Source organism: Muntiacus reevesi, chromosome 2 (genome assembly GCF_963930625.1).
Source record: "Muntiacus reevesi chromosome 2, mMunRee1.1, whole genome shotgun sequence".
Lineage (NCBI taxonomy): Eukaryota > Metazoa > Chordata > Mammalia > Artiodactyla > Cervidae > Muntiacus > Muntiacus reevesi.
In genome coordinates, this window is record NC_089250.1 from 177156913 (window position 1) to 177217860 (window position 60948).

A 60948-nucleotide genomic window follows, 5' to 3' on the forward strand; every position below is an offset into this window, starting at 1 on the left:
CTGCAGGAAAAAAACTTCATTTGTTCCATGATCTGATCCCTACGCCCACCCCCACCCCCACCTACACCCTTTATACACACACCTCTACACTATCATTCCCAATTTATTCCTACTTCCTACCAAATTTCCCCATGACTCCTTGGGCTGTGCTTCTTGATAGGAATATCCTTCCAACATCAGAGCACGCTTTATTTTTCATGATTCTGCTCACCTACAAACTCCGATGAAGCTTAACATCAGGATGTTGAATCTGGCTGCTTGTCCTCGTGTCCTTCCATCATAGCCTTCAGTGTCTCGTTACCATTCAGCAGTCTCTTACATTCATCTCATGCCACCAGGCAACAAGCACCCTTGAACAGGAACACTGTGGCATTCAGCTTTCAACCCCAAGCATCATGCAGAACACCAGTAACATACCTGGTCCCCCACTGATGCTTGCTCTCTACATGGAAGGATGGATGGATGGATGGATGAATAGAGATCCAGAAGGCAGACACTTTCTAATGATTTTTTTTCTCTCCCTGTACAAAATGCAGTACAAAGTGAGGGGCATGCTAAGCTTCTTATGTAACTTAACGTGGGGAAACCTGCCCCCCGAAGGTGGTGAGATCTGTCTCCTCTATGCCTCTGCCGTGATACCCTGTGCCGAGCACTCCAGATTAATCAGGACTGTGCTGTTCCAGGGGTCCTTGTCATTCAGAGACGTGGCTGTGGGCTTCACCCGTAAGGAGTGGCAGCAGCTGGACCCTACGCAGAGGACCCTGTACCGGGATGTGATGCTGGAGAACTACAATCACCTGGTCTCCGTGGGTGAGAAAGGTTGCCAGTCCCCCCACCCCTGCTTATGTCTGAGCTTCTTCCTCTCCAGTTACACAAGACCCCTTAAGTACTCAAAATGTTTATCCTGGAGTTCAGTCATCAACACGTCCTGCTCTAACCTCACCTGGATTATTGTTGAATTTTCCTCCCAAGTCAAACAGCTATTCTTTGGCTGAGAGGTAAACATTCATTGTGCGGCCTGAGCCTTCTGCTTCCTTGGGTGTCCCAGAAACCTCAGCATAAAACCTGTTTCTTAAAATAATCTTTTGGCCATGCCACAAGGCATGCAGGATCTTGGTTCCATAACCAGGGATCGAACCCATCTCCCTGCACTGGCAGCATGGAGTCTTGACCACGGGACTGCTAGGGAAGTCCCTCAGATAAATCTTGTAACCGTTTCTTGTCAACAGGGTGTCAAGTCACCAAACCAGCTGTCATCTCCAGGTTGGAGCAGGGGCAAGAGCCATGGATGGAGGAGGAAGAGATCCTGACATGGAGCTTTCCGGGTGAGAGAACCAGTGTGCAGGGGGACAGAAGACATGGGGTCCCAGAAGGTCACAAAACAGAACCTCTATTTCTTTTTTTAATTTCAGGCAACTGTGTTAAAAGCCTTGAATCTTTGCAAGCAACTGTGGACAGTTGACCAAAGACCTTGAGATGCCCAAATGATTTCTACTACCTGCACCCATCACGTCACTGCATGATCACTTGCCCTCTCCCATGGATTTTAGAGAGACATTCTTTTAAAATTTATCCTTTTATTTCTACTCTGCTGCCCTCTTCTAACACCTTGCCTTCTCAGTCTTTCTCTAGACTCTTTAGGCTTACACTTGTCCCCTGGTTATGACACAGGCTTTCTCAAGCTCTCAGATATGTGTAGATTTGCCCTATTTGAATATAACTTATTTTGTGCCACTCATTTTTTGGAGGGGGGGCATGATGTGTGGCATGCAGGATCTTAGTCCCCAGATCAGGGATCAAACCCACGCCCGCGGCAGTGGCAGCAGTCTTCACCACTGGACCGCTAGGATCCCTGTACCACTCATTTTTATTTTAGTTTTCTAAAATAGTTTCCTCTGCTTCACTGTGAAATGCCTCAAAAAATGTATCTGTTATCTTTTATATGACTTTTTTCTTTTTTTTTTAACCTTTTTTTCATTTATTAGTTGGAGGCTAATTACAATATGGTAGTGGTTTTTGCCATACATTGACATGAATCAGCCATGGACTTACATGTATTCCCCATCCCGATCCCCCCTCCCACCTCCCTCTCTACCCGATCCCTCTGGGTCTTCCCAGTGCACCAGCCCCGAGCACTTGTCTCATGCATCCAACCTGGGCTGGTGATCTGTTTCACCCTAGATAATATACATGTTTCGATGCTGTTCTCTCAGATCATCCCACCCTCGCCTTCTCCCACAGAGTCCAAAAGTCTGTTCTGTACATCTGTGTCTCTTTTTCTGTTTTGCATATAGGGTTATCATTACCATCTTTCTAAATTCCATGTATATGTGTTAGTATACTGTAACGGTCTTTATCTTTCTGGCTTACTTCACTCTGTATAATGGGCTCCAGTTTCATCCATCTCATTAGAACTGATTCAAATGTATTCTTTTTAATGGCTGAGTAATATTCCATGGTGTATATGTACCACAGCTTCCTTATCCGTTCGTCTGCTGATGGGCATCTAGGTTGCTTCCATGTCCTGGCTATTATAAATAGTGCTGCGATGAACATTGGGGTGCACGTGTCTCTTTCAGATCTGGTTTCCTTGGTGGGTATGTCCAGGAGTGGGATTGCTGGGTCATATGGTAGTTCTATTTCCAGTTTTTTAAGAGATCTCCACACTGTTCTCCATAGCGGCTGTACTAGTTTGCATTCCCACCAACAGTGTAAGAGGGTTCCCTTTTCTCCACACCCTCTCCAGAATTTATTGCTTATAGACTTTTGGATGGCAATAATCCTGACTGGCGTGTCATGGTACCTCATTGTGGTTTTGATTTGCATTTCGCTGATAATGAGTGATGTTGAGCATCTTTTCATGTGTTTGTTAGCCATGTGTATGTCTTCTTTGGAGAAATGTCTGTTTAGTTCTTTGGCCCATTTTTTGATTGGGTCACTTATTTTTCTGGAATTGAGCTCCAGGAGTTGCTTGTATATTTTTGAGATTAATCCTTTGTCTGTTGCTTCGTTTGCTATTATTATCTCCCAATCTGAGGGCTGTCTTTTCACCTTGCTTATAGTTTCCTTTGTTGTGCAAAAGCTTTTAAGTTTCATTAGGTCCCATTTGTTTATTTTTGCTTTTATTTCCAATATTCTGGAAGGTGGGTCATAGAGGATCCTGCTGTGATTTATGTCAGAGAGTGTTTTGCCTATGTTCTCCTCTAGGAGTTTTATAGTCTCTGGTCTTACGTTTAGATCTTTTTTTATATGACTTTAAATTCTTCTTTCAAGACCATGCATGTATTGATAACATGTCCCCATTTTGTCTGATAGGTTGTAACTAAAGCTTTTCTGCCATCTCAGTGTATTCCCATGGGAAGGAGAGCCTTTGTTTTATTCACCCTTGTTTCTGCAGGATACATATAATGTATATCAACTAACCCCTTCTCCCTTCTAGGACAAGGATCCTTTATCAAGCACCCATTCAGGGTGGTTGTTTTTAATCAGATGTGTGCACCAGAATCACTGGGGAAGCTTTAAAAATGCCCCTGGCTGGTCCCAACCCAGAAAATTCTGCTGGGAAAGATCAGCCAAGGGAATAGGAAGTGTGTGTAGTAGGAATAAGATTATCATAATTTAATCTGGGCACTCAGGTTTGAAACCACAAAGTTAACCCTCCTTCCAAACACTACTTTTTTTTTTAATTTTACTTTTAATTTTTTCCCAAACATTTCTGAAATAGTTCAGTCCTACCATGTGCTCCTGAAGGCTCAGTTGGTAAAGAGACCGGTTGCAATGCAAGAGACCCAGGTTCGATCCCTGGGTTGGGAAGATCCCTTGGAGAAGGGAATGGCAACCCACTCCAGTATTCTTGCCTGGAAAATCCCTTGGACAGAGGAATCGGGTGAACTACGGTAGTCCATGGGGTGGCAGAGTCGGACACGACTGAGTGACTAACACTTTCATGGTGCTCTTGGAAAGATTAACACGTCTGAGTCCTTACTTTTTTTTTTTTCCTAGAAGTTTCCCAAGTTGATAGGCAACGGGAACACCGAGAGGAACCTCTGAAGCAAGTTGCAGCCCCAGACAAGAAACAACTGACCCCAGAAGAGCAACACGCACGTAACACAGTTGGAAAAAACACCTCTCAGGACACAGTCGTCGTCCCTTCAGAACAACAGGCCCCTCAGTGCGAGTCATGCGGCGTCGCATTGCCGGGTAAGGCGGACGTCACTGTCACTCCCAGCGCGTACCTTGCGAGGAGAAGGTTTGAATACGATGCACAGGGCAACCTGTTTCTCTACTCGAAGCTGGACGCTCCGCCTGCCGGGGCGCGCCCACGCCAATGTAACCGGTGCCGAGAAGCTGTAAGCCGTGCCCAAGCCCTTAATGCCGACCAAGCAACCCACAGGAACAAGAAACCCCGCAAACGCACCGCAGGCGGGAAGGGCCTCTCCCGCAAGTCAAAGCTCAATACCCATCAGAGAGTCCACAGGGCGGAGCCACCCTCAGGGCGGAACTACTAGCGGGGAGGTGGCCCGCCCAGGCAAACATCCGGGAAATCAGGCGGACCGGAAACGCCGCCGAAACAGGAAATCCTGTAGAAAGCTCTTGAGGGAGACGAGCCTGTGCCACCCCCCAGGCCGTCCTGACTGGAGAGACGCCTTAGAAGTGTTCCGGCTGTGAGGAAATCTCCCACAAATCAAGTCTCATCGAATACTACAGGTGCCACACGGGAGAGAAGCCCGACCGTTGCCCATTGTGTGGGAAGTATTTCTCCCAGAAGACCTGCCTGATCATCCATCAGAGAGCGCACACCGGGGAGAAGCCCTCGGGGTGCGTTCGGTGCTGCAAGGCCTTCTCGCAGAACTCTTGCCTCCTCATCCACGTGAGGACCCACATGGGCAGCAGGCCCTACGAGTGCTCCGCCTGCGGGAAGACCTTCACCCAGGAGGCGAACCTCCTCCGACACCACAGGATTCACACCCAGGAGGAGCTGTACGGACAGGGTGAGACAAGGCTTTCATCACGAATTCCCAGCACGCCGAGGAGTGTTAAAACCCTATGGACTTTTTGAACATGGAAAACCCCTTCCCCGAGAAGTCCAGGGCCAACTGTGGGCAGAGCGTCACACCAAAGTGAAACCCTAGCAATTTAGAGTCAGGAAAAGATTATTCTTTTTTAAATTTTTTAATCTTTTTGCCACACCCCTACGGCATGTAGGATCTTAGTTGCCTGGCCAGGGATCAAACTTGTGTGCCCTGCATTGTAAGTACAGAATCTTAACCAGTGGACCCATCAGGGAAGTCCCGAAAAACTTGTTCTCTTCAAACTAAGAAGGGTAATGACGCTCTAGAGGGATTTATTTTTATAGGATAAACTTAATTATGAAGTGTATCTGTGTCTTATAGTAACTGTGGCTGTTGAGCTCTGATGTCAATGAATAATTTAAACTGTTAAGACAGCATATTGAATAAGGCTGAATAAGGCACAGAACAATCCCAGGGGTATACAGGGGCTATGTTCCTGGAGATGCTCCATAAAAATAGTTTTATTTTACTTAGTTTTGAATTGCATTTATATTTGAACCCAATTGTGAACTTGTAGATACCATAATATGGAGGATGACATCTATCAAGAGTTTCCATACTAATTACACCCTTTTGTCTTTAATATATGTTATAACTGGAACATTCCAAATTTACTACTCAACCAGAAGTCCATACACAGTATCACATACCGTTTGGTTTTTTGTTTGCTGGCAGATATTACAGAGCACCCCTTGGATCAGGAAGCCAACAACTTCATGAGGTACCCTCATCTGTGTCATCTAGTTCATAAGTCATGTTAAATGTGCAAGGTTGGGGCTCCCTTTTCTGGCAGTATAGTGAACCATCTAAAGTGAAAAACGTTCCACTAAAAGAAAAGTGAGACTTCAAAGATGTGTTGGCTCAGATTTAACAAAAGATATGCATTAGCATGCATATATGCATGCAGTATATATGTGTAAATATGCATATGTATATACATGCAATATATGCTTAGCTGAGTAATTAGAAATATTCACATCTAGATGTACTTGATGTATATCTGTCAAGAGTTTAGCTACATTGCTCTCTGGTGTTGCTGCCTTGTTATCCGTCATATTTGGTCAAGAGGCTGCAGGGACCTTAAGCTGATAATAATAGCCCCTCGAACAAGGACAAGGACTTGCTCGATGGCAGTGATTGGCCACAAGCAGATATAAGTCCCTGGTGTGACTTCCTCCCAGCCCTTATGATCAGCAGCCTGCCTCCCAGTGTCTGTGTGCCTTACGCCCCTTAGCCAGGACTCTGTGAGCTCGTTAGAACCCTGCTCTGTGGGTTTGAATTGACTGCTCTGGTCCTAACCCAGCGACCCCAGAGCATGCCTTCTGTGGACCCTAATAAAGGCATGTGTGCCAAGTCCAGTCTGTCTGCACTCTATCTTGACCTCCCCTCCTGCTGTGGACTCAGTCCAGGCCTTGTGAGTGTTAAGCGCCAGTCCAAGCCTTGTGAGTGTTAAATGCGTCTATTTCAATTTCTGTGTGGTCTGTTGTTCAGCCCACTCATCGTCCTACATCTTGTGCTCCGCTTAGTGAAGTCTCTTAGTTGTGTCCGACTCTTTGTGACCCCATGGACTGTAACCTATCAGGCTACTCTGACCATGGAATTTTCCAGGCAAGAATGCTGGATTGGGTTGCCATTTCCTTCTCCAGGGGATCTTCCTGACCCAGGGATCGAACCCGGGTCTCCTGCATTGCAGGGAGACGCTTTACCATCTAAGCCACCAGGGAAGGCCCTTAACAAGTGTTAACAGTCTTGACACCTGGGAACAGGATGGTAAAAGTCGACAATTGGGACAGTCTTGCGATTGGGCACTGGAGAAATGCCTTTCAGCTGTGAGAGCTCCAGGGCTCCCCCAGGTGGGATGTTCCATCTGGGGGGCCCCCTGTGCTGCCATCCCCCGACCCCCAAGTGCAGGCGCCCCAGAATTCCCCTGGAACACTGCTCTTGGGGGCTGGTTTGAGGGGCTGTGGGTGTGTCTCCTGCCTGTTACCGCCTCACAGAGGGTGAACTCCCCCAGCGAGTGTTAGACTTGGGGTGTGTTTCCCCACTTCAGGCGCAGACCCAACTGTCGACTGATAGCAGAGCTGGCCTGGAGTGGGTTGCCATGCCCTCCTCCAGGGGATCTTCCCAGGGATCGAACCCAAGTCTCTTGTGTCTCCTGCATTGGCAGGTGGATTCTTGACCACTAGTGCCACCTGGGAAGCCCTCTGGTAACACCTCTAAGACCAAATCACAGGTGGGGGGTGGGGGTGGCAGGTAACAGAATTAGAAGCCAAAATCAAACTGGATTGCATCTTTGAAAGCTGCTAAGAGAGTAAACCTTGAACATTCTCATTACTAGAAAATAAAATTTGGCAGCTACATGAAGTGATGTTAACTAGAGCTATTGTGGTGATACTGTCTCAATGTATATAAATTTCGAATCATTGTGTGCCTGAAACCAATGTGACGTTATGTGTCAGTTATCTCTCAATAAATAAATAAACTGAAAATTGAAACCTGATATGTCTCAAGATTCAAAATATTCTGAAAGACTTTGTACAGCAGGAGGGAAAGAAGAGGTGCTGCTACTCCACACCATGGAATTCAGCCAAAGACCCACAATGCATAAGCTTCTTAAAGAAATTGGGGGACCTCCTGGTGGTCCAGTGGCTAAGACTCCGAGCTCCCAATGCAGGGGGCCTGGGTTCAATCCCTGGTCAGGGAACTAAATCCCATATGCTGCAACTAAGACCTGGTGAAGTCAAAGAAATAGATATTATTAACAACAACAACAACAACAATAAAAAAGAACCCAGGGATGCAGGACCACCATTAGCAAACGCAGGCTGGGTCCCCACATGGACTGATCCTGGCTCCAAAGCAACTGCAACCAACCATGCTCGGCATCTAGACAGCCCCAAGGCCCTTGCCGGCCGGTCAAGGACCAAGGCTTCCTCGGCGGTAGCCAACACTCTCATCTCGTGCAGCCTGGATAACAGGGCCACTGGTGGCCCTCGGGACTAACCCGGTCCCAGGAGATACACTGAAGCCAATCAGCTGCAGACACCCGGCTGTTAGAATGGCCATCCCTCAGCATCTCTGGAGTGAGGACTTCCTCACAACTGTAGGATTTGGGGAAGAATTGTGGGAGGGGGCTTCCTGTGTGCCTCGGGTTCCTGAGCACTGACCTCAGAGAAGCAGTAGGTAAGAATGGAGCTGGCACAGACAGATGGCCGGGGACCCCCTTCCATAAGATCGCTTTTCTTTCTTTTATAGTCTCTTCCTCCTGTCCTCTCGTTAAAATTGAAGTAAAGTTGGTTTACAATGTTGTGTTTCAGGTGTATAGCAATGTGATTCAGTTATAGGTCTATTTTTCAGATTCCTTTCCCTTATAGGTCATTGCAGAATATTGCATTGAGGTCCCCTGCTATACAGTAGGTCTTTGTTGGTTATCTTGTGTGTAGTAGGTGTGTATCTGTTAATCCCAAACTCCTAATTTATCCCCCCTGCCCCCGCTTTTCCCTTTGGTAACATTAAGTTTGTTTTCATTGCAGCATGTGGGATCTAGTTCCCTGATCAGGGATCAAACCTGGGCTCCCTGTATGGGAAGTGTGGATCCTTAGCCACTGGACCACCAGGGAAGTCCCTTTCATAAGGGTCTCTTTCATAAGGGCACTAATCTGATTCGTGAAGTCTCTGCCCTCACGACCTCATCAACTCTAGAGACCCCCCCACCTCCTAATCACAGACTAATAATGGGGAGCAGTTTTCAACATGTGAATTGCGGGGTAAGGGAGACACATTCAGTCTACAGCAGGTATGGTGATGGGACTTATTGCTGAATTATACGAGGGATTTTCATAGATGGAAAAAAGCAGCACAAAGCAGCATGAGTACAAGTGTGATAATTTGAAGCTTATCTTTGTGAATGGCTTGAACCAGTCACAGTTCATCTCACATAAAACAAACTCCACAAATCTTAAGGATGCATCTTGATGAAGTTTTGCACATACATATACCCATGGAATCACCACCCAAGTTGACATATAGAATGTTGCCAGCATCCAGGCAATCTCCCTGTGCCCTCAGCCAACCCAAACCCCTCCCCCAGTTAACCACCATGACAACATTAAAAGCCACACATGAGTTTGTCATTGGCCTTTACTTAAATGGGAGCATCCAGTATGTGTTCTTTGCATCTTGCTCCTTACACTATTATATCTGTGTTGTTCTCATTTTTTGCCAATAGCAGTACTTCATTCTTTTTTGTTGTTCGTAGTATTCCATTGCATGAACATGCCACAAGTTGGGTTTTTTTTTAAACATTTTTTTGATGTAGACCATTGTTTAAATTCCTTATTCTTTTATGATATTGCTTCAGTTTAATGTTTTGGTTTTTTGGCTGCAAGGCACGTGGGATCATAGCTCCCCAACCAGGGATCAAACCTGCACCCCCTGCATTGGAAGGCAAAGTCTTAACCACTGAACTGCCAGGGTAGTCCTGCCACAAGCTGACTGTATTCATTCTGTGTTCGTAAACATCTGGATCATTTCGTTTTTGTCTATTATAAGCAGTGCTGCCATAAACCTCTCCTACCTGAATACTCACTCCTTTTCAAAAGATGCTGTGTGGCTACGACTCAGAGCAGGAGTTCTCAACCAGGGGTGGCTTTGTCCCCAAGGCATGTTTGCCAATGTGTGAGGACATTTTTGACCATCACAACTTGGGTAGGGGAGTGCTGTGTGCCACGTGGGTAGAGACAAAGGATGCCGTTGAGGGCCCTACAGTGCACAGGTCAGTACCCCCCTCCGAGAGATCTATCCACTCAAAATGTCCATAGAAGCAGAACTAGGCTGGAGCCCGATTTTGGGGTCCTTGTCTGCTGCCTCCAGGTTGTGTCCAGTAGGCCTTGGGGGATCATAGATGGCTCTGGAATGTGAGGTTTCCGCCCAGGAGAGGAGCCTTCAGAACAGACCCCACCTGGCGTCAGCATTAGGTGACATCAGCTTGGTGGGTGGCACCTGGCGTCCTGGGGCCCACGGCCCGCCACAGCGCGCCCTGCACGTCGCGGTACGGCAGCGTGTAGATGGCCGGGTAGAGCAGCGGGGTGAGGTTGATGTAGACGAGCGAGACTAGCTTGTCCTCCTCCAGGGAGCGGCTGCGCAGCGGCCGGGCGTACATGGCCGTGGCGCAGCCGTAGTGCAGCACGGCCACCGTCAGGTGGGACGCCACGGTGCTGAAGGCCTTGCGGCGGCCCGAGGCCCTGCCCACGCCGAGGATGACCGCCAGCACCCGGGTGTAGGAGAGCAGGATGAGGGCCAGCGGCAGCACCAGCAGCAGCAGGCAGGCCGCCAGCAGGCCGCGCTCCTGAAGGTCCCGGTCGCCGCAGGCCAGCACCAAGACCGCCGGGAGGTCACAGAAGACGTGGTTGACCAGGCCCCCGTGGCAGAAGGGCAGCTGGAAGATGGCCGTGGTGAGGCCCAAGGCCAGGAGAGAGCCCCCCAGGCTGCAGCAGGCCAGGAGGCACCAGCAGAGCCCCGCGGTCATGAGCTGGGGGTAGTAGAGGGGGTGGCAGATGGCCAGGTAGCGGTCCAGGGCCATGGCCGCCAGCAGCAGGCACTCGGAGCCTCCCAGAGCCACAAAGAGGCCCATCTGGGCGGCGCAGGTGGAGGGGCCCACCGCCTGGCCCCCGGGCGGCAGGAGGAAGCCGGCCAGCATGGGCGGGGTCAGCACCAGTGTATAGGCCACCTCCACGGCAGACAGGGCCCCCAGGAAGAAGTACATGGGGGTGTGCAGGGCGGCGTCCACCACGGCCAGGCCCACGATCAGCAGATTCCCCGTCAGCGTGGCCAGATAGAGCGGCAGGAGGAGGGCAAAGAGCAGCGCTCGGAGCTCTGGGGACCACTCTGAGAAGCCCAGGATCACGAACTCCCATGGGACGCTCCCGTTGGACGCTGGCCAGTGACTCATCATTGGGACCTGGGCAAGGAGCAGCGGGGCCTTCTCTTCTCCTTGACTCGTCCTACGCCTGCCTTCCCTGGCCCAGGCATTGCTTCCCTTCCTGCACTCACCCTAGGGATGCAGCACTTTCTCCCCAACCCAGTGTTTTCCACCTCGTTTCCAGCAGCTTCAACATCCTCCAGAAATTCAAGACTTTTGGAGCCATGGTCCACCCTCCCTTCTGGCCTCCTGTACCTCATTGCATTTCCAGGCATCCAAGGGTCTTCTTCATACCTGCCCACTGCCCTTTGGTTCTATCCTGCCTTCTAAACCCCACACCACCTGTACCCTGGGGCCAGCCTCCCAGGTTCCAGCCTATGGTGATGACAACCCATATGGTGGGGCTGAACCCCGGACCGGAAGACTGAATGGGCCCCCGTTTCCACCAGCTGACCCTGAGCAGCATTAGTGTCTCCGGTTTGCAGAGGCCCAACCTTCCTCCCTTACACGAGGTCACAGCTCCTAGATCCCTGTTGGTAAGACTCATGTGTTCCTCTCTGACCTGCTGCAGCCTCTGTGTTCTGTTGTATTTATTTTCCATTCCTTTCTCTTGACAGGACTTGGTACAAACCCCTGGCAGTCCCGGGCCTGTTTCCCTCTGACGCAGTTACAGGGAAAAAACCGGGCCGGGAAGATGGCCCGCCCCCTATGTGCTGTGATGAGCCTTCCTGAGCGACAGCATCCTGTTCTCTGACTTAAGTGAGCCCCGGATCTCTTTCACGACCCACTCCCGTCTCTTAGCGGCAGGCCGTAGGCATTCCACCAGCACTGCCAACCCAACCAGTCCTGAACTCACTGCATTGCTTCAGACCCAAACTTCCCCCTCCTTCTGTGGTTGGAGCTGGTCCAGCACTGAAATTGGAAGCCAGGAAAGCATGGCCAGTGAATTCCCTCTCCTGATCCTCCAAGTACAACAGGGCATTGCGCCCCGCTGGGCACTGCTGACAGCCTCCAGAGGCTCTTTTCTCCCCGGATTCCTGTTTTCTTTTCCCTGAATGATCCCAGTGGATCCTGCCTGGCCCTCCTGCTCCTGGCTGCATCCTTCTAACCACTTTTTTGTACCACCAATGGGAACGACCCTTCAAAAGCATGGATACCAACTCTCCCTTCTTACCTTCAGGTTTAAGTCTGCAAAGTCCTCAGCACAGCGTGCCATCCAGCTTCACGTCTTGCTCATTCAGGATGCCCTGGAGCCCCAGCATCATCTTCCTAAAAAAGATGGGAGATTCCATTCTTCCTTCAAGGAGGAACTTACAAGTCACGTCCCACATGGGTGAAGACTCCTGGCCCCCAGGCAGGCTTGGTGGCATCCTCTCATTCCATGGTTGTTATGGCAACACCACTCAATTCAGCCTCCTGGAACCAAAGATTCGAGTTGTGCTTGTTGCTGGGCCGAATGATTGTAAGTGAAGGAGTTAGTTACTCAGGCCTCATTTCTCCCACAGGTATGCCTCCGTGTCCCTATCACATCCCTAACCTGGGTTTCTGGCCCTGGAACCAAAGAGAGAGTCAGAGGCTCCACCCTTTTTCACAATAGCCACTTGCCCCAACTTCTGTGGGCTCCTCTCCCCAAATGCCCCTGGCCATTTGAAATCCACATTGCGGTTAACCTCAGGTGGGGTCCATGCAGTCAATCGTCTTCAAGGTCAATGCTGTTTACAGTTGCTCAGTTGCTAAGTTGTGTCTGACTCTTTGTGACCCTGTGGACTGCAGCACGCCAGGATTCCCTGGCCTACACTGTCTCCTGGAGTTTGTTCAGTTTCAGATCCATTGATGAGTTTGGTCCACTGATGAGTTGGTGATGCTATCTGACCATCTTATCCTCTGCCACCCTCTTCTCCTTTTGCCTTCAATCTTTCCCAGCATCAGGGTCTTTCCCAATGAGTTGTCTCTTCATCAGAGCAATGCCCCCCTCCAAAAAAAAAATCCTACTAGAATCATTGTTCATCTCCCCACCCCGGTACCAAAGGTCAAGTCAGAAAAACAAACATTAACGCATAAAACAAACAAAAATGCATATGTGTGGGATCTAGAAAAATGGTACAGATGAACCTGTTTACAAGAAATAGAGACACAGATGTAGAGAACACATGTATGACTGCTAAGAGGGAAAGGGAGGTGGGATGACTTGAGAGATTGGGATTGACATATATACACTAATATGTACAAAACAAAAGACTAATGAGAACCTCCTCTATAGCACAGGGAATTCTTCTCAGTGCTCTGTGGTGACCTAAATGGGAAGGAAATCCAGAAAAGTATGGATATATGTATAACTGATTTATTTCTCTGTACAGCAGAAACTAACACAACATGTTAAAGCAACCATAACCCAATCTTTTTTTTTTTAAAGGGTCAGTTGTTCTGCCATCTGCAATAGCTCAGCTGGAATTCCATCACCTCCACTAGCTTTGTTCGTAGTGATGCTTCCTAAGGCCCACTTGACTTCACATTCCAGGATGTCTGGCTCTAGGTGAGTGATCACACCATTGTGGTTATCTGGGTCATGAAGATCTTTTTTTGTATAATTCTTCTGTGTATTCTTGCCACCTCTTCTTATATCTTCTGCTTCTGTTAGGTCCATACCATTTCTGTCCTTTATTGTGCCCATCTTTGCATGAAATGTTCCCTTGGTATCTCTAATTCTCTTGAAGAGATCTTTAGTCTTCCCACTCTTATCTTCCTCTATTTCTTTGCACTGATCACTGAGAAAGGCTTTCTTATCTCTCTTTGCTATTCTTTGGAACTCTGCATTCAAATGGGCATATCTTTCCTTTTCTCCTTTGCCTTTCGCTTCTCTTCTTTTCTCAGCTATTTGTAAGGCCTCCTCATTTTGCCTTTTTAGCATTTCTTTTTCTTGGGGATGGTCTTGATCCCTGCCTCCTGTATAATGTGATGAATCTCCGTCCATAGTTCTTCAGGCACTCTATCAGATCTAATCCCTTGAATGTATTTGTCACTTTCACTGTATAATCATAAGGGATTTGATTTAGGTCATACCTGAATGGTCTAGTGGTTTTCCTTACTTTCTTCAATTTAAGTCTGAATTTGGCAAGAAGGAGTTCATGATCTGAGCCACAGTCAGCTCCTGGTCTTGTTTTTGCTGACTTTATAGAGTCTCTCCATCTTTGGCTGTGAAGAATATAATCAATCTGATTTAGGTACTGACCATCTGGTGATGTCCATGTGTAGAGTCTTCTCTTGTGCTGTTGAAAGAGGGTGTTTGCTATGACCAGTGCGTCCTCTTTGCAAAACTCTCAGGAAAACAATGAAAATGTTGAGACACTTTATTTTTGGGGGCTCCAAAATCACTGCAGATGGTGACTGTGGCTATGAAATTAGAAGACGTTTGCTCCTTGGAAGAAAAGCTATGACCAATCTAGACAGCATATTGAAAAGCAAAGGTCCATCTAGTCAAAGCTATGGTTTTTCCAGTAGTCACGTGTGGATATGAGAGTTGGACTATAAAGAAAGCTGAGCACCAAAGAATTGATGTTTTTGAACTGTGGTGTTGGAGAAAACTCTTGAGAATCCCTTGGACTGCAAGGAGATCCAACCAGTCAACCCTAAAAGAAATCAGTCCTGAATTTTCATTGGAAGGACTGATGCTGAAGCTGAAACCCAATACTTTGGCCACCTGATGCAAAGAACTGACTCATTTGAAAAGACCTTGATGCTTGGAAAGATTGAAAGCAGGAGGAGAAGTGGACGACAGAGGATGAGATGGTTGGATGGCATCACCGACTTGATGGACATGAGTTTGAGTAAGCTCTGGGAGTTGGTTATGGACAGGGAAGCCTGGTATGCTGCAATCCATGGGGTTGCAAAGAGTCGGACACGACTGAGTGACTGAATTGAACTCAACTGTCCTGCCATCTCAACAAGAGACACATTCTTCCTTCTCTCTTCTCTCTCCATACACTCTCAATTCTTAAAATGTCACCCCTTTGAAAGCTGCTTCAAGCTCACCTTTCCTAAGGAGCCCTTCCTGGCTGGGTCCAATCACTGCTCCAAGGCAATTACATACGTTAATAGCACAACAGACATCCGTTGACACATATCAAACCACCTGGTCAGGCTGATCCTGATGTGGACACTCCAGCATCCCTGAGCTGTCTCTTCATATCTAACCACTGTTTCCTCTCCTCCTGCCTGAGGTCACTTTATAGAATCCAGACCAACAGCCAGCACACTGTGAGCCATGAAATCCATGACCATCCACTAAGCTGGTCACGGCGCATCCCTGTCTGTTTCCTCTCCCCTAACGTAACAGAGTTGGACCAGATGGTCTTGAAAGTTCCTTCCTGTTCTGCTAATATATGGTTCTATCAAAAGATGAGTTTGTGCTTATGCTTTTACTCCCAAGCGAAGCCATTTTTTGAAAGATATTTTGATGTTTTCGGAATCCATAAAGAAGTTATAAGAGGTCAGTCTAATTTAGAATCAGTAAAGGAAATATAGTAGATGTCCATTTATGGATCTTAGAGGGGCTTTAGGCCAGTATACTTATCAATTTAGCTTTATCTAGCTACACCCGTGTGTTTGTGTGTCCATTTGCACACCTGTGTGCCATGCATTTTTGGACATGTTCTGCCTCATCATTCAATTTTGGGGGGCAGTGCTCAGATAACAGGGATATGGGGGGTGAGGATGGAGGTCTGCTTTCTAGTCATCTCTGTGATGCTGCCCAAGTCACGTCTTTTCTCTGTGGCTCGAGAGTACCCCTAGGTATCAGGGTCTAGTTCCTTTGTCCTCTTGAAGCCAGGATGGTGTGAGGACACACACTGGGCTTCTTGTCTCACCGGTGGAGAGAGCCCGGAGAGAGTTTTGAAACTTTGGGAGCACCAGCAGCCTTCCCCAACCCCAGAGAATGGTTTTCATGATGGACAGAAAGTGTCTGGCACAGCAGTCCCTGCTATAGGAGGTGGCATTGGAAAAAATACCAGAATATCAAGACATGCTTCATCCTGTCATTTGCTTCCTGCTGCCTGCCTATCTGGCACACATCAAGCACTCTGGACGGGGAGTTACCTGGAGAGGTGGAGAGAGGAGAGGCTGCATGTGGACCAGGGCGGCAGCGCATGCCGTGGGTCGGTCAGCATTGCCTCTGCCATCTGCTCTGATTCTGATTCCAAGACAGGAAATGCCGGCAAGCTGGGGCCTGGGCCTCTCTTCCCCACCCCCTGGCCCCAGCTCTTCCTCCACCGTCTCCTGGGAAGTTGTCCAGAGACCCTGACCCTGCCTGGCTCTTCATTGGCATTGCTCCCTCCCCCCACACCATTCCCTGTAAACACGGATGGGCCTGAGGGACGGCATCGAAGTCACCACCGTGGAGGCACTGTTACTGCTATTTGTTGAGTCCTCATGGGGGGCAGGCTGTGTCCTCAGTGCTCAGCGTGCACCCTGTTAATATTCATGAGACCACCATGGAGCCATAATCATCATTACTGCTTGTTTACAGGGGAGGAAGCTTAGACTCAGAGACAGGGAGCTGCTGAAGGGGTCACACAGCGTCCTCTGGAATCAGGATCTGTCCCCGGGGCTGGCTGGTTGCAGTCTGTGCTCTTAAGTGGGGGGTGCCCACTCTTCTCTGGGGCTCTCACCTGTCCCCCATCCCCTTCAACAAGGGGAAATAGAAAGGCACGGAAGGAGGGAGAAAACAGGAGAGGCTAAGAGGCTAAGAGGCAGCCGCAGAGTGAGACGCAAGACCAGAAACGGGCAGGGCTGCACCTGCCGAGGGTCGCAGACGGGTGAGCGGTGACGACGTGTCGCTCGGCCGTGTCCCCAGCTCAGGGGGTTCACCAGCCTCTGGACTTACGACAGAGAGATGGAGCAGAGAGAAAGAGAGGGAGAGATGGAGAAACAGAGACAGAGAGAGGAAAAAGTGGGAAGTGACTGAGACAGGGAGAGGAAGAGAGATGCAGAGACAGACAGAGAGCCAGGGCCAGACTGAGAGGAGAAGAGGGAGGCGGAGAATACGACCGGGCCAGGGCCAGGGAGACAGAGGAGCTCCTGCCTCCCCAGCCTTCTGGGCCCCGGACTCAGCCCCTCGCCACCGCCATCGGGGCTTCCTCTCCCCTGCAAACCTGGATTTCAGGTGCTGAATTCTAGCAGAGCTCAGGACTCAGTCCCCGCCACCTGCACCCACGAGGTGCCCTCTTCCCTGGCATCCCAGGAGCAGAGAGACCAGAATGTGGAGACTGATTTAGAGGAGATGCCCAGACCCAAAATTCCAGCTGCATTCAATCCTCAGCTCCTCGGTTGGCTGGGTGTATGGCCCACCCTCTGATCCTCAGCCATGATCTTAGGCATGACTCCTGACAGAGGGAGTGATCTAGTTGGGGTTGTGTAGAAAGTGGCTCAAATTCTGGCTGGAAGAAACACAAGTTCACACCATCACAACATGGACCCAGAACGCCTTTCTGGCCTCCTCTCCACCATCCTCTGTCCCACCCCTTATTCACAACACCCCCCCCCCCCCATCTCCCGCCCCGCCAGCCACCTGCACGTGCCCCGGCCGCTCTGACCTCCCTGACCTCACGCATCCTTCTCCCTGTCAGAATATCCTTTCCCCACCTGGAAGTCTACTCATTCAAGGCCAGGATCAAACAGCAGCTCCTCTGTGAATAAACATGATGGGGTAGCAGCGGAGATTGTAGAGGGGTTTTGTAGAAAGTGAGGCGCCTACAGCCTCCACCTCCTTATCTTCCCTCTTTGCCCATCATCTTTCAACTTCTGTTCCCAGGGACTCCCAACAAGAAAAGGGACGCTTAATAGGTTTCCCAGGGCCCACTTAAGGGTCTGGCTGGATCCAAAGCCCCAGGGCCTCATTAGTGATCTTCTCCTCCCATTGGGGCACCTAAGGAGCTTGATGGTCTCAGAAGGCTGGAGAGGGAATTGGGACCTGGAACTGGGGTAGTCCTGAGAGAGGCTGAAACTTCTGGGCCAAGGGAACAGGAAGCCACCGTCCTGATGCGATCAAGAGACTGTCTGCTGCAAGAGCTGGGGGTAAACTTGAACCTGGGGGGATGAACAGCCCGAAGCAGGTTGGCAGACAGCTCCCTGGAGAGAAGAGAGGGAGGTTCCTGCTCACTCCATGTTTCCCCAAAGTTTGAACCAAGGGGTGGCCAGGAGACTGAAGATCTCAAGATGGGCTGACTGGTGTAACTGGGGGGACAGGGTAGACATTTTCATCCTTATCTGCATCCTCAGCATCACCACCACCATCCCATGTTCAGCATCAGAAGCTCTGGACAGCAAAATCCAGCAACACAGATTTCTTGTGTTCTTCTGGCCACTTTCACAGAAAATCATAGCATTGCAGGATACATGGTCTTCTATTCTGTTCCCAATTAACATTGAGTTACATACATTTCCCAAGTTGCTACCCATTTTTGTAACTAAGGGTTAATTTTACTTCTTTTTAAAAACACAAAATACCTGGCTCAAATTTCAAAGGGTATACAAGAAGTCTGCCCCCTGCAAGAACCGTGACTCCAAACTCACCCAATGACAATGGATTTTTATCCGATTCCTATTTCTCCTCACAGAGATCTACATACATACACATATGTGTGTGTTATTTGCTCTTTAAGATTTTTCTGACCATTTTAAAAGTCTTTATTGAATTTGTTACATTACTGCTTCTGTTTTATGTTTTGGTTTTTGGCCATGAGGCATGGGGGAATCTTAGCTCCCAGATCAGGGATTGAACCTGCACCCCCTGCATTGGAAGGCAAAATCTTTAACCACTGGACCACTAGGGAAGTCCCTGATTTACTCTTTTTAATTGACAAAACATGAGCGCTGTCCCCAAACTATTATGTATATGTCTTCTTTCATTTAGCAATATATCTTGGAAATCATCCTGTATTGGTAAAATTTCAGTTTATTGAATAAACACTTATATTGCTACTGCACAGCAACAAAGACCAAGAACAGCCAAAAATAAATAAATAAAATTTAAAAAAATTTCTTGCCTATATTTTCTTATTAAACGTTAATGGTTTGGTTTAAAAGAAACAGCTAAATGATTAATCCATATGCAATTTATTCTTAAATTCAGAACTATAAATACAACTTTATTTTCACCAGATGCTGGCCATCATTTAAAATATACATTATAACTGATACATAACAGACCTACAGAAACGTGCACAAAATAATGGTAGAATTGAATAAATGCTCACAAAGTGATAAAATAGAATATAGCCAGAATTCCAGAAATCCTTCTTACCCCCTTTCTACTGTTACCCTCCCTCTTCCCTGAAGGAAAACAGTATTCCAGTTTTTAGCACCTTATATTAGTTTTGCTTGTCTCTGAACTCAACAGTACATATTCTTTTGTGTCTGACATTAAAGAAAAAAAGACACATGGTTAGTTATCAGCTTGCTGCTTACTCATATACAACAGAGATCACAACCACGGGTCGACTTCTAAGCAACTAAAAACAAAACCCACCAAGATTTAAATTAAAGAAAGAGAGAAAGGAAAGAATAAATGCTGCAGACAGTCTTGGAATGGTGAATCTTGTTTGCACTTTTTTTCCCCCAGATACACCAATTTGCTGTAATCTAGCAAGGAGGTCAGAAAAAGCTGTCATTCATCATGTGGATTAATGAGTGGTATCAGAGAAAACAATTTCAGTGGTTTGTGGATTCACCAGAAAAGTTTGAGAGTTTAGCTATGGAAAATAAGTATAAGCTATCTTTCTGTAATGCCTTATCTCCAATAAAAAATTACCCAGCATGCAAAGAAACAGGAAAATACGATCCATAATGAGGTGAAAAATTAGTCAGAACCAGTCCAGAAATAACACAGATGATAGACTTTAGCAGACAAGGACATTACAAGTTATAATAACTATATTCTATATATTCATGAGTTAGAGGAAAAACTGGACATATTTAGGAGAAACATGGCATATATTAAAAAGGTGAGAAAAGAAACTTCTAGAGGAGAAAATAACCATGTCCTAATGAAAAAATACACCAGATGAAATTAACAGCAGATTAGACAATGCAGAAGAGATTAGTGAACTTGACGATATTGAGATAGAAAAACTATCCAAAATGAAAAGAAGAGAAAACAAGGGCTAAATAAATTTACAAATGTAAAGAAAGAAACAACTAAGTTCACAGATCCAAGAAATTTAAAAAATCCCAAGCACAAGAAATATGAAGAAAACAATGAAATAGCTTTAAATCAGTGACAAAATGGGACTTCCCTGAAGGTGCAGTGGTTAAGACTCCGAGCTTCCAATGCAGAGGGCACAGGCTTAATCCTTGCTCAGGGAACTAAGATCCCACATGTCACACAGTGCAGTCTAAACACCCATCAATCAGTGACAAGAAGACAATGTAAGAATATCTATAGTGAAGTTGCTCAGTTGTGTCTGATTCTTTGTAACCCCATGGACTGTAACCCACCAGGCTCCTCCGTCCATGAGATTTTCCAGGCAAGAGTACTGGAGTGGGTTGCCATTTCCTTCTCCAGGGGATCTTCCCAACCCAGTGATTGAACCCTGGTCTCCCGCATTGTAGGTAGACGCTTTACCATCTGAGCCACCAGGGAAGTAAATATCTATAAAGATACATTATATACAAAGTAATAAACACAAGAGTTATGGCCAACTATTTGTCACAAACAATGCAAGGCTGAAGATAGTGGAACAACATCTTTATTTTTTTTATTTTTATTTTTTACCATTTTAACAATCTTTTTTTTTTAATTTTTTTTTTTAATTTTTCAGTGGTTTTTGTCATACATTGATAAGAATCAGCCATAGAGTTACACGTATTCCCCATCCTGGTCCCCCATCCCACCTCCCTCTCTACCCGATTCCTCTGGGCCTTCCCAGTGCACCAGCCCCCAGCACTTGACTCATGCCTCCCACCTGGGCTGGTGGTCTGTTTCACCACAGGTAATATACATGCTGTTCTTTCGAAACATCCCACCCTCACCTTCTCCCACAGAGTTCAAAAGTCTGTTCTGTACTTCTGCGTCTCTTCTTCTGCCCTGCATATAGGGCCATCGTTACCATCTTTCTAGATTCCGTATATATGTGTTAGTATACTGTAATGTTCTTTATCTTTCTGGCTTACTTCACTCTGTACAATGGGCTCCAGTTTCATCCATCTCATTAGAACTGATTCAAATGAATTCTTTTTAACGGCTGAGTAATATTCCATGGTGTATATGTACCACAGCTTCCTTATCCATTCATCTGCTGATGGCCATCTAGGTTGCTTCCATGTCCTGGCTATTATAAACAGTGCTGCGATGAACACTGGGGTGCACGTGTCTCTTTCAGATCTGGATTCCTCAGTGAGTATGCCCAGAAGTGGTATTGCTGGGTCATATGGTAGTTCTATTTCCAGTTTTTTAAGAAATCTCCACACTGTTTTCCATAGTGGCTGTACTAATTTGCATTCCCACCAACAGTGTAAGAGGGTTCCCTTTTCTCCACACCCTCTCCAGTATTTATTGCTTGTAGACTTTTGGATAACAGCCATCCTGACTGGCGTGTAATGGTACCTCATTGTGGTTTTGATTTGCATTTCTCTGATAATGAGTGGTGTTGAGCATCTTTTCATGTGTTTGTTAGCCATCTGAATGTCTTCTTTGGAGAAATGTCTGTTTAGTTCTTTGGCCCATTTTTTGATTGGGTCATTTATTTTTCTGGACTTGAGCTTCAGGAGTTGCTTGTATATTTTTGAGATTAATCCTTTGTCTGTTTCCTCATTTGCTATTATTTTCTCCCAATCTGAGGGCTGTCTTTTCACCTTACTTATAGTTTCCTTTGTTGTGCAAAAGCTTTTAATTTTCATTAGGTCCCATTTGTTTATTTTTGCTTTTATTTCCAATATTCTGGGTGGTGGGTCATAGAAGATCTTGCTGTGATTTATGTCGGAGAGTGTTTTGCCTATGTTCTCCTCTAGGAGTTTTATAGTTTCTGGTCTTACATTTAGATCTTTAATCCATTTTGAGTTTATTTTTGTGTATGGTGTTAGAAAGTGTTCTAGTTTCATTCTTTTATAAGTGGTTGACCAGTTTTCCCAGCACCACTTGTTAAAGAGATTGTCTTTTTTCCATTGTATATCCTTGCCTCCTGTGTCAAAGATAAGGTGTCCATAGGTTCGTGGATTTATCTCTGGGCTTTCTATTTTGTTCCATTGATCTATATTTCTGTCTTTGTGCCAGTACCATACTGTCTTGATGACTGTGGCTTTGTAGTAGAGTTTGAAGTCAGGCAGGTTGATTCCTCCAGTTTCATTCTTCTTTCTCAAGATTACTTTGGCTATTAGAGGTTTTTTGTATTTCCATACAAATTGTGAAATTATTTGTTCTAGTTCTGTGAAAAATACCGTTGGTAGCTTAATAGGGATTGCATTGAATCTATCGATTGCTTTGGGTAGAATAGCCATTTTGACAATATTGATTCTTCCAATCCATGAACACGGTATGTTTCTCTATCTGTTTGTGTCCTCTTTGATTTCTTTCATCAATGTTTTATAGTTTTCTGTGTATAGGTCTTTTGTTTCTTTAGGTAGATATACTCCTAAGTATTTTATTCTTTTTGTTGCAATGGAGAATGGTATTGTCTCCTTAATTTCTCTGTTTTTTCATTGTTAGTATATAGGAATGTAAGGGATTTCTGTGTGTTAATTTTATATCCTGCAACTTTACTATATTCATTGATTAGCTCTAGTAATTTTCTGAAAGAGTCTTTAGGGTCTTCTATGTAGAGGATCATGTCATCTGCAAACAGCGAGAGTTTCATTTCTTCTTTTCCTATCTGGATTCCTTTTATGTCTTTTTCTGCTCTGATTGCTGTGACCAAAACTTCCAACACTATGTTGAATAGTAGTGGTGAGAGTGGGCATCCTTGTCTTGTTCCTGATTTCAGAGGAAATGCTTTCAATTTTTCACCATTGAGGGTGATGCTTGCTGTGGGTTTATCATATATAGCTTTTATTATGTTGAGGTATGTTCCTTCTATTCCTGCTTTCTGGAGAGTTTTAATCATAAATGAGTGTTGAATTTTGTCAAAGGCTTTCTCTGCATCTATTGAGATAATCATATGGTTTTTATCTTCCAATTTGTTAATGTGGTGTATTACGTTGATTGATTTGCGGATATTAAAGAATCCTTGCATTCCTGGGATAAAGCCCACTTGGTCATGGTGTATGATTTTTTTAATATGTTGTTGGATTCTGTTTGCTAGAATTTTGGAACAACATCTTTAAAGTCCAAAAATATCCATACACAGTGAAAATATCTTTCAAAAAAGATGACAAAAATTTCAAGTTTTCTGGATGTTAAAAAAAAGCAGAAAGAATTCATTACCTGCAGTAAATCTTTTAAGATGTGTTGTAATTGATGTTGGCAAAAGTATCTGTAGAGAAGAAACAGGCTCAGCTTGACAAATATACAAAGTGTGTGAAAATATAAATCATTTAAAGTGTATGGTCATCCTGCAGCTCAATTCCAGAAAAATAAATGACCCAATCAAAAAATGGGCCAAAGAACTAAACAGACATTTCTCCAAAGAAGACATACAGATGGCTAACAAACACATGAAAAGGTGCTCAACATCACTAATTACCAGAGAAATGCAAATCAAAACCACAATGAGGTACCGTTACATGCCAGTCAGGATGGCTGCTATCCAAAAGTCTACAAGCAATAAATACTGGAGAGGGTGTGGAGAAAAGGGAACCCTCTTACACTGTTGGTGGAATGCAAACTAGTACAACCGCTATGGAGGACAGTGTGGAGATTTCTTAAAAACTGGAAATAGAACTGCCATATGACCCAGCAATCCCACTCCTGGACATACCCACCAAGGAAACCAGATCTGAAAGAGACACGTGTACCCCAATGTTCATCGCAGCACTGTTTATAATAGCCAGGACATGGAAGCAACCTAGATGCCCATCAGCAGATGAATGGATAAGAAAGCTATGGTACATATACACAATGGATTTTACTCAGCCATTAAAAAGAATACATTTGAATCAGTTCTAATGAGATGGATGAAACTGGAGCCCATTATACAGAGTGAAGTAAGCCAGAAAGATAAACACCAATACAGTATACTAACACATATATATGGAATTTAGAAAGATGGTAACAATAACCCTATCTTCAAGACAGAAAAAGAGACACAGATGTATAGAACAGACTTTTGAACTCTATGGGAGAAGGCCAGGGTGGAATGTTCTGAGAGAACTGAAACATGTATATTATCAAGTGTGAAACAGATCACCAGTCCAGGTTGGATGCATGAGACAAGTGCTCAGGGCTGGTGCACTGAGATGACCCAGAGGGATGGGATGGGGAGGGAGGCGGGAGGGGGGATCAGGATGGGGAACACATGTAAATCCATGGCTGATTCATGTCAATGTATGGCAAAAACCACTACAATATTGTAAAGTAACTAGCCTCCAACTAATAAAAATAAATGAGAAAAAAAAAGAAAGTCTATGGTCAAACCCAAAGCCAACATAATACTCAACAGTAAAAAGCTGAAAGCCTTCCTGCTAAATTTTGGAACAAAACAAGGATAATTTCTCCTTCAACACAATACTGGAAGTCCCAGGCATAGCAATCATTTAAGAAATAAAAGGTATTAAAAAAAAAGGGTAGAGGTAAAATTGTCATATCCAGGTGAGATGACACTCTATGCAGAAAACCCTAAAGACTCCACACGAAAACTAATACAGCTAAGAAATTAATTCAGCAAGTTAGTAGGATACAAGACTGATATATAGAAATCTGTTGCATTTCTTTACACCAGCAATGAAATATCAGAAACAGAAAGTAAAAAAAAACACAAACACCCATTTAAAATACCCAGGAATAAACCTAACCAAAGGGAAAGATCTACATCCTGAAAACTATAAAACATTGATAAAGAAAACTGAAGATGATTCAAAGAAATAAAAAGATAAACCATGCTCTTGGATTGGAAGAATTAATATTGCTAAAATGGCCATACTACCCAAAGCAATCTACAGATTTAATGCATCTCCTATCAAAATAACCCATGAAACTTTCCAGAGAGGTAGAACAAATAATCTTAAAATGTATATGGGACCACAAAAGATCCAGAATTGCCAAAGCATTCCTGAGGAGAAAGAACAAAGCTGAAGGCATAACCCACCAAGCTTTCAGACAATACTACAAAGCTACAGTAATCGATTTAATTTATATTTAATACCTAACCTACCGAACCTCACAGCTTAGTCTAGCCTCCCTTAACATGCTCAGAACACTCATATTAGCCCACAGTTGGGTGAAATCATCTAACACAAAGCTTATTTTATAATAAAGTGCTGAATATCTCATGTAATTGATTGAATGCTACACTGAAAGTGAAAAACAGAATGGTGTCTGTGTCCAGAATGGTTGTAAGTGTATTGGTCATTTACCATCATAATTGTGAATGCGTGGCTGACTGGGAGCTGTGGCTCACTGCCACTGCCAGCATTATGAAAGAGTATCACACTGCATATTGCTAGCTTGGGAAGAGATCAAAATTCTGCAGACCGTCTATTGCTTTCACACCATGGTAGAGTCAGAAAATGGTAAACCAAACCATGATATGTCAGGGACCATCTGTAAACCTACAATTAACATCTTAATTTAAGACAATCTAGCTCGGATTACTACCAACCTAATTTGGTAGGATACAAAAACACTCCGACAATATACCTGCCTCCTCTATCACATCCTTTGTGCTATTTTTTTGCCAAACAAATTACATCTGGAAGGAAATCTATCCCTACAAATTACCGTCTCAAGTTCCATGTTCGCCTGGTGGATCCCGTTGGGTCAGAGACTTTCTCAGATCAGTGAGGGAGCATAGTCCTCCCAGTCCCCAGGACCAACAGGGCGCTTTTGCCCAATGGGTCAAGGTGCAGAGATGCTGGGAAAACACAACTCCACACTTTGACACCAGGGGGCGGAGCTCTGCGCTGTTCCAGACGTGGAAATCAGAGACCTGGAAGGATCCCATTGCTTTAAAACGTACCTGGAGGACTTTCCTGGTGGTCCAGTGGCTAAGACTCCACGATCCCAATGCAGGGGGACCAGGTTCCATCCCTGATCAGGGAACTAGATCCCACATGCCGGCACTAAGAACCTGCATTCCCCAACTCTCACGCCACAACTAAAGATCCTGCAGGCTGCAAGGGAGATCGAAGATTCCACGTGCTGCAACTAAGACCCAGAGCAATCAAAATAAATATTTTTTAAAATCTTGTAACAAATTGTATCTGGGATTAAACTGATAGGATGACTGAGCGATAAGATGAAGTCAATGGCATCAACGGAGTTCATTACTCGAAGTTCCCCGCTAAACCAGAGGGACATCGTGCCCTCCCGGGACAAACCCAGGAACACCTTTGGCGCGCAGTTTAGCCCTACAATCAGCAGAGGCCAAATCATCTATGATAACACCTACAAAAGCTGATTAGCACACCCCTTCTTCACACGCTCAGACTTCACATTCCCATCAGACACAGCAGCCCAAGACAACGGAGATCTGCCTCTTGTGGGAAGAGCCACTCCTGTTCCCATTTTGCAGATGGGGAAATGGAGGCCCAAAATTTGACCAGGAAGCACTTACATCTCAGCAGAGACCATCCGGGGCAGGATGGGAGCCGAGTGTCTGCCTGAACTCTCACCTTCTGCTTTACCCCTGAACTGTGCATTCTCCAGCTGGCGCGGCTTCCTCCGGCTCCCAAGTCTTCCCCACGCTTCTCAGGGGCATACCGCCACTCCCCTCACCGCCCCCACCAACCCAGCCCCTCCTTTCCAGGGGCTCTGGAATTCTCTCCAGGGCGGATTGACCTGGGGTTGACATAGGGGTCTCCCGGGCACAGGTCTTGAGGCTGGAACTCTCACCTCCATCTCGGTCTTGGGGCGGGTCTATGGCATCAGGGAGAAGAGGGTTCAGTCCTTTTGAAACGGAGGGCAGTCTTCAGATCCATTAAACTGTAACTTGCTTAATAAATAATCAACTGTACCCTGACTTCAGCATCCAGTTGGCTTTAACTATCGGTACAAAAGACGTGAACATCCTCCAAGCGGCCTAAACAATAAGATGTTTGCCCAAGTTATTTCTCAGGGAACTTCAAGCCACTGGTTAAGACTGGTTGATCCCGCGGACCCTCCACGTGGGCACGTGGAAACGTGCCTTCTGACGTCAGAGAGCCACGAGCTCCACCTGCAGAACGTGCTGGAGCCGCCCTTCGGCTTCCAGGAAGAAGCCGGAAGCTCAGCCGCGCCTGCGCAGTGCTAGGATGGCCGCACCTTAACCTTCTCTCCAATCACCTTCCCCCACGTGCCACCCCACGCCGCAGCTTTATCCCACAAATATCCCAAGCCCCTCCCCTTCATGCAGGTGCGTCGAGATTTGTTCTCTTCTTTCCCGGAGGCCTCGTGAATAATAACTCTTTTCTTTGCTGTGCGGCTCGCACGTCGCTGTTTGGCTTGTTGTGCATCTGGAAAATGAAGAACTTCCCCCAAGACCTTTTGCTATCCAAACCCTGATAACTTTCTTGGGATAGAGGAGCCCAGGCCTCGGGCAGGGGCTGCCCAAAGGCCCCAGCACCAGGGGGCCCACAGCCCAGCACTCAGAGCCTGGGAGGAGGAAGAGGAGGAAGAGACCAGCATGTTGAACCCAGCGAGAATCCCTGCTCTCCAGCCCAGAGTAGCCCCGGAGGCAAAGGTTCCAGCCCCTGGAACCCAGAGGCCAGCTTGCAAACCTCATTAACGTCCCTGGTCTTCAATGGCCCCTCCCTTATCACCTCCTTCGGACCCTTGCTTCATTCACAGCAGTAATTGTTTTAATCAAAGTGTTGTCTATCTCCTTATTATATTGTCAGCCCACAGGACGCTCAAGACTGGGGTGTCCCCAGGTCCCCAACACGGAGGGGGCCCACCTGGAGAGGGGGAACAATTCCGTAAAGAATGAACGCGAGGTGGCGGTGCAGTTCCGAGTTCTGCCGCCAGAGGGCAGGGCTGCCCGCAGGTCCGAGACCGCGGTGGTTTCCGCCCCAGGAAGCCCGGCTTCCCTCGTGGGCTCATTTCTCCACTGAGAATCCTACACACTCCTGCCCAGGGTGGTCGGCGAGCCGCTCGGGAGCCTAGGCGTGCCAGTCACAGGTGACATCGTGATAGATGTCTCCTGTGAGGGGAAGAAGGACCCGAGAAGAGGGGGCCACGGAGAGACCGGGTCAGGTCAACTCTGCACTCATTGCTTCATCAAACTCACACATACTATGAGTCTAGCTGTGTGTGTCTGTGTGTGCTCAGTCGTGTCCGACTCTGCAACCCCATGGTCTCTAGCCTGCCAGGCTCCTCTGTCCATGGGATTCGACGGGCAAGAATACTGGAGTGGGTTGCCATGCCCTCCTCCAGGGAATCTTCCCGACCCAGGGACTGAACCCAAATCTCTTGTATTGGCAGGCGGGTTCTTTACCAGTCCAGGTGAGCAGAGGGCAAAGGAGGTGGAAAAACATCCTGTGTTTCCTGAGAGGTCTTTCTGGAAATGAGGAGTCCTGTCCACAGCATAAGATTTTTTCAGATCTCAATTTATATCCCATGATGGTGAAACCCACTTTTGGAAATAAAATACTAACATCCTTGGCCTGTCTTCCTCAGATAACTGGGTATCATGCATCCCAAGTATGGTCAATGGAAGTGATGGGTAGCATAAAGTACTGCTCTAGTGAAAAAAGCAGAGAGAGATCACTGAAGCCCCAACTGCATTGAAGAGCTGCTGGCCAGGGACCTAAAAATCATTGATTGTGTGCACCAGCAGGCTCAAGGGAAAGACAGAGTTAGTTGTCTTTTCTGAGAAGCAGAATGTACAGGTCATATTGGTACGTTTAGATCGGCCAGAGTAGGATTATTTACACTGTAAAGATTGACAGGACTTCCCTGGTGGTCCAGTGGTTAAGACTCCATGCTACTGCTACAGGGGACACAGGTTTGATCCCTGGTCAGGGAAGATCCTGCATGCCGCCCAGCCCAGCCAAGAAAGAAAAGAAAATTGGCACGCGTTACCAGTCAGGCTTTGGTTTATTCAGAGAGTCAGTTGTTGACACTCAGCATCACACCACGGCCACAGTGCAGGCAGGGCAACCATCACACCTCCTGGAGGCTTCCCTGCTCCTCCTGGGACCCATTTCCTGCTGCCCGAGATCTCCATCAGGCATGGTCACTCCAGGCCCCTGGCGCAACCCCACCTGTGCCAGCTACACCCCTATCCTTGCTGGGCCAGTTTATATTCACCCATCTTGCCTTCTTCTGCCAGCCCCACGCTTTCTGCCCTTTCTGGCCTCCATCTCCACCCCTGGCTCTTTTCCTGATGCCCAGGCTTTCCCCCTCCCCCCACCTGAAGGCAGATGTCACTATGGGCCAGCGCCTCCGGCTTGGATGGAGTAGGGGTCTCTCCAGACAATAGTTGGGATCCCCAGAGCTGGAGTTACGACTTCTGCTGCCCACAGGGCCCAGACAGCCCTGTGGCCTGTGCCCCCAACACTAGACCCCAGAACACAGAACAAAGGTGTCAATGAACATGTCATCGCTTTAACCTCATAACAATTTTAATAATCCAAAAAGAAGCAAGAGAGGGGACATGTCTGTCCCCTGCCAGTGCTCTGATGCCCACACCCAGCCCCTGATGCTGAGCCTGGGGAAGGGGGCCTCAGAAGTGGATCTTGGGGGGTGTTCACTGAGGTGGGGGAAGCCCCATCTCCCCCCCATAACCCTGGATGCTTCTCACAGAGCCACAGTCCTGCCTCCTGGGCTTCAGGGCTGCACCGCGGTGGCAGCCACCTCATGCCACAGGAGGACAGCCAAAGTGAGGGAGGTGGTTTGCGACTGCCCGCTGGTCTCTGTTTTCTCCAGCTTGGGGACCTGAGGAAGAACAACCCGGCTCCAGGTGTGGCTGGAAGGGTGCCCTCCCCAGCCAGCGCCTTGGTTCTCTGTGCAGGGCAGTTCCTGGAGAGAAGCCACGGGCAGATCCCCGGGCTTGGAGCAGGTGTGGGGGGTGGATCTCGGATGCCCCTCCAGGCCTGTTCCCATCTCCCTCGCACCCCATATCTCTCCATCCTCTTGACTCTCAGGGCCGGACCAGTCCACCTTCATCCTGTCCCCTGTTCTCACCCGTCTCTGCCCCCGCCCCACCTCCCTCTGTCCCATCATCTCTTTATTCCTGCCCCTCATTTGTCCTGCCCAATCGCCTCTGTCCCTCAGGCCCCCTCCCTGTATGTCTGTCTATGTCTCTCCCTTCTTGGTGTCCCTCTGGCTCCCGCCCTTGCCGTCCGCCTCCGCCCCTCTTCGCTGTCCTCCTCTCCCCTACCCCCAGTGAGAGGCTGTTGTGACCTTGGAGGAGGCTCTGCTGCAGGCTCTCCTGGGCTTTGGTTTCCGGGATGGGAGCGGCAGTGGCTGCGGGGCCGGGGGCGGCCGGGAGGAGCAGCAGCAGCAGCAGCAGGATCAGTGGGCGCCACATGGCTGGGCAGGCGGGGCGGCTGGGAGGGGGCGAGGGGTGGGTGGTCAGAGGCCCCCCCTTTGTCTCCCCGCTTCCACGGGCCTGGCGCCTCACTCGCAGGTCTGTCACCCTTCTCTGGACCGCAGGCCTGAGCGGTTCTCGCCTGGGGAGCCGACGCGCCTCTCTGCCCAGGCCGAACTCCACTGCTGACCACGCCCCCGCCTGGCCCCGCCCCCTCAACTGTTACGCCCACCCCAACTTGTTATGAATGCCACGCCCCCAGGGAAAAGCCACGCCCCAACTCCGGAAGCCCTGGTTTCGTCTATAGGGTCCAAATTTTTCGTTGTTTAGCAGGAGATTAAATCTGTTTCCTGTTACTCCATCGGGCACAGCTGTACTGTCTCTGTTCCCACTCCACACCCTTTGCTCACAAGTCAGCGATTCAAGGGCCGTTCACCAGTCTGGAAGGAACTATAATGTAAGGGTTTTGAGTTCTTCAATATGAACTGGAATTTATTTTTTGTCGTGATTACCTGTGGTGACCGAGGAGTCACCTTTTTCCCTTATGGCCCTCATATAACTTGGGAAACCTGTGACATTATCATCACCACATATCATATGTGTCCCCTCTAAAGGGCTCAGGTGGTTGGACAACAAACCTGGACATAACTTGGGAGGGAATAAGGATCCTTTGGTGAATTTTTGCCCTCAGGTGTAAGTGGTCTTGCATTAAGGTCTTTTGACCTATTTAAGAGAATTTAGAGATAAAACCTGGAGCTAACAGGCTCTAAGTTGAACATGGGTAAATATATTAAGTGGGCTTATGATGCAAGTGGTGGGCGTGACCTGGCTTGACCACATACCTAGTGCGTGAGCCCAGGAGACAGAGGGAACCGTGAGCCAATGTGACGGTTGGCTTGGTCACACCTAACTCCTTGGTCACGCCTCCACCAGCAAGCAAGGCACTAATAATACACAGCCCACTCCATCCTGCAATGCGGAAGACCCGGGTTTGATCCCTGGGTGGGGAAGATCCCCTGGAGAAGGAAATGAGGAAATGGCAACCCACTCCAGTACTCTTGCCTGGAAAATCCCATGGATGGAGGAGCCTGGTAGGCTAGTCTATGGGGTCGCTATGAGTTGGACACGCTGAGCGACTTCTCTCTCACTCCAACTAATGTCCTAATTCTTCATTGCTGTGCCATACTCCAAGCCAAGCTTCCCCACTTCCCATGCTGAGGGTTTTTACCTTTTATGCTGTAAGGTCTTAACTATATCCTTCACGCAGTAACATTTGCACTGTTAACTGTGTATTTTACGTTCGTTAAAAGGATAACCTGAAAACACTTAAATTTCTCATCACGTCAAACTCACCATGGTATTTGACCTCAAGGAAAGGCCACTTCTGTAACAAGGTGATGGTTAAGATGCACCCCAAATTAAGAAATATAAAAAAATACTTCACCTGAGAAAACTGGTAAGGCTTACACACATCAGTTCTTTATTGAAGAGGTGGTCCAGACCTATTTATATGTTCCAGACCTATTTACATATGCCAAAGGGGAGCATGACAATGTATGTAATAGCCCTGTTCCTTTCCAAATATTTACTGAAAATATACATTATACTAACCTTTAAGGTCACAATGTAGGAAATCTTAGTAGTGGCCCTTAAAACTAAGAGTATTTCCTGCACAGTTATGCAAAACCTACCATTTAGTTCCTGTTATGCAGCATATTCATGTACATCTAGAAAAATATGGCTAAAGGGCTGAGCAACAAAAATGGTAGACATCTTTGATTTTTAAAAACGTTTTACGGAAGTGTAATATACATGCAGAAAAACACACATATCTTGAGTGCACTGAACACTCAGATAGTCAGCACCCGGATTTAGAAACCAATTATCACCAGCACCAGATAAATACTCCTTGTCGTAAGTCTTTGCTGAAGCTGACTGCTATTCTGATTTCTAATTGCATAGACAAGTTTTGCCTGTTCTTATACTTTGTATGGATGGGATCATAGTCTGTTTGCTTTTGTGTCTGGATTTCTTCACTCAGCATTAGGTGTGAAACTGTTATTACCTGTGCTTATTGTTCACTCATTCTCCCTGCTCCCTGGAGAAGGGAAACGCTATCCACTGCAGTATTCTGGCCTGGAGAATTCCATGGACTATACAGTCCATGGGGCCGCAAAGAGTTGGACATTACTGAGCGACTTTCATTTTTCTCTTTGTTTTATAGCATTCACTGGTGGAAACACCACTGACATTTAAGGTTCTATTGCACAGGTGCCTTCAGAGTTGTTTTTCAGTTTTATGCCATGAACATTCCAGGACACGTCCTTTGGTGGACATCTACATGTACAATGGACACGTGCATGCATGACTGCTAGGCTTGGGTTAAAAGGGTAGACACACAGGTTTGGCTCCAAGTGCCAGCTTTCCCAGATGCCTCTATCAGTGGGCTACAGCACCAGCAGTGTAGATGGGTTTCTGTTACATCCTTGCCAGAGCTTGATGCTTTTTTATGCTTTTCATTTTAACCATTTCAGAGGTGGGCAGCAGTGCCACATGGGGTTTTAAATCTGCCTTCTCCAGATTAGGAATTCCCTGGTGACCCAGACGGTAGAGTCTGCCTGCAATGAGGGAGAACCAGGTTCAATCCCTGGGTCAGAAACATCCCCTGAAGAAGGAAATGGCAACCCACTCCAGTACTCTTGCCTGAAAAATCTCATGGGTGGAGGAGCCTGGCAGGCTTCATTCAGTCCATGGGGTTGCAGAGTCGGACACAACCGAAGCGACTTCACTTCTCCAGATTACTAGGAAAAGTAACATACCTTTTCATGTGTTTATTTGCAGTGCAGATAGTCTCTTTTGTGATGTCCAAGTCTTTCACCCATTTCTTTTTTCTTGTAGATCTGTAGGAGTTCTTTTTAGATCAGGGGTCAGTAACTACAGCCTGCTGGCCAAATCCAGACCTCCACCAGTGTCTGCAAATGGTCTTACTGGGACATCTCTGTTCAATGTTGAGCAGTCGTAAATGAAACCGTGTAGCCTGCAAATCCCAAATATGATCTGATCATCTACCATGCATTCTTCTACACTAGATTCTGCTGCCAGGTGTCTGAATTGCAAAGCTATTTTACATTTCATACTTAAATCTGTGACTCCATTTCAATTGGTCTATTTTCTGTTAAATTATAAAATTTAATCGAAAAACCATTTATTGGAAACAATACCTTCCCCACATTACAACACATTATCACCTTTGCCAAAAGTGACTGAATTATGTACAGGTTTTCTGGAATCTCTAATTTCACTGATCAATTTGTTTACCTTTGTGCCAATACCACAGGATAATTCCTATGGCTTTCTAACAGCTCTTGATATCTGGCACTATAAGTCCTCTACTTCTATCTGTTCTAGAAGATAGCTTTGACTGTTACTGGTCTTTAAATTTTTTACATGAATTTGAGAATTCATTTCCATCAAAAAATGCTAGCATTTTAGGATCGCATTGAATATATGAATTAATTTGGGGAAAACTGACATCTTTTTGACACACCATTGACCAGGGGATTTTTGCAGAAACTAATGCCTATGGCATTAATGGGTCTCTAGTCAATAATGTGTTAAGACTGTCCTGAAAACAATTAACAGGTTATATCACACTGAATCTTCTGGAATTTTTTTTTCTGGACCCAATTCTTGAAAACAGTGTTAGATAATTTCCCCTCCCTTAGGCACTTAAGGATTTCTGTTATTACTGTAAGTGGTATTGCTTTAAACTTTTCACTTTATGTTTGTTGCTGGTATATTAAAAACCAATTTTTGCATAATGACCTTGTATGCAGGGATTCTGCTCAATTTTATTTTATTTTTTTTTGCTCAATTTTAATTATCTGAATACTCCCTAGGATTTTCCATGTACAAAAGCATGTCATCTGCAAGCAAGTTTTACTTGTAATCCTTAGGTCTTTTCATTCTTTTGCTTCCCTTGCTTCCCTGGCTAGGCCCTTCTGCACAATACTGAATAAAACTAGGGACAGCAGATACCACTCTTTTTCCCTCTTGGGAGAAAAGTTCCAATATTTCACCATTCAATATGCTGTTTGTTGTAGCAGAAGATATTCTTTATCCAATAAAGGAAGTTCTTTTCTATATGTGGTTTGTTAAGAACACAAATGGATGCTAATTTCACGAGTCTCCTGCATAATAGATTACTTTTCTTCAATGTGATATATTACAGTGATTCTTTTTATTATTAATGTATCCTCACATTCCTGGAGTAAGACCCATTTTATCACACTCTTTTGTTGTCTTTTTTCCAGAACTGTCTCTGTTATGTTAGCCCAGGATTCAGTCATGTGACCACTATCAACAAGTTACCAATAATCAGAATGAAATTATCATGATTGGTTTAGGTCACTCAGGATTCACCCTCTGTGTTATGTTAAGTAATAGTAGATACCTAACTTCTTCCAGTGACTAAAGAGGGTAGAAGGGACACTGCATTAATCAACCAAAAATGACTGCTAGAAATATTGCATCAATTTGTTTTCAAAATTCTGGAATAAGAGTCAGTACAGAAAGCAATGACACCAGATTCCTATCAAATAAAGCACAGGGAGAATTTCTGGACTACATCATAGTGGCAAACTGCACACTCAAACCTGTGGGTTAAAAAACAAGAGTGGCAGGAGAGAGGGGTGTATTTTATAGCGTGTGAGCAGTATAGCTGTCCTTCACTGAAAAGACTAGATTCCAAGTGATCTATGCATGGTTTATGAAAATAGTATTTAAAAGTTTTTTTGCTCCAGTGTAGTTGGAAGCTATACAAAAGTCACTGGCTCCTTTGTTGATGAAGTACTCATTAAAAGCCCATTTGAAAATGCCTCAAAAGAATAGAAAATTATGAATTTTAACTATTTGGTACCTGTCAAACACCTCAACACAATATGCTTACATTAGTACATTTGCCAGCTTAATACTCAAATAAGAATACTGCCTTTTCACAAATTATTTAAATCCAAACTTGCATAGAATTAATGTTAATCACATTTTGGAAATGTGATAGAAACTGCCATGTACATAATTAATGCTAGAGTCCTCATTATCAACTCCAGAAGATTTTAAAACTTCATTTTCTGCAATGAAAGTTTATTCAGAGCTGATAGCTTCTGATACTGTTTCTATAAACATTAGATTTTATGTCAGAAATATGGCTTTTAGTATAACAACTGCCAAGACAATGTATTTTCCACATTCATTGCCTCAACAGATTTTGCCTCGGTATGACTCCCTGATATGCAAAGACTACTGGAATCCAAAATAAATATTAAATATTTATAGAGTTTTACTCTTGTGTAAACTGTCTAGGTGTCCAATGAATTGCTGAAAGCTTTGCTTCTTGTGTTTTTAGGGATTGGTCTTTGTGAAAATTCAGGTTAGAATCAACCCAATGCCTAAACGCTTTTCCTTATTCAGAAACAGGAACTCTCAGACAGTGGTATCTGACTCTCAGCTGGACTTCCCACACCCATTATGTGCAGAGGGTTTTCTAGAATGAGAACTGACTTCAGAGGAGACTTCCCATGTCAAGTAAATTCAAGTTCCCTCTCCTATGAATTCTCTGATGGCTGTTGAAGGCTGACCTGTGGTGGAATTTTTTCCCACACTCATTACATTCATACGGCTTCTCTCCTGAATGAGTCCTGTAATGCACAGTGAGGTATGACTTCTGAGAGAAGACTTTCCCACATTCATTACATTCATAGGGCTTCTCTCCTGAATGGCTTCTGTAGTGCACAGTGAGGTTTGACATCCGAGAGAAGACTTTCCCGCACTTGCTACATTCATAGGGTTTCTCTCCCGAGTGGATCCTGTGATGTATTGTTAGATAAGACTTCTGAGAGAAGAACTTCCCACACTCGTAACACTCGTAAGGCTTCTCTCCTGTGTGGACTCTCTGGTGTCGGAAGAGGGATGAGTTATGGGAGAAGGTTTTCCCACACTCATTACACCCATAGGGTTTCTCTTCCGCATGACTCCTATAATGTATGGTGTAGTACGACAGCTCAGAGAACACCTTCCCGCATATGTTACATTCATACGACTTCTCCCCTGTCGGAAGCGGCTGGTGCCCATCGAAGGCTGAGTTTTCAAGAAACGTTTTCCCACACTCACTACATTCATAGGGCTTCTCTCCTAGATGAGTTCTGTGAAGGCTGGTGAGGTGTGAGAGCTTCCCGCACTCACTGCATTCGTGGGGCTTCTCATCTGTGTGTACTTTCCGATGTCTGATAAAGGCTGAGTTGAGGTTGAAGGTTTTTCCGCATTCATTACATTCATAGGGCTTCTCTTCTAAGTGACTCCTATAATGGATAGTGAGGTATGATACCCGAGAGAAGAACTTCCCACACTCACTGCACTGGTAGGGCTTCTCTCCTGTGTGTGTTCTCTGATGTGTGATGAGGGTGGATTTCCGGTAGTAGGATTTCCCACATTCATTGCATTTGTAAAGCTTCTCTCCCGTGTGGGTTCTCTGGTGGTCGCTAAGAGCTGACTTGCGGGAGAAGGATTTTCCGCATTCACTACATGGATAGGGTCTTTCTCCTGAATGGTTTCTCTGGTGTAGGGTGAGATGTGTCTTTTGGCAGAAGGTTTTCCCACACTCGTTACATTCATAGGGCTTCTCTCCTGAATGAGTCCTCAGGTGCTGTGTGAGGTGCAACTTTTGACAGAAGGTTTTCCCACACTCATTGCATTTATACGGCTTCTCCTCTAAATGTGATCTCCGATGCACGGTGAGAGTTCCTTTTTGGCTGAAGGATTTCCCACATACGTTACATGCATAAGGTTTCTCTCCTGTGTGAGCCCTCTGATGTATAATGAATTTTGACTTCTTGCAGAAGGATTTTCCACACTCACTGCATTCAAAGGGCTTCAAGTCCATCTGCGATCTCTGGTATATGTTAAAATTTGACATCTCGATGAAGTCTGGTCCAGAATCATTCCATTCATAGTGCTTCTCCCCCATATAAGTGCTCTTATGAGTAATGAAAACAGCTTCATTGTCTAAGGCTTCTGTGCATCTATTATATTCAAAGGGTTTCTCCAAAATACTAATTTTCTGAATACTTTCTTCATTTTGAGAACAGGCTTCCCCATTTTGATGAAATTCATGGAGTTTCTCTCCATATGTTTTCCCACATTCACTACACTCATCAGGTTTCTTTCTTGCATAGCTTCCATCACTAATAATTAATTCTGAAGTAGATTCCAAAGTCTTCCCACATGAGACACAATTATGAGACATTAGATTTGAAGGAGCAAGACTTGTTTCCATGTTATATGTTTTATCAAACGCATCCTCTCTCTCCTCAGTCAGGGTTCTGCTGTTGATTGATACAGCTTGCCTTGAACATTCATCCTCATTTTCTTGGATTCTCTCTATCAGGTCACCAACTTTCCAGACTTTTTCTAAAAAAGGATAAAATTAAACAAATCTTGTGAATCTGAACACACCAAATTATAAGATGAGAGCAGTACTCAAGGGCCTACTGCAGGGTTGACTCTAGCTTTAGGGTCAATCTCCACACATAAAACTAAGTGACCATTTACAAACATCACATCCCACCACCTCACCTGGATGCTGCTGCTGTAGGAACTTGCTGTCTGCTACCCATGGCTCTTCTCCTTGCTCCAACTTGATGATCACGTTGGGTTTGGTGCTGTCATACCCTGTGAATGAGAAAGAGCCAACATGGATCAGCTGCTGGGTTCTGGGTCCCTTAACAGAAGCTGCTGCCTCAGGAGCTGCAGAATAAAGTGTCTATTTTTGTACTTAATCAAACGAGAGCCATTCAGTGGAGAAGCAAAGATATAAGTTACTCTGCCTGGTGCCCCAAAGGAATTAAATGGTCTTATCATTGATTTCTTCAAAGTCAAGCATAAAATCCTTAAGCCAGAAGCCCCCAGAGAGCAGCAACTCAGAAAGCAGTTCTCCTCACCCACAGAGACGAGGTGGCTGTAGTTCTCCAACATCACGTCCCTGTAGGTCATCTTCTCATCAGGGTCCAGCTGCTGCCACTCCTCCTGGGTGAAGTCCACGGCCACATCCCTGAACGATACTGACCCCTGTAATGGCACCATGATGGGAACTGGGTGATATGGACCTGACACACAAGGACAGGAGCTCACCCAGCTCACTGGGAAAGGTAACTGTGAAGAGTGAAAGCCTCATTTGTGTTAGCAGATGTTGAGAGGAAAACAAGTCATGTTAGAAACACACTACCTTTGGGTTCTTTAATGTGTCAAAAAACAAAACTTCCAAAAAACTCTCAAACTGAAAGAAATAAAAACGAGTTCCAACTTTGCATTTAAAGTACCTGAGTTCTTTATCAGAAGATGAAGAAAGATGAAACCCCACTCCGGCTCAAAAAAGCTTACAGCCCATTGGGGAGACACTGGGTCAGTGAACACATGCATTCCACTCCCTGTCATTCCCTTCAGTGGCCTCTACGGGCAGGGCCTCTGCCTCCCACCTCTTCATGCTGGTGCAGTCCAGCAGTCAGCCACCCCAGTTCAGTGCTTTCATCCTCCGGCCCCTCTGTTCTCACCAGTTACTTGGAGCCATCTGCTTGGCTAAGATTTTTACTGCCTTCAAATGATATCTCAAGCATCTCATTCTGGGAGCAATGAAATGTGTTGCTTGAATGACTGCTCGAGGTATTATTAGAGTGACATATACAAGTTGGCAAGTGGTCTAACGAGAGAAGTGAGCCATTTTAATTATATGTTGGCAGGCTAGGCTTTGCAAGTTTAGCTGAGTTCAGGGGAAATCCTCTGATCCTAGGGAATCCTCTACAACGCACAAGAGGTGGCAAAAGTGGAACCTTTATGCATTGTAAGTGGGAAGGTAAAATGGTGCAGCTACCATGGAAAACAGCATGGTGGCTCCCCAAAAAATGAAAAACAGGATTAACACATAATTCAGCAATTCCACTTCTGGGTCTCCACCCTCCAAGGAAAAACGAAAGCAAGGCCTTGAAGAGATATTGTACACTCAGGTTCATAGCAACATTATCTACAAAAGCTAAAAGCATGGGAGAAAAAAAAGGCTAAAACAGAAGCAACCATCCATCGATGGATGAATGGTTAAGCAAAATGTGATAATACACACAATGGAATGTGATTCAGCTTTAAAAAGGCAGGAAATTCTGATACATGGTACCACATGGATGACCTTTAAGGATGTTATGCTAAGTGAAATAAGTCAGTCACAAAAGGACAAATACTGCGTGATTCCACTTAGATGAGGTACTCAGAGTAGTCAAAATCCTAGAAATAGAGGGAAAATGGTGATCGCCAGGGGCTGGGGAAGGGGAATAGAGAGTCAGTGTTTAATGGGTACAGAGTTTCGGTTTTGAAAGATGAGAAACAGATGGAGACAGATAGGGGTGATGACTGCACAAAAGAATGAATGTCCCTAAGACCACTATCCTGTACACTTAGAAACGATATCATATTAAATTTTGTTACGTGTATTTTCTCACAATAAAACACGTGGAGGAAAAAAAATGCAGTGATGCCTCTCTAATGACACACCCCCACCCACTCCCTTCCACAGCTCTGCAGCCACCCCCTCCCTGGAGGAAAGAGGAAAGAGGTGTGGTCACTGGTTAAGTGTGTCCACACTGTTGTTGCTGTTTAGTTGTTGTGTCCAGCTCTTTTGGGAATCCATGGACTGTAGCCCACCAGCCTCCAGTGTCCATGGGATTTCCCAGGCAAGAATACTGGAACAGGCTGCCATTTCCTTTCCAGGGGATCTTCATAATCCAGGGATCAAACCTGTGTCTCCTGCACTGGTAGGTGGATACTTTACCACTGAGCCATCACTGATTAGAAATTATTTTCTCAAAAGATGAAATTTTTTAAAAATCAAGAATTGTCAGCTGAGGAAAACAACATAAATAAAAAATAAGCATCAGGATAAACAACTCATCAATGATGAAACCAAATTCATACATGAAAACAACTCACACTGACTTCTATTTTATAATAAATTAAACAGAATATTGCTTCCAGAAAATGAGAACATTCTGCTAAGAAAAACCAACTGAAGATACTTAGAAATTGAAGACTGGATTGTGGAATTTAAAAAAATCCTGAAGTAAGAAGCTTGATTATCAAATGGGACACAGGACATGTAACTTAGAAAATTTCTCTCAAAACAAGAAATTGGAATGAGGAAAGAAAAATCACAGGGATGAAAGCCAGATCCAACATTTTCAGAAAGAGATTATAGAGGATGAACAATGAAAAATCATCAGAGATTCCTGAACCAAAGATCATAAAAATAAACAAAATAAAACAAAACATCCTAAAAGGGGCCAGATAATCTGCAAAGAACAACACTGGGGAAAAAATAGATCAAGAAATATTCAGACAAAATTTCCAAAATTTTAAGATTAGGAGAAAAAATCCTAAAGTTATAGAGAAAAAACAGCAACAACACTAGTTACCCTAGTTTAACTATAGCCCACTCCAATATATCTTGCCTGAAAAATCCCATGGACAGAGGAGCCTGGCGGGCTACTGTCCAAAGGGGCTCAAACAGTTGGACCTGACTGAGCACACACATAGGAAGTAAAGGTCTTCTGGTTTAAGTTAGTTCAGAAGACAAGAAGTGGCAGGGGTTAGAAGACTGAGCAATCAAAAAAAAAAAAAAAAAAACAACCAAATGGGACATTTTCTAAGCATATCATCTAGTTTAATATTTGGAAATTCATTAATACAATCTGCTATAGTAATACAGCTAAGAAGAAAAGTGTCACATTTCCAAAGACGCTGAAAAGACCTCAGAAGATATTCAAATGCATCCTAATTAAAAAAAAAAAAAAAAAAAAAACCTCAAGAAAATAGGAATTGATGGATACTTCACTAAGATGAATATGTGTATGTGGTGGTGTTGCTCAGTTGCTAAGTTGTGTGGGTCTTTTGCAAACCCATGGACTGTAACCCACCGGCTCCTCTGTCCATGGGATTTCCCAGGCAAGAATACTGGAGTGGGTTGCCAATTCCTTCTCCAGGGGATCTTCCCAACTCATGTTGAACCTGAATCTCCTGAGTTGGCAGGCAGGTTCTTTACCACTGAGCCATCAGAGAAGCCCTGTGTATATACATACTCATACCCTACCGGGCATGGTATGTGTGATATATACACATACAACCCCATATATACACTTTAAGTTTATAAACACATATCTATGCTTCAGTCCTCTGAGTTCTACAGTCAGGACTAATTTAATGGGGAAATAAGACACATTCCCACTAAGATTACACTAAGATTAGAAACAAGGCAAAACACTTATCATCTCCAACTAGAGAAAACAATTACAGGCCTAACAAAATGTCAGTAAAACTATTTCTATTCACAGATAATATATTATACCTAGAATACTCATAAAATCAACAATGGAACTACATCAATAAAAGGAACTCTGCTAGGTAACAGAATTTAAGAGTTAACACACATAAAATCAACAGCCTTCATTACATAAAAAGGAAAAAGATGTAATTCAGGCATACAAGCAGTTTACAATACCAACAGAAAAGTACAAAATCTATACTAGAAAAATTTAAAAACATTCCTGAAAGAGAATGAATGGAATGATTTTCTTTGTTCTTGGACAGGCTGTGAGGCATAGTAAAATGAGATGTGCCTTCACCAAGACACATCACAATCCAATGGCTAAAAACCAGCCATAAAGAGAATTAAAAGCAGCAAGAGGAGGAGAAAAAAAAAGATCTTATATACAGAAGAACAAAGATAAGGATAACATCAGATTTCTGGTGGAAACCATGTAAACAAGAAGCCACTGGAGGAACACATTTAAAGTACTGGAGGAAAAAAACAATAGCAGCAATGATTCCTTTAAAAGGGAAGTAAAATAAAGACATTTTCAGACATACAGGAACTGAAAGAATTCATTATCAACTAGAAGAAATACAGGGCTTCCTGGTGGTTCAGGCAGTAAGGAGTCTGCCTGCAATGCAGGAGACCCTGATTTGATCCCTGGGTCAAAAAGTTCCCTTGAAGAAGGGAATGGCCACCCACTCCAGCATTTTTGCCTGGAGAATTCCATAGACAGAGGGTCCAAGTGAGCTACAATCCCTGAGGTCGCCTAAAGTTGGACATGACTGAGCAACAAACAGTATGGTATGGTCTAGCAGAAATATTAAAGAAAGCCCCCTAGGCAGAAGGAAAACGACAGCAGATAAAAACATGGATCAAAACAAAGCAGCAGCAGAAATGGGAACTATGTATTTTCTCTCATCACTTAAAACTCTTTTAAAGATTACTAATTAAAAATAATGATGTATTATGGGATTGGTACGACCTACAAAAATAAAATGCAACAACAGTGTAAAGACCAAGATGGGAGAAATGGAACTGCAGCTTCTTATACTCTAAGTGAAATAGTCTATAACTTGAATATAAACTATGATAAAGTTACATATTATAAACTCTAAAGTACCTAGTAAAATAACAAGTGTTCTAACAACCCAACAAAGGGTATAAAATGGAATTATTAAAAAAGTCAATTCAAAGGAAGGAAGACAAAGAAGATGAGATGAACAGAAAATAAAGACGCCAGACTATAACCTAACTGGTTGTATTAATACTTACATTATATGCAAATAGCCTAAACACCCCAATTAATAGGAATTAATTGTCAAATTGGATAAAAAACAAGACCCAACTATATGCTGTCTTCAAATGCTGTATTTTGCATATAAAGATGCAAACAGGTTAAAAGTTAAAGGACAGAATAAGATATTGCACATCACACGTCTCAAAAGAAAACTGGAGTGGCTTTATAAATATCAGAGTTTCCATTTCACAGCATACATTCTTACCAGGATGGGAGGTCACTGAACAATGACAAAGTGGCTAATTAATCAAGAGGACATAACAAACCTTAAATATTTAGGTATCTTTTAATGAAATTCATGAAGCAAAAACTGACAGAATTGCAAAGAGAAACAGACAAAACCACAACCACAGATTTCAACAGCCCTTGCTCATGATCGATGGGAAAATCGGCAGGTCAGAAAGGACACAGTATACCTGCACAACAATAACAACTTGATGTGAATGACATTCACCAAACACTCCGAGCACACAACAGGCACCCTTCTCATGTGCACACGAAAATCTCCAAGAAATGGTTTCTCCTTGTAGTCAACACAAATCACATAAGGGATGGATGGTATTTTCCTTTTTCTATAAAATCGATCATATTTACAGCTGGATTCCAGGTAAATATCCTAAAGCATCATACTACCTATACATGTGAACTAAACAGAGTCCAGGTGCCAATCTGTCCCTGTAATGTGTATTTTACACGACACTGTCTTTTATTTATTTCTACCTGCCCATTTAAAAATTGTGGATCCTTATATACGTCCTTAAAGGCATTACAGGACAAAGTGTGAGTATATGTAAACAGACAGGAAAACTCACCTGGGATTCATTCATTTTCTGCTGCTCTTGGAAAAAGCTAGACTGTTAACTGGTGTACCTAGAAGAAGGGAAGCAATTAGTTGAAGCCGTGAGTAACCTGGCCTACCTAGGCAGGAACCTCCTGGAAACATTCAGAAAAGGCTAAAGGGGTCCTACAGGAGAAATACACACCTGAACCCCTGTAACTCCAACAACATCAGGTTACTCTCACTGGTGAATATAAACACTGACTCACTTTTCAAAGAGTGTGCCACCATTAAATAAAAAGTGGAAAAAAAAATCCTCCCTGTGGCACTGTTTAAATACTCCTCTTACTGTCTCTTTAAACTGACTGAAATAAAAGATTCCATGGGAATGGAGAATGTGAAGCTCTCAAAGGTGGGATAAATGCGCGTTAAGGCATGGCATTATAAATGATCTGACTCAACCTGGTTACCGCTGTAAAGTTTTTTTTGTTTGTTTGTTTGTTTTTTAATTAAGAAAGCTGCAATACAGTCGGACAGAGCACTTGCCCCTGGAGTCTGATCTTGCTAACGATCACACCTGCAGACCCAGTGACTGGGACAAGTAACCTCCCTTCTCAGGCACAATCACCTTCTTCCTCAACTGAGGCAGCAGGACAGACGCCTCGAAGACCCATCCCGCACTAACTATCCGGTGCGAGTCCACCCGGCAGAACCTGCGGAGGAGGGGGGCGTGGCGTGTCAGCGAAGGCTAAGAATACAGAACCAAGTGCTGATGAGTCTTGAGAGACACGTGCAGGATCGCGAGAAGGCGAGAGAAAGAGAAGGGGCGTCGGGGATGGAGGCAGGGGCGGACGCGGCACGTCCGGGCCAAGCCTGTGGCCCCCACTGCCCCAGGACACCCAGAACTCACAAGCCCCGGGGGAGCCCCACCGGAGCAGCCGGTCCTGCCCTCCAGGCCGGCCTCTCGACCCCCGCAAAGCGGTCAATCCTTCCCAGTCGCGCTCTCGTGGGGTCCGGAGCGGGCTCCCCAAGCCCTGCTTTCCAAGGGGCGCAGGATCAACAGCCGCCTGGAGCCGCAGACGCACCACCTACCCCGTCGGGACTCGCTGACCGGCCCCGGGCTCCCCAGGCTCCGGCAGGCGGCGGCTGCTCCGGTGCGTTCCTCTCGCCGAGTCCCTCCTCTCCGCCTCCCGAGGCCGCTGCGGGCGAGGAGATGGCTTTGGGCCTACGGGACAAGCTCCCTTTAGGCCAACGTCCGTCCCAGAACTTCACAGGTCAGTGCGCAGCAGACGATCGGGCCCGAGCCCCGCCGCTTCTTAGGCGCCGCCGCCACCTGTCCGGCCTCTCCGACCCAGCCCGAGGGCTCTGGGGCTCGAGTTTGAGAGTCCCCGCTCCAGCCTCCTCCCGGTCAGCGAGAACCCTCACGCGCACAGCCCGCTCCCGCTGGACGCCGGCTTGGCCGGACGGCGTTCCAGCCCCGCAGGCCGCGGAATCTCCGCCTGCCGGAGGCCAGAGCCTGGGAACGAGGGTGAGTGGTGGTGACCCCGGCAGCAACAGGAAACGACAGCGGCGCCGAGGCGGTACGCGTGCGCGAACACGCACACCGGACGAGGCGCTCCAGCGCTGGAGGACGCCGGAAGTCCGCCTGCCAGAGCCCGCCCCCGGGAACCGGGCAAATACCAGGACTCTATTTCCCAGAAGTCTCCACGGCCCATGAAGTTAAGGGAACGTCTTAAGTGTCTTCACCTCATCAGGTTGTGAAGAAGTGCTGTATTGCGAGGATGGGCCTCTTGGCCGCGGGAATCAAATTTCCTTTTAATTTAAGGGAATGTCTGTAATGTCACCGCTTCTTCAGGCATCTTGCCTTTTCTGTCCTGGTGCCCTAATATTTTCCTTGTGCATGCTGAGTTGTTCAGTCATATCCGACTCTTCGCGACCCTATGAACGGTAGCCTGACAGGTTCCTCTGTCCTTGGATTTTCCAGGCAAAAATAACTGGAGTGGGTTGCCGTTTCCTCCTCCAGAGGATCTTCCCCAACCCAGGAATTGAATCCACCTCTCTTGTATTGGCAGGCAGATTCTTTACCACAAAGCCATAATATTTTCCTTGAGTGCTTTAAGTCTTAAATGTCCACAGACAACTGTGGTAACCAAGGGAAGGCAGTTATCATGTCTGCTTCTGGTCGTTTGTGAGATATCTAATTAAAGTGTTAGTAAACAGAGCTTGGCAATAACAGAGTATTAGTCTAGGATACCTTCCTTTCCCTTCTAGGGAAAAGGAGATCTAGCTTTTCCAAGGCATTTAAAAAAAAAATTTTAGTCGGCTGCCCTGGGCTTTAGCTGCAGCACACGGGACTTTCAATCTTTGTTGTGGTATGCAGACTCTTGGTTGCAGCATATGGGATCTAGTTCCCTGACCAGGGATTAAACCCCAGGCCTCCTGCATTGAGAGAGCAAAGTCTCCGGGTCTCCTGCCTGGAGGTTGATGGTGTTCATTTCAAATTACCAAGAGAAGAAAAGAATGTCCATGAACGGATGACTCACCCCATAACCGGCTCTTCAGCATGTAGCCCCTTCCTCTACTTGCTTTACAATCCTCGAGCAAAACCTGGGGAGGGGTGAGCTGGTTTTTTGGGACGTGAAGACAACTTCTCTGCAGTGTTGCCGGCTTCCTCAATAAAGCTGTTTTTCCTTTTACCCAGCACTTGTCTCTCAGTATTGAATTTTTTAATGATGTGAGATCTGCCTCATCTTCTATTGCTTTTTCTACATGGAAAATAATTCAGGACTATTTTTCAGAATTAAGAAATGTGGTTGGATAATCACACCATTAAGCGACATAACATCTCGTTTGACTGCAAACAGGCAAACCAAACTGATAATGAGCACACACATCATGCCTGTGAGAAGAGTTTCATCTTTATTATATTTCCCTAAAAACTTCACAGCATTATCCTCTTCAATAATCTAAAATTACATACAAACGTCTCAAGACAAGTTTTAAAAAATTACAGCTGAATTTCCACAATTCAATAATAAGAACTTTAGAAGTTAAAATTTATGTTTACAAAAGTTAGGAGGAATAACCCACCTAGCTACAAGTAGAATCAATATATTATGTAAATACAATAGATTAAAAACACAAAAGCCTCTTGAAAATGTATACAAATTTGTATTTACCTATACGCAACAACTATAATATCCATCACAAAACTGTAGGAATAACATGTTTTCAAAACATGTTGTTTAAAGTAGATATATAAAAATAAATACAATAATTTTACAGGCAACATTCTCAAAATAAGCCAGTGATAATGATGGCAAACTTTAAGTCATCTATCATGATGCTATGGCTCTAATTTTATATTTTAAAGTAATTCCTTCCTATTCCAAGCCTCTACATTTCACCTTCAAGTGAATCTAGACTAGGGCAAACAAGTGTATAAAAATGGGGCCTCCAACATCTATCTCAGGGGAGATTTGAATTAATCTGAAAATTGGGGTGGTGCCTTAGGAAAGAAGAGAACCTGAAAAAAATCCTGATTTCTTATTGTCCCGCCAAAGACTCCTGGAAGCACACTCTGCTCCTAGGAGTACGACCGAAAACTCTCTCCAGTTCATTCTAATAGATGCTGGGTTCTTTCCCATATCTGCACAGAGGCTTCTCGTGTCCTTCCTTGCTGCTGTCATCAGTGTCTGGGTTGACTTTCTCTTGAAAATCTGCATCTCCTCTGGGTGATCTGGAAGTGAGAGACCTAGGGTGTTAGATTTCAAAGCGGTGACTCTCCAGATATAAAGATTATTTACGGGCATTCCTGCTGGCTCTGTAGTAAAGAATCCACCTGCCAATGCAGGGAACATGGGTTTGATCCCTGATCTGGGAAGATCCCACGTGCCAAGGAGCGACTAAACCATACACAACTGCTGAAGCCCGAGTGCCCTAGAGCCTGAGCGCCACAACGAGAGAAGTCGCTGCAATGAGAAGCCACACGCTGCAACTAGAGAAAAGCCCTCACAGCAACAAAGAACCAGCACGGACAAAAATAAGTAACTAAATAAAATCATTACAGAAAGATTATTTACATTCTCAGCCAATTCTAACCAGAGTTTAGGCTAGTTAATAATCCCAGTTTTATCTCAAACTCTCCATTCTAAACCCCAATCCTGAACCAGTGTTTTCAAGTGTGATTCTTGGACTTTGGTGATCCCGACTCCAGAAATGACTGAAGGTCAGGCCCAGGAATTTGCTTTATGGCCAAGATTCTAGGTGATTCTGCTCAGGGAGTTGGCACTCAGAGAATGCTGCTGTAGTCTTAACTCACCTCAGTCCTTTTGCACCACTTAAAATCTGAACTTTTAACCATTCTACAAACATTATGAAAAAGTCAACACTATGAATCATAAGACCGGATGCCTGATCCCCAATCCTAAGCCTGGATCCTAATGTTTAAGTAATACTTACTCCTAAACTTGGTTAGTGTTACGGTCTGAATGTTGTGTCCCCCTAAAATTCTTATGTTGAAATCATAAACCTTAAGGTGATGGTACTACGCTTCCCCGGTGGCTCAGACGGTAAAGAATCCACCTGCAATGCGGGAAACCCAGGTTCCACCCCTGGGTCAGGAAGATTTCCTGGAGAAGGGAATGGCTATCCACTCCAGTGTTTTTGCCTGGGCAATCCCATGGACAAAAGAGCCTGGTGGGCTATAGTCCATAGAGTCTCAAAGAGTTGGACATGACAGAGAAATTAACCTACAGCAAGGTGATGGTATTTGCAGGTGGGGTCTTTGAGAGGTTATTAAGTCATGGGGTAGAGTCCCCATGAATGAGATTACTGCCGTTATAAAAGGGCATGTGTTTTTTGTTGTTTTTAAACCCAAAGTCAGTCTGTAGTATTTTTTTTTTTTTGGCCGCACTGCACAGCACATGGAACTTCCCCAATCAGGGGCTGAACTCACGTGCCCTACATTGAAAGCAGAGAGTCTTAACCACGAGACCTCCAGGGAATATCTCCAGTCTGGAGTATTTTGTTAGGGAAACTTGAATGGACTAAGACAGTTAGTTTACAACTTAAACCAAACCTTTGCTTAATTCTCTGCCCACATCTATAACTCTATTGGTCGATCGTAATAAGCCAGGCTGAAGGTAGCATTTCTTAATTTTCACTGGTTCTGATAAACTCCCTTGACCATAAACTTGAGGTGGGAAACAAGAGGAAGTGACTGGTCCAGGAATGGTGAATCAGAGGAAATAACCACAGGTGATCTGGTGATAAGGAATTTGAAAGTAAATTTGGATGAAAATAAAGCTAGTCATAGTTTCTCTTTTATCATTGACCATGTAGGCTGTTCTGTCTAACATCCTATTTGTAGACATTGACTTTGGGGAAGATAAATTCTTTTTTTTTTTCTTTAAGATAAATTCTAAGAGTCGCTGTCCCAGAGGGATGAAGGGCCACAGATGAATTAAAAAGAGAAACTCAAAACACAATATATGGAAAAAATTGGAAACATTCACTTTTCACAAAAACCAATATTCCATCAAGTTGTTGTTTGGACCCCATTGTTTTGGGTGAAATGACTGCAGCCAAACCCATGCCTCTGTGACAAGTAGCTCTCCCCGAGGCCTGGCGCCCATGGACCCCACTGTACTCTGTCTGTGTGTGGTGGTCAGGCTGTGGCCGGGAACTGAGTCAGCATCTGGCTGTGTGCCCAGCTGGCCTGAGTCACAGGTTGGAAGGTGATGGCGGTCCACAGTTGGAATCCTCAATGAACAACACATTATTCTGCCCACATCTGTGAGGACACAGAGCTACCTTTCCTCAGGCTGGTGATCTCAGGCCCTCGTGGTCCTGGCGGGCCCCCAGGGCAAGAGGGCACGATCTCGATCCCACACCCAGAGTCTCGGGTGAGCAGCTTGGATCTGGAAAGATGAATAGCCCCTTGAAATGACGGTGTCTCTCCAAGTTGACCCTTCTCCTCCCCTTGTTCAGCCTCCAATTCTTTCCCCCAATCCCCATGACCCCTCCTCTCCTCACCACCCCCACTTCCAAGCCCCCACAGCCCACCCACCTTCTCACACTCTTCCTGGGTGACCCTCATCTTCCAGTTCATGGAACAGATGAATTGGAAAAGCAGTTTGTGGAACAAGGGACGCTGGGAGTGATTCCTTCCATAGAGGAATGAAAAGATGATCTGTTTGGGGTCGTGGTTGTCCTCTTCCATCTTACTGGCCAGGTAGCTGAAAAGGCATCAGGTGGCTGTCAGGAGCAGGACAGGAAGGGCCTTCGCCTGAGGTCAGATTTCTAGAAAGGATGCGGGCTGAGCATCTTCACACAACCTGTCCAGCCCTCCCCAGCATCCCCGGTCACCAAAGAGCCACTGCTGGGCGGGACCTTCAGAAGGGCATCTCTCACGCCTTGCTGATGAGGACAAAATCCCAACCTCTGTTCCTTTCCGTTGGTTTTATGTGCAGACACCTGGCTCCCTAGGCTGTAGGTACATGTACAGTTCCTGAGAGCCGGAGCCGATCTGTCTATTTCTGCATTCCTGCCTTTCCTACCAAATGATGTGCTTAGGGCTTGCTCTTATTTTGATGCGTTAATTCAGCAGCCCTTCTTGAGTCTCTCTTCCCATCACCTCATATTCCCCAGCACCTTGTTGTTGTTTAGTCATTGTGTCCGGCTTTTTGTGACCCGATGGACTGTAGCCTCCAAGGCTCCTCTGTCTAGGAGATTTCCCAGGCAAGAATACTGGAGTGGGTTGCCATTTCCTTCTCCCAGGGATCTTCCTGACCCAGGGATCAAACCCAAATCTCCTGCATTGCAGGTGGATTCTTCACCACTGAGCCACCAGGGAAGCCCCACCCACATAGGGTGCCCTTCATAAGGTTTCATCGAATGAGTGAAAGAATGTTTTATAGCCAAATAGAATACAGATTACCTTGGAGACTCACTATAACAAGCTGTTGGAAAATGAAAAGAATTGTGCTGAAGAAAATACCAATGGGTATTTTGAGAAGAACTGGATTCGTGTAACAGGATTGGGGAAGGGGGAGGGAAGAGAAGAAATTATTATAATGCAAAACATCACATTATAATAGGATTTTAAGGAAAGTGTTAGTAGGATGTAGAAGTTAGGGATCTCAGGCATTCATTGTGAAGGTTTTGGTGTTCGAACTCAATTTAAGGATAAGGTCATTTTCTTTGGATAAATCTGTATGGGAAAGATATCTGGAAAGAAAGCATATGAATCTAAAATATAAAATAGAGGGAAGGGCATTTGAAAGGAACAGTGAAACAAAGGAATAAAGAATCAGGACAGTTAGCAAGTGTGATGGAGACTGTCTAGAGGGCTGACTTCCAACACTGAACTCTGGCCTTGATTTTGGTGAGTAATTAGCCAATGAACACAGGTCAGACCTGTGTCTTTGGACGAATATTCGGGCAAATAAAGCTGACTGGGTTGGGAGAGACTTGGAAGAAGCATCAGCGTGGAGGGTTTTACACCAGATTTGAGTTGTGTAGTGAGGACCCCAATCGTGGCCGTTTGTCGTGGGAACCCAGAAATGGAATATGGTCACACTTGGTACTGATGTGGGAAGGAGTGAGACAGAAGAATTCAAACCGGAAACAGAACTCTCAAGCCTGTTTACTTGGGGGCAGGATGGTGTCAGCTCTTTCTTCCTCTCCTTTTAGCAGGGTTTCTTTGTTTCCTTCAGTCTTTTGACTGATATTAGGGTTGTTTGTTTTGACAACAGTATAAAAAACATACTTCATATATATATATATATATATATGAGTCATATATATATGACTCATATATATATATGAATTTTTACTTTTATCTAGTTTGTTTCACTGTTTCTATTTCATATTCAGTCTTCCCATTTTATTTAGTTTATGTTTTCCAATTTTTCCATATCTTTTTTTTTGATGCTCTTTCTCAAGACTTTATCTAGTAGAAAAGCTTTTGTATACATACATATATATAAATTATATGTATATATATCTTAGGAAACTTATGAATTTTGGCCTAACTAAAAAATTTATGACATTTTGACTATACTTGTTTGACTTAGCATGAATAGAATGCTAGATTTCTAATTAAAAAAATAAGCAACAAGAAACAAAGATTACTGTATAGTACAGTGGTGAACACTGGGCTCCAGTCCATGGGATCACAGAGTTGGACACGACTGAGTGACTAACACAGGGAACTATAGTCAAAATACCTTGTGATAACCTATCATGGAAACTAATCTGAAAAGAATATGTGTATATGTATAACTGAATAAACTTGCTGTGTACCTGAAACATGGTAAGTCAACTGCACTTCAATAAAATATATATATTAAGAAAAAAATTACTTCAATTCAAAAAGAAACCACTCCACTATAATCCTGTCATTTTCACACACAGAATAAACAGTGCAAATAGATTTTTTTTTTTTTAAAGATGAAAGGGATGAGCCCCATACCTCTCCCTCCACCCTCCCAGGGTGCTGAGCATTGATGGGGAGATGGAGCAAGCTACTCACAGAGCTATGAAGAAATGGATCCTCTGGTATTGCCAGGAGAAGAGGCCGGCTCTGCTGAAATAAGCGATCACCATTGCCAGGAGATACTGAGGGACAGAAAGAAAAAACAGAGAGAGGTCACATCCCAGAAGAGGAAAAACAGAGAAGGGAGCGGGAGGACTTCCCAGGTGGTACAGTGGTGAAAAACCCACCCACCAGTGCAGGGGACTCGGGTTCCATCCCTGGGTTGGGAAGATCCCCGAGAGACAGAAATGGCGACCCGCTCCAGTAACCTTATCTGGAAAATGCCCTGGACAGAGGAGCCTGGTGGGCTACAGTCCGTGGGGTTGCAAAAGAGTCAACATGTCTTAGCGACTAGACGACAACCACAAAGAGTGGGAGGTGGGGATGGGGTGGTGCCCCTCGGAGAAGAACCCCCGCCCCGTGCTGGGGGAGCTTGATTATTTTGGGGAGGAGAGGACGAAAAGTCCATGATGCTCCCAGGACAGGGGCTGTGGGTTTGAGAGCAGCCAGCACTGGGTGGTTTTTGATGAGCTGGAGCAAAGATGAGTCTCCTCCGAGCAGAGCGGGGGCTTAGGTGACCACCACCAAGTGAGCTTGCCTAGGGCCCAGACCCCAGAGGACACCTCCAGGCCCCCAGAGGGAGTTGCTGACAAGGCATCAGGGTGGGGAGGGGAGTGGAAATGTGGGTTTAGAGAGTACCCTCACCCCACCCCGCCCCCAGACAGGTGCTGGAGCAGAAATCCCTCTCAGTGATGACTCACCTTGTCGGATACTTTCAGGTTTCTGTCCCAGGCCAGGAATCTCTTAATGACATGATCCTCTGTGAAAAGAGGGCAGATGTTAGACAATAGGAACGGGGCTGCCGGGAGAACTTTCCAGAGCAAAGAGGGAGAACGGTGCCTCCAGTGGGGAAATTCTGGGATGTGGCCCAGGGTAGGGGGAGGGAAGACCTTTCACTGGACGAGGAAAGGGGCTGACTTCCCTTCCGGGGGGCAAATGAGAGGGACCGGTGCTCCTCCGTCATGCACGCACGTACCTGGAGAGGTCAGCCAATTATCACAATTTCTCACCCGACAGTCATGTCAGGCATGTAGATTCAAACAGCCTAGGTTCGGTCAGGGCTAAGAATTCTCAGGGGCGCAGCTACCAAGTTAACCTAATCATACAGGATTATCATCTCCAAGACTGACCTCCGCTGGGTTCTGCTCAGCGGCTTCAGTCGCACCCGACTCTTGGCGACCCCGTGGACTGTAGCCCACCAGGCTCCGTCCATGGGATTCTCCAGGCAGGAATACTGGAGTGGGTAGCCTTTCTCTTCTCCAGGGGATCTTCCCAACCCAGGGATGGAACCTGCATCTCTTGCACTGCAGGCAAGAGTCTTTACCGCTGAACCATCAGTATCATTTCTAAATCTAATCTAATCCTGCCTCATTCCTAAGTGCCCCTGGTGAGTTATCAGTACCAGTCCCCCAGGGACTGAGAGCTCATCAGCTAGCAGGGAATTCTTCTCCCTCAGAAAAACGTAGTCATTGGAAGCTTTTTTTTTTTCAATTATAGAACAGGGGCTTGCGGGGTTGGAAGGGTCCTTACCAAGCATCCTGTTGAAGACCATGTGGTGTTCAGGCAGCACCATGAGCACCTGCTGTTTCTTCAACCTTATCCTGAGCCCACTCAGCGACTTCATGATCCAGCTGTCCTGGGCCTCGTCCTCCGCCTCTGCTCCAAATGCCGCTGACCACTTCCTCTTAGAGCCGGGGCGCCAAGGCAGGGAGCTGGAGCTGCCCCAGAGGGCTGAGAAAGGAAAAGAGGCTACGATATGAAGCTTTTGTCTTTGGAATCCAAACACCGCTTCCCCACTCCCATCCCCAACTCTCCCCACCCAGCCTCTCCAGTCTCATAGATTGTTGTCCTTTCCATCTTTCTCTGTCGATATTCATCTACCTATCCCCCCAATTTTGGGGCCATTTTTCCAGCTTCTGATCCTGAAATCTTTTCTTCATGGCAGATAATTTCTCCTACTGTGTTGTTCTAGTCGCCAAGTCATGTCTCTGTGACCCCATGGACTGTAGTCCAAGAGGTTGCTCTGCCCATGGGATTTCCAGACAAGAACACAGGAGTGGACCCAAGTCTCTTGCATTGGCAGGCGAATTCTTTACCATTGACTCACCAGAGAAGCAATTTCTCCCACTCGGGAAAAATAAAAGGAACCTTCCCTTTGTTTCCCCTCTTCCTTTCTCTCATCCTTGGATCTCAGGTCCTAACCTCCTTTCTTGCTTCCCAGGTTTTCTGTGTCTTCAGCTCCTGTCCTCTCCTCCCCAAGGCTCCGATTTTCTGAATATCTCCTTCCTTCCACACCTTATACAGGAGCTCCTTCCTGACCTCTGTACCCCTTCCTCCCCAGTGTTAACCCCCTGAAATTCCTTCTTGTGTCCACCTCCCTCACCTGAGGGTCCTGGGATTTCTTCACTGATGATCACCTCCATGGGGAGCCCCAAACAGCTGGACTGGGGGCTCTGGTCCTCAAACTGGGAATTCAGGCAACAACTGGCCATGATTTCTCCCGAACTCTTCTTCCACGCAACCTAGACTCAGTTCTGTCTCAGCTCTTCTGGATCCTGGCCAAACGCAAGTGTGATATCCCTTCTTCAAGCTGAGGATGAACTGGGAGTGGAGGACGCGCTGGGGAGATACTGTTGTCCACCTCCACCGTCGAGCACCATGGGAGTCTGCTCTTCCAATCAGGAAGGTCAGAAGCTCTGATGTCACTGGTCATTCCAATCTGGCAACCAGCTTGAAGAAAAACACAAGTAACTGTTTGACCGAGGTGTCCACTTCTCCCGGAGACTGAGGGGAAATTGTATTTCCTGCCACTGACCCAACTCCTGACCATCCTCCAAAACCATCCTTCAGGTGTTGGATTCTCTGTTTATCCCTTCCCAGCAGGTTTGCCCTTTTAAAGGGTACAATTGAGTGGTATCAAACACTCAAGTTGTTGTGCAACCACTGCCACTGTCATCTCCAAAATGTGTTCATCTTCCCAAACTGAAACTTGGTCCCCATCAAACACTAACTCCCCATCCTCCTCCCCCAGCTCCTGGCATCCATCCTTCTACTTTCTGTCTCTGAATCTGACCCCTCTAGGGAGTTCATTGAAGTGGAATTGTATAACATTTGTCCATTTGTATCTGGTTGATTCACTTAGTGTAACATCTTCAAGGTTCAGACGTGTGGTAGCCTAAATCAAAGTTTCCTTCTTAGATCCCTAAAGCCAGTGTGGATGGTACACAGTGAGCAAGAAGGAAAGAAAACCCTCGGTCTGAAGATGTTCAGATGTATCCTAAGTGCAATGGGAAACCAGTGAAGGAGAGGAGCCACGGTCCAATCTGCATGGAAAGGGAAAAAATTAATGTCACCTGCTGTACTAATGGATGGGGTGGAGGGAATTCGCTAGTGGTCCAGTGGTTAGGACTCTGTGCTCTCACTGCTGAGGTCCTGGGTTCAGTCCCTCGACAGGGAACTAAGACTCCACAAGATGTGAAAAAATGGGGTGGAGATTCAGTAAGAGTTGGAACTAGGGAGACCTGGATGTGGTTAGTAGTTGGGGGGTGGGTAAGTCCAGAAAGGGGATGTCTGAAAAGATGGAGAGAAGTAATCAGGTTCCAGGCATCTGGAGGAAGAGCCAGCAGGTCTCATCAGGGGCGTTAGACGTGGGGGAGGCTGGGGGGCTGTAGTCCTGTGTCCCCTGTGTTCTTGTGCATGCGTATGCCTCTTCTGCATGCGTGCAGGCTAAGTCACTTTAGTTGTGTCTGACTCTTTGCACCACTATGGACTGCAACCCACCAGGCTCCTCTGTCCATGGGATTCTCCAGGCAAGAATACTGGAGTTGGGTTGCCATGCCCTCCCTCCTGACCCAGGGATTGAACCTGCATCTCTTACATCTCTTGCATTGGCAGGCAGGTTCTTTACCGCTACAGCCAGCTGGGAAGCCCCTTATACCTCTACGGCTGAAACTTGTTTCTACAGAGAAATACTAACTTTTCCTCTTAAAAGTGGAATTACTGAATTTTCCCCGTGTGTAAAAAAAAGAAATATCAAATAATAAATAAATAAAAGCTGTCTGTATAGATTTTAAAAGTTTCCTTCCCTTTTACGAATTAATTGTATCAACATACACACTACATTTTCTTTATCTATTCATCTGTCAACGAACACTTGGGTTGTTTCACAACTTCGGCTCTGAGCCCTGCTTTTGAATTATTGCTTGGACTTTGATGAGAAGTACCTCTGTTGTTCAGGGTGTGCCCAAAGTTTTATTTTGTATTTTGATCACTTACATGTTTCTAGTTGGTCATCTAGAGTCAGAGCAGTTCATCCGAGGTGCGGAGACTGTCTCTCTGGGTTGCTCTCCACGACTTTCTGAGATGGACTAGGTCTCAGAGGCCCTGCAAACCACGTCTGAGGTCCTCCCCAGCTGCTACTGGACTGGTTCTCCTCGTGTGGGCACTTCTGGGAAAAGCACTGCTGCTTGAGGACCTGTGTCCTTCTGCTGTGGACGCTCGTTCAATTGTTAGGAGGCAAATGAGTTCAGGTTTGCATTCATCAGTCTTTAAACTGTCAATGCTGATTGGGTCTCTTCAAAACAAAACAGAAATTCACTCTCTCTTTCGGTTAACAAGCTTTCAAATATTAGAAGGTTGGTTTTCTGTCTTCCTGAAAGTGTCTCCTACGAACAACAAAATACCTTGATTGTTTAATCTAACCTTCAAATCTGGATTTGCATAATCCCATCTTCCCCTGTCCACCTTGCCCAATCGGGCTACAATTGTGTGGGGTCTGTTGCTATGTTGACCAAAAATGGCATAAACAACCCAGATTGAATCTGCTGCTGTAATTAAGCAAGACCTCAGGGTCTTCTGGGATGAATTCTCCTCCTGTCTTCCCCTGCATCTTGTCTTTAGAAAATTTTAGCCTCCTAGCCCTTCTCCAAGTTCCAAACAGTAAATCTAATCAAAGAAGTGAGAACATGTATAAAGAAAGGAAAACAGCCAAAAAGAGACAAAATAATAATAGTTTAACCATTAAACAAAGTCAGCGTCCTTTAGTTCCTCCTCAAGGGGTATAGATAATATTCTGGGCCAAGCCCTGTGAGCTGTTTCGCAGATACTGAAAACCCTATCAGGTGGAAGAAGTCACAAGCATATAGACCCCAGACCAGTAGGAACCAGAAGGTTAATGATGTTGACTCAACACCAGCCGATCAGAGGAAGGTCCACAAGCTGATCACACAACCCCACAACCACCCCTCCCCCACTCTTCTTCCTTCACTTAAATGTTTTTTAAATTTTATACTGGAGTATAGTTGATTTATAATGTTGTCTTAGTTTCAGTTATACATTTATGTATATCTATTCTTTTTTTCAGATTCTTTTCCCCTTTAGGTTAATACAGAATTTTTTTCCCTATGCTGTGCAGCTTGTGGAATTTCAGTTCTCTGGCCAGGGACTGAACCTGGGCCACAGTGGTGAAAGCCTGGAATCCTAACCACTAGGCCACCAGGAAACTCCCTAGGTTATTACAGAATATTGTGTAGAGTTCCCTGTGCTATAGGTCCTTGAGGATTGTCTATTTTTTTGGCCTTACCATGTGGCAAACGGGAATTGTAGTTCCCTGACCAGGGATCAAACCCACACCTCCTGCATTGGGAACGAAGAGTCTTAACCACTGGACCACTGGGAAAGTCCTGATTGTCCATTTTATATGTCGTAGTGTGTATATGTTAACCCCAAACTCCTAATTTTTCTCTCTACCCCTCACATTTCCCCTTTGGTAACCATAAATTTGTTTTCTATGTCTGTGAGTCCATTTCTGTTTTGTAAATAAGATCATTTGTTTCATTTTTTAAGATTCTACACAGAAGTGATATCATATTGTATTTGTCTTTCTCTTTCTGACTTACCTGACTTAGTATTATGGTATTTAGCTCCATCCATGGTGCTGCAAGTGGCATTGTTTCATTCATTTTTAAGGTTTTGTAACATTTCATTGTGTATATGTACCACATCAACTTTATCCATTCACCTGTTGATGGACACATAAGTTGCTCCCACATCTTGGCTATTGTAAATAATACTGCTATGAACATAGAGGTGCACTTATCTTTTTGAGTTATGGGTTTCTCCTGATATATGCCCAGGAGTGGGATTGCTGGATCACATAGCAGCTCTATTTTCAGTTTTTTAAAGACCTTCCATACTATTCTCCATAGTGGCTGCACCTTATATTCCTACCAACAGCCACACCCCATCTTTAAAAACTCTTCCCTGAAAATCACTGGGGGAGTTGGGGCCTATTGACCACTAGCTGCTTGGACTCCTTGCTTGTCACCTTGTTCCACTTTCCTTCCTCACGTCCCAGTGTCAGGAGACTGGCTTTACTGTGTGCATGTGAGCAGACTCAAGTTTGGTTCAGTAACAGTGTATTCAAGGGGAAAAGCAAAACTATCACTTTTCCTCTTCTCTCTCCCTCCTATGAATGCAGTTTAAGATAACTATACTGCAGAAATTTCAGTAGTGTGAAACAAAAGTGGTTTGTCAATACAATCTTTTCAGCTGAGAATCACATGGAGAAAATAATAAACAGATGCCAGGACCCAGGCTCACAGATTCTAATTCCATAGCACTGAGCTAGAGCCTAATTTGAACTTTCTTGTTGACATGCTTCTGATGGAAATCTCTGGGTGGGATGAGCTGCCCAGGCTGGTGCAATTGCTGCTCAGTCCCTAAGTTGTGTCCAACTCTTTGCGACCCCAAGGACTGTAGCCCACCAGGTTCCACTATTCATGAGATTCTCTAGGCAAGAATACTGGAAAGGGTTGCCATTTTCTTCTCTAGCGGATCTTCCCAGATCAGAGATCGAACCCACCTCTCCTGCATTGGCAGGCAGGTTTTTTGCTACTAAGCCACCAGGGAAGCCCCGCTGGTACAGTAGGAAGTCCTAAAAAAAGCACGTCACCATCGAATGAAATAAGCAGGAAGGGATGAACCATGACCTAGACCCTAACACGGCAGGGTTGTGGCCAAGCCGTGGGTCCAGGGCTGAGCCAGCCTCTAGTCCTCCTGCCGACAGGTCCATGACAACCCCTCAAGCAGATTCGTGCTGCTGTGGATAAGCAGACCCAGGATCGGAGTTCCTGCTGAGCACCTACCTGGTACCTACCTAGTGTATATGTAGTGAAGAAACTGCCCCCTCCACCTGCAGCAGATCTTCCCCTACAGCTCTTGAAGAGACCCACTGCTGCTGACGCCTTAATTTGGACTTGCAACCTGCGGAACTGTCAGACAATTCATTCTTGTTGTTTAAGCCCGCTGATTTGGCATACTTTGTGACGCAGCCAAAAAAAAACTGCCACAACCAGGATTTTGTTGTTGTTTGTTTGTTTGTTTGTTTTGCTTTGTTTTTACTTTGGCTGTGCTGGGTCTTCATTGCAGCTCAAGGGGCTTTTAGTTGTGGCACGTGGGCTGGAAGTTTGCCAGGTTCAAGCTCAGAGCACTGAACTGCACCACTGTTGATGTCATTTATGATGTTATGGGAGTGGCAGCCATCAACATCACAGCCCACAGACTGGGCAATCCCCAGGATCTCTTTAATGGTTTCAGAGAGTTCTCTAGCTAGAGATGGATGACGCATCTACCTGGCAATGTTGACCATCTCATTAAAACCAATGTTTCCACTGTGTCTAGTGTTTTTCTGCTTCTTTCTGTCTCTTGGCAGTTCCTTGAGGGCTTTAGCAGTTCCGTCAGAAGTAGAAAGTACCACTCAATCTGGGCCTATCTGCTCTGAATGATCAGTTTCACTGTATCCTCAGACCTTTCCAATTGCCAGTTACCTTGGTGATGTCATCACCAACCTCTTGGAGACAGACCCTGGGGCCAGTCTTGGGGGCCAGGGCAGACATGGTGCTGACCTCCCCACTATGCAACTCACTATATGACTCTGATCTCGTTGGTGTTGAACTTAGGCGGCATGGTGGAGGCAGCTGGTGTCAAATCAACCCGGATTTCTGATGACCCAAGGAAGTAGCATCTTTGCCTCCTCCAAGCCGAAAATGTTGTCAAGTTTTTTCACAGAAGACAAATTACTGTTACCTTAAATATGTATGCAATGGATTCTATCTCCTGAACTATATAAAAAGTTGAGGTTCATCTCATTTACACAAACATTAGTGGTTCCCTTGTGATGCACAACACCATCTGCTTTTTTTTTTTTTTTTTAATCAGTCCCACAGCATGCCAGATCTTAATTCCTCCAGGAGGGACTGAACCTGAGCCTCCTGTGTTTGGAGGGCAGAG

At 45.5% G+C, this 60948-nt stretch overlaps 3 protein-coding genes and 1 pseudogene across 3 annotated transcripts; all 4 read right to left on the reverse strand.

The window, feature by feature from the left end:
• Positions 1-10044: 10044 nt before the first annotated feature.
• Positions 10045-11022, reverse strand: LOC136157327 (olfactory receptor 10AC1-like). The gene has a single exon (XM_065919249.1). The coding sequence runs from the start codon at positions 11020-11022 to the stop codon at positions 10045-10047; it is 978 nt and encodes a 325-aa protein (XP_065775321.1).
• Positions 11023-32046: 21024 nt separating this feature from the next.
• On the reverse strand, positions 32047-45648 carry RBAK (RB associated KRAB zinc finger). Its single transcript, XM_065923754.1, has 5 exons — positions 45153-45648; positions 44095-44152; positions 38576-38702; positions 38211-38306; positions 32047-38045 (listed from the first exon to the last, which is right to left on the reverse strand). The coding sequence occupies exons 2-5, from the start codon at positions 44107-44109 to the stop codon at positions 36142-36144; spliced, it is 2142 nt and encodes a 713-aa protein (XP_065779826.1). The 5' UTR covers positions 44110-44152; positions 45153-45648; the 3' UTR covers positions 32047-36141.
• Positions 45649-47654: 2006 nt separating this feature from the next.
• LOC136157328 (speedy protein E4-like) lies at positions 47655-55151 on the reverse strand. The gene is made up of 7 exons (XM_065919250.1): positions 55043-55151; positions 54190-54390; positions 53361-53419; positions 52597-52682; positions 50131-50299; positions 49875-49981; positions 47655-47799 (listed from the first exon to the last, which is right to left on the reverse strand). Exons 1-6 carry the CDS (start codon positions 55149-55151, stop codon positions 49895-49897), a joined length of 711 nt encoding a protein of 236 aa, XP_065775322.1. The 3' UTR covers positions 47655-47799; positions 49875-49894.
• A 4937-nt stretch (positions 55152-60088) lies between these two features.
• Positions 60089-60624, reverse strand: LOC136157329 (large ribosomal subunit protein uL11-like; annotated as a pseudogene).
• Between the last annotated feature and the right edge of the window lie 324 nt (positions 60625-60948).

Bases quoted from the DNA above. Each gene is read 5' to 3' on its own strand.
- LOC136157328 (XM_065919250.1), bottom strand. From the start codon at position 55,151: ATGGCCAGTTGTTGCCTGAATTCCCAGTTTGAGGACCAGAGCCCCCAG. The intron at 53,420-54,189 runs GTAAGGACCCTT...CTCTTTTCACAG, and splicing joins GGTCTTCAACAGGATGCTTG to AGGATCATGTCATTAAGAGA. The intron at 52,683-53,360 runs GTGAGTCATCAC...TCTGTCCCTCAG, and splicing joins ACCTGAAAGTATCCGACAAG to TATCTCCTGGCAATGGTGAT.
- RBAK (XM_065923754.1), bottom strand. The intron at 38,307-38,575 runs GTGAGGAGAACT...TCTCATTCACAG, and splicing joins CAGCCACCTCGTCTCTGTGG to GGTATGACAGCACCAAACCC. The intron at 38,046-38,210 runs GTGAGGTGGTGG...ATCCTTTTTTAG, and splicing joins CCTACAGCAGCAGCATCCAG to AAAAAGTCTGGAAAGTTGGT.
- LOC136157327 (XM_065919249.1), bottom strand. From the start codon at position 11,022: ATGAGTCACTGGCCAGCGTCCAACGGGAGCGTCCCATGGGAGTTCGTG.